Below are 72,089 nucleotides of genomic sequence, written 5' to 3' on the forward strand. Positions count from 1 at the left end.
GCCAGGACTGCTCCCGTCCAGCAGTCCCAGAGACATGAACACGGAGTGGCAGGAATTTCTGGAACGGCGCCTTCTGCTTTTTTTCCTTCTTGAAACCTATTGATGACATTATTTACTAAAAAAGCGGGCCGTCCAGAAGGACCTGCAGCCAAATACGCTTTACCCACCAAAGCCGAAGTGTTTCTGAGTTGCTTGGAGGGTATTCGCCCCATTATCATGTTGTCTAGCACAGGGGTTCCAAAACTTTTCCATGACAAGGCCCCCCAAATACCACGAGGTTCTGACCAAGGCCCCCCTTTTGCAGGATGTGTTATTGAACCCATCGACAATACTACGGCAAATGTAGAAATAAATAAATAAAACATATGCTAACATCAGATTATGTCATGGTGTTTGATACCAGCCAATCAGAGAGATGCACATTACAATTTTCTAGGCTGATTCCGATTTTTCATTGAGTTTGACCTGCCGATACAGATTTTAGCTTTACATATTACATTTTTCTAACCACTTTACAGCACACACAAATATTTATTTTCTATTTAATTTTTTTTATAAAACACCATATGCTTTTACCCAAACTAAATAATAAAAACAAGTTTATATGGGTTAATTTTTGAGTCATTTTCTTTTCTGACATAGCCTACTCCAGTTCTTGTTAAAACACACTAGACATGCAAATAATGTGCATTTTAGGTCATATTTATTTTGTCCATCAAAAGTGTGCTTTCACTTTAATTGAGCGTGAGCAGCGCAACGAAACCCCTGCTTCACTGCTGCTCACGCGACGCTCATGCTCACGGTGTGAATGCACTCATTGATTAACATGCACGCCACGCTGAAAAAAAATATGCGTTGCTCGTGCTTGCGGTGTGAAACAACCGTAATTCACGAGGTTTCCTACATGTGCGTTCCGTGTGCACGTGTGATGCGGATGTTGCGCGATGTTAATCATGCAGCGCCTGAGTGCATTTGACCGGCATAAAATTGGCATATATGTCAGACTGATTGGCCGGTCGCCTAATCTCTAAAAGATTAGCATTAAAAGTATAATGTTCAGATAGGCTATGCGACAAATTGTTATAATGCTATTCTCATAATAATATATTTTTTAAAAGTACGTTTTTTTTTTTTTTTTTTTTTTTTTTACTTGCTGCTTGGAGGGTATACCTCCATTTGCAAAGCAAATTGGAATATTGGAATATGTAGATGTCTGGGGACTAAACACATGGTATGAAACCGGCTTTTTCCAGGACTTCAACACCTTCAACACCGAAAAAACGGCAAGCACCGGCGTGGGGGCTACATGCGGGAAGCCAGAAAGCGTTCATCTAGTTTGCTTTTCTGCCTTGATTCTTGCTTATCCGCCGGCCACTCGATGCTTAATTTCTCTACAGCACAAGTTAGCACCTCCAGTATCTCCTCACATGCAGGAGACTGAAGTGGCGAGTCTTCAGTATCCTGTACTGATACTAACAACATTCAGCTCCTCAGAACTGGATAGTTGCAGTATCCGGGCCTCAGCCTGGGCAGAAGAAACCACAGTGTTTCCAAACCCTGAACTGAGGCACTGGATCTAACAGGTGAAGGCTGAGATAGGGCTGGGCCCATCTCAAACCCATCTGTTAGATCCATTTGCGTACCCCCCACGTCTGAAGTCGCCGCTCTGCCTCGGCATAAGCGGGACCCGAGCCGCAGGGTGCGCGAACCGTACCGCCCTCCTCGAAGAGCGATCGGCGGGAGCACAGCGTTCTTAATGGTAAACGCTCACAATGCTTTTCAGACAATGATTCCTCCTATGACGTTCCGCCTCGCCATTGGACTGATTCCATACGTGCTTCATGACGCAATCACGCAGGAGCGTTCCCACAGGGTTTCGACGCAGCTCGAATTCCCTCGAAAGGGAAAAATCTCTACGCAAGTATGCAAATGCAATATATGTTAATACATAATATATATATCAGAATGCAATGACACAAGCTTGTGCAGCTAGAAGTGTTTGCGTTCAGATACTTATGTAGAGTATGTTTCTGGCCTAAGTCTTACTCTTCAAGCATGTCAAAGTAACACAGTCTCACCCCAAAACGTCACATACTGACGGGTCTTGACCATACGGCAACATACGACGAAAAGGGTACCCTTTAAAGGGATAGTTCACTTTAAAATTAAAATTCTGTCATCATTTACTCACCCTCAAGTTGTTTCAAACCTGTATTAATTTATTTCTTCTGCTGAACACAAAGAAAGATATTTTGAAGAATGTCAGTAACCAAACAGTAGTCTGTACCCATTGACTTCCATAGTAGGAAAAAAAAATACTAGGAAGTCAATGGGTACAGACTACTGTTTGGTTACTGACATTCTTCAAAATATCTTTCTTTGTGTTCAGCAGAAGAAATAAATTAATACAGGTTTGAAACAACTTGAGGGTGAGTAAATGATGACAGAATTTTAATTTTAAAGTGAACTATCCCTTTAACGTCCATATGTGACGATTCGGGTATGGTTGGGTTTAGGTATGCGTTAGGGTACCACTAGGAGGCGCTGCTGGTGCGCTTATGTCTGCGTCTCATATTGACATTATAGGGGTACCCTTTTCGTCGTATGTTGACGTATGGTCAAGACCCGTCAGTATATGACGTTTTGGGGTGAGACCGGGCTGGTCAAAGGCAAAGTTTATCTTCTTAACTGTAAGCTGGCACAGAGAATTTTACTTTCTTTCTCTCACAATCTTCAGGTCAACGTTCAGGTTGAGAATGTGAATGAGGCTCCTGTGTTTGACGCTGAAATATATAAAGCAGAAATTTTCAGTATCTCTCCATACAAATTCCCTATAGTGAAGATCCAGGTAAGTGTGGCTGGGCATAGACACAGATATACTGTACATGCAATGGATGTAGTCAGATCTATTTTATAATTATAAATTATAATTTGATGATTAGTTCCACCATTCAAATAAGCAAAAACGATTTTAGATAAACATTACATTTGTTTCATTTATTTTTTGTTTTGTTTTTATTGCTGAAGTAAGACCCTGCATCCCAATGTGTATACTATCCATCATAAATAGTATGTTAAATAGATTAGAATAAGTGTGTCCCAAAGCATAGTATGTTGAAAAGAGAATGCCAAAAGTCCTCAGATGGTTTACTATTTTTACAGCTACTCTTACAGCTAAAATTGCCCATAACCTATTGCTTTTTGGAGGAGGATTCGGATCAACATGAGGATGTTAACTCTGACAGGATGATTGGCAGGCCAAAAAGAATGTGTAAAAGAATGCACATCGTCCATTAATGACGCTATTTATTGATGTGATAGTATGTCACAAAGCTTGTCTACTCTTCTGCTACACTACACACTCAAATGTATGTACTTTTTCTAAACAAGTACATACTTTTTAGGGCATAGTAGGCGAATTGGGAAACAGCAACTAAGTAAAGCAATTTGTTACTTTTTGAGGGAGTAACTTATTGTAATATTGTAACTGCACCAGACATAAAAAAGCAGCTTAAGCCGTGTGTCACGATCCACACCCGGAAACACAGGAGAGGATCCAAATGCAGCAAGTGTCTTTATTTGAGGGAAATCCGTTACTCACAATCCAGTCCAGGCAGAAGTCATAACCAGGGTAGCAATCAAACGTAAACAAAACAGGCAATAACAGAACTCAGAAGTGGCGTGATAATTACAAGGACTCCGTGACACATACTAAAACAGACAGGGTTATATACACAGGGAAATGACAATGCTAATGGGGAATTGGCTGAGTGCAATGATTAGTGACAAGGGACAGCTGAGTGCAATGAAGAACAAGGATCGTGGGGAATGTAGTTCAGAATGTGACAAACACCGTGGGGAAGGAGGACATCTAGTGGTGACCCAGGGAACTCAAACCAGACACTGTGACATAACCCCCCCTCTACGGAGCGGCTACCAGACGCTCCAAGACATGACAGACAAAACAAGAGTCCAGGTGGGAGGTGGACTGGTGGAGGATCAGGGGGAGGGATGTGGGGCCAGGTCCATGGAGGGAAACGGGGACAGGGAGTGACAGTCCATCGGGCGGCCAGGGCGGAGACGACAGTCCATCGGGCGACCAGGGCGGAGTCCTTCCCTCGGGCGGCCAGGGCGGAGACTTTCCCTCGGGCGGCCAGGGCGGAGACGACAGTCCATCGGGCGACCAGGGCGGAGACGACCCCTCGGGCGGCCAGTGCGGAGACGACCCCTCGGGCGGCCAGGGCGGAGACGACCCCTCGGGCGGCCAGGGCGGAGACGACCCCTCGGGCGGCCAGGGCGGAGACGACCCCTCGGGCGGCCAGGGCGGAGACGACCCCTCGGGCGGCCAGGGCGGAGACGACCCCTCGGGCGGCCAGGGCGGAGACGACCCCTCGGGCGGCCAGGGCGGAGACGACCCCTCGGGCGGCCAGGGCGGAGACGACCCCTCGGGCGGCCATGGCACTGGAACAGACACCACTGGCTCAGGAACTGGAACAGACCTGGGCACCGGCTCAGGAACTGGAACAGACACGGGCACCGGCTCAAGAACAGACACAGACACGGGCACCGGCTCAGGAACAGACACGGGCTCCGGCTCAGGAACAGACACAGACACGGGCACCGGCTCAGGAACAGACACAGACACGGGCACCGGCTCAGGAACAGACACGGGCACCGGCTCAGGCTCGGCAGGCGTGACGCGAAGCTCAGGCTCGGCAGGCGTGACGCGAAGCTCAGGCTCGGCAGGCGTGACGCGAAGCTCAGGCTCGGCAGGCGTGACGCGAAGCTCAGGCTCGGCAGGCGTGACGCGAAGCTCAGGCTCGGCAGGCGTGACGCGAAGCTCAGGCTCGGCAGGCGTGACGCGAAGCTCAGGCTCGGCAGGCGTGACGCGAAGCTCAGGCTCGGCAGGCGTGACGCGAAGCTCAGGCTCGGCAGGCGTGACGTGAAGCTCAGGCTCGGCAGGCGTGGCGTGAACGGTCTCTGGATCGGCAGTACTCGCGTGTCTCCTCCATGCATGCAGTACAACCACCGCGTAAAAAAAGGAAGACAGCCCTCTTGGCCGTGGCAGGACTTACGGGAACAGCCTCTGGCACAGGAAACGTCTCTGTATCGGCAGACGTGACGTGGACAGTCTCTGGAACGGCAGACGTGACGTGGACAGTCTCTGGAACGGCAGACGTGACGTGGACAGTCTCTGGAACGGCAGACGTGACGTGGACAGTCTCTGGAACGGCAGACGTGCTGTGCCTCCTCCACGCATGCAGTACCGCCACCGCATAAAAGAGGAAGACCGCTCTCTTGGCCGTGGCAGGACTGATGGTGGGCGGCTCCGAAACAATCTCAGGGATGACAACGGGCTGCTCGGAGGGGACGGCCCCTGGGACGACAGCGGGCTGCTCGGAGGGGACGGCCTCCGGGACGACAGTGGGCTGCTCGGAGGGGACGGCCTCCGGGACGACAGTGGGCTGCTCGGAGGGGACGGCCTCCGGGACGACAGTGGGCTGCTCGGAGGGGACGGCCTCCGGGTCCTTGGGGAGGCTGAAGGTCTTCCTCCTCCACCGTTTCTGACGGAAATGTGCAGGCTCTGGACTGGACGGGCACCACGGCGAACAGAGCTCTGGGCTGGGCGAAATCAGCGGCGGATGGAACTCTGGGCTGGACCTCACCAACCCAGGGCCGAAGAGGGGCCAGAATGGAGAATGGTGTCTTGAATCCTCTCGACCACCTCCTCCACTGCGGCCTCCATCGGGTCCCCTCAAAAAATTCTCTTCTCTCCCGCTCAGTGGCTGGGAAAGAGACATTGAGAGACATACCGCTGGATCTTGTGGTGACGGAGTCCTTCTGTCACGATCCACACCCGGAAACACAGGAGAGGATCCAAATGCAGTAAGTGTCTTTATTTGAGGGAAATCCGTTACTCATAATCCAGTCCAGGCAGAAGTCATAACCAGGGTAGCAATCAAACATAAACAAAACAACAGGCAATAACAGAACTCAGAAGTGGCGTGATAATTACAAGGACTCCGTGACACATACTAAAACAGACAGGGTTATATACACAGGGAAATGACAATGCTAATGGGGAATTGGCTGAGTGCAATGATTAGTGACAAGGGACAGCTGAGTGCAATGAAGAACAAGGATCGTGGGGAATGTAGTTCAGAATGTGACAAACACCGTGGGGAAGGAGGACATCTAGTGGTGACCCAGGGAACTCAAACCAGACACTGTGACACCGTGTTTCCACCGAAATTACCAGGAACAATTTGTCTCAGGAACTTTTTTTGCCCCAGACCGGTTGCTTTCTGCGTTTACACCGTGGTCTAAATTACCGGGAAGATTATGTAAACTGCGTGCAACTGCTCCTCCCAGTCTGCGACGGACAGTAATCAGTTTTAAACGCCACATTTATAATAAGTATGGAGGAGATTCAAACTGTGCTGCAGTTGTTTGTGATGTATTGGTTTACTAACGAGGTAATTATCAAAACGGCAGAAAAGAGAAGAGCACTGATACTATAGCGTGTTCAGAAAGCTCAAAAGCTCTATGTATGTTATCAGCTATTGAGGACATTGACCGTGAGATGGCTGGGACGAACGGGCAAAAAAAATTCTTGTCGTTGGTCCAGCGGTGTTTTTTATTATTTTTTATTAAATTCCATATTTGCAGACAGACGACTCTTACTGCATGAAGCCACGAACCGCAATAGATTTTTAAAAATGGCGGTTAAAATAGAATGCTGCGTGGAGTCATCCAATCAAAATGAGGCGTGAACACAACCAATCAGCATGTTCAGCGCACAAGTCCCACCCCCGAAATTTCCTGAACTTTGAAAAAGTACCACCTCGTCAGCAGGGACTTTCGGAGGGGGAAATATTTACCCAGAACTTCATTTAGACCCTGATTCCTGCGGTGTAAACACACCGAGTACCAGCCCAAAGTTCCTAGTTCCTGGGGAAAGTTCCCGCGGTGGAAATCTGTAAAACAGTGAACTTACCAACTGAAGATACATGACCAAGCTCAGAATGGTTGTCACATGGATGTCAATAAACTAGAATTATTAATCACAATTGATGTCATGATTTTTTGTAGTAAATGTGGTCATGTGTCCCTCAGGCATCGGACCCTGATGTGGGCGAGAGCTCAGAACTGCAGTATTCGCTGCTGGAGTCCACAACTCTGCTGGATGTGGAGGCAAGCACTGGTCAGGTCTATGTACTGGATGCATCCAGTTTTAAAGACAATCTGGTCACCTTTCATGCTAAAGCCACTGATAAACATGGGCTGTTCACGACTACAACCGTACAGGTGAGCAGAAATAGAGAAAGAATGCAATACTAAAAAGAATTAAATGTTAAATGCTCAAAACAGCATCAAAAGGAGCATGATTTAGAAAGGAGCAGGAACAATCATTGCAAATATAAGGTTATTGTGTTTGCCACCTGCAGATCGAAGTGAAAGAAAGTCGTGACAGCATCTCAGTAATCTCCCTAAACCAGCCCGTATACTTAGTGGAGAAGAGGATACCAGAGATGGAAGAGTGAGTTATCTCTGTTCATTATTGGAACTGATTGATTGCAGGCCTCATTGATCTGAGCTTATGCACCTCAGCTTTTGAGAGAAACAAAGTTCACTCAAGCTTATTCACCTTAAAAAATCTGGGGTGCATAAGCTCAGATCAATGAGGCCAATGATCAATCAGTTCCTTAAAGCAAATACAAAACTGTTGCTATTGAAAGAAAATAAAATTGATAAAATGATTGAATCCAATATTTGTCAATAACATAGACATCATAAAGAAAGATGTATAAGCTATTTTTTTGTAAGCCGTTCATTTTTGACCTGGAACACCACGTGCACAAGGTCATCTTAAGTCACATAATTGACTCTGTCTGTTGAACAGACTGAAATTTACGCCATTATTTACTGAAAAGCGTCCCATCTAGTGACATATTAAGCCAGGGTATCACATTAAAGAACTGGGTCAATCATGAGCAAAACATTGTTTTAAGCCAGTTCTTATGAATTTTCTTGCATTTTGCATTGGTACTTCTCGCTACCTCCTCTTATTGGTTTGTGTTCTATACACCCTCTGATAGTGTGTTTTTTCCTCAGTTCCATGGGGAAAGTTTTAGGCTGGACTGTGAAAATCCTCAGTGTGAGAGCTGAGGGTGGGAATGAGATACGCACCATTCCTAGAGAATCTACAGACAAGACTTACGTCAGTTTCATCGCCATGGACTCCAGTGGAGCGGTCATCCAAGCCACGGTGGTCAAAGAGTAAGCTGAACTAATATCAGTTTATTCAGACTGATCTAATGTGAAAGATTATGTGGAAATGTGGAAGTAAACAGAAAACATGTTTACAATAAATAGTTATAATGGTTGGCGTGCTCTGACTGTAAATTAATAATATTTTGAATCAATTATAAAATTGATCTACAGTACATTCATTTCCATATTAACGCCGACTGTCCACAAGGTAATTAGTTTATCAACCATGTTTGTGCAAAAATACCAGTAAGGGATGGGAATTGTGTGACAAGTGCAAGTGCATGATCGCACATAACGTCACAATACCCAGAAATGTACGTTGAAAAGTATTCTCCCTCAAAATTATGATTTGTACAGGTTTACAAATCTAAAAAATATATTCATGAATACTTTACATAAGTGAATTAACAAAAATATACTCTTCAGATTTCCCTCTGGCCTGTTTGCCTAAATTATATCTATTCTGTATAATAAGGATGAGAGTGTTATGGGCAGCATCTAAAATAATATCTTCACTCCCACAGGAAACTGAACAGTGAGCTCAAAGTTTTAACATCTGAACTGCAGACGGTTTTTGGTCCTGGTTTGGTAATCAAAGTGGAGGACAGTTCTGGAGACTCTGGAGAATCCAGTCAAGCTGCCACAATCGCTCTAGGTGTTCTGCTGACTATAAGCCTTGTGGTTATTTTGTCGCTGTCTCTCTGTCTTGCCAAGTAAGTTACTGGGCATGTAACTCCAGGTTTTTTCTCTTTCTTTATATATTTTTTGGCTATCAAACATGCAGTTTGGCTGTTTCTGTATTTGACACAGAATAAACTTAGTTCTGGTCAACTGGCCTAAAAATAATTCCTAAATGAGAAATAAACTTAAAGTCTGAAGTTACTGTTATACAGCTTTCCTAAAAATGCACTAATGTATTTCCAGTTATCTTCAATGTAGTAAGATGACGTTTGACTTTGAACATTACTCATGTTTTAGGATGACTAAAACTAAGGATGACTTTGTATTACTCGTGCAAAAAAAAAAAGTACAATAAAGAAAATTAATATGTTTGGTGAAGTAGTCATAAAACATATTTTTGCTCCCTCAGGAATAAGCTCCCAGATTCTGACACAGCCAGTATGGACATTCGTGATGACTTTTAACATGTAAGTGTCACGTACACACACACAGGAACAGGTAGATCCAATTGCAGTATTTATTTAAGGGTAATCCGTACTCACAACAGTCCAGGCAAGGGTCGAAAACAAAAGGCAATCCAAATAACACAAGATGAACACGAACAACAGGAACGGAAGTGTGGGGACAATATACAAGGACTCCGTGACAAACACTGAAACAGACAGGGTATATATACACAAGTGCAAACAAGGTGACGAGAAACAGCTGAAGGAAATGAACAATCAGTGACAGACAGGATTATGGGAAATGTAGTGAAAATGCCTAGACACCGTGAAAACTGAGACCTCTAGTGTTAAACCCAGGGAACCACCAGACACTGTGACATAACCTCCCCTCTACGGAGCGGCTACCAGATGCTCCAAGACCACAAGAAACAAACAAAACAAGAGTCCAGGCGGGAGGAGGAAAGGTGGAGGATCAGGGGGTGGGATGGGGGGCCAGCTCCATGGAGGGGAACAGGAACAAGGGGGAACGGCTTAAGCGATGGCCAGGGCGGTGAAGACCCCTCGGGCGGCCACGGCGGTGAAGACCCCTCGGGCGGCCACGGCGGAGACGACCAGGGTGAAGACGACCACTCGGGCGGCCATGGCGGTGAAGACCAAGGCGGAACAGAGACAGACCCTGGCTCAGGAACAGTCACAGACACCACCGGCTCAGGAACAGTCACAGACACCACCGGCTCAGGAACTGCAACAGACACCACCGGCTCAGGAACTGCAACAGACACCACCGGCTCAGGAACTGCAACAGACACCACCGGCTCAGGAACTGCAACAGACACGGGCACCGGCTCAGGAACAGACACGGGCACCGGCTCAGGAACAGACACGGGCACCGGCTCAGGAACAGACACGGGCACCGGCTCAGGAACAGACACGGGCACCGGCTCAGGAACAGACACGGGCACCGGCTCAGGAACAGACACGGGCACCGGCTCAGGAACAGGCTCGGCGGGCGTGACGTGAAGCTCAGGCTCGGCGGGCGTGACGTGATGCTGGATCGGGGCCGGCAGCGCGAGCAGCTCGGGCGGGGCCGGCAGAGCAGCATGCCTAACCGGCGCGTCAGGGATGGCAGTTACCTCTGGGATGGTCTCTGGGTTAGGAACCACCAGACGGTCCGTTGAAGAGGTCCTTCTCCTTCTCCTCTTCCGTCTCCGGACCACCGGAATCGGAACCACAAGACCCGACTCAGGAACAGACGACACTGGCTCCGGCTCTGGAACAGCAGACACTGGCTCCGGCTCTGGAACAGCAGACACTGGCTCCGGCTCTGGAACAGCAGACACTGGCTCCGGCTCTGGAACAGCCGACACTGGCTCCGGCTCTGGAACAGCAGACACTGGCTCCGGCTCTGGAACAGCAGACACTGGCTCCGGCTCTGGAACAGCAGACACTGGCTCCGGCTCTGGAACAGCAGACACTGGCTCCGGCTCTGGAACAGCAGACACTGGCTCCGGCTCTGGAACAGCAGACACTGGCTCCGGCTCTGGAACAGCAGACACTGGCTCCGGCTCTGGAACAGCAGACACTGGCTCCGGCTCTGGAACAGCAGACACTGGCTCCGGCTCTGGAACAGCAGACACTGGCTCCGGCTCTGGAACAGCAGACACTGGCTCCGGCTCTGGAACAGCAGACACTGGCTCCGGCTCCCAGCAGAGACTGAAGGTCTAAGGGGCGTTTCCAGGATCCGAGCTAAACGCTCTAAATAGCCGATCAGTGACCCCCCGGCCATGAGAATGGGCATCTCCCGATCTGTCTCCGACTGGGCAGACGGGACGTGAACTGTCTCTGGATGGGCGGACGAATGTTTCCCCCTTCTCCGCCCGCGATGGCGAAATGGTGGCTCTGATCCGTCCCTCACCAGTCCAGGGACGAAGGGGGGCCAAGGCGGAGGGTGGTGTTGGACTTGGACACCTCCTCCTCTGTGACCTCCCCGGGTCCCACGAAAAATAACTAGGCGGGTTCCCTCAAAACAATCCCTCCTCTCCCGCTCGATGGCTGGGGAAGAGAAGTTGGAACACATACCGCTGGATCTAGGTGTGACGGAGTCCTTCCGTCACGTACACACACACAGGAACAGGTAGATCCAATTGCAGTATTTATTTAAGGGTAATCCGTACTCACAACAGTCCAGGCAAGGGTCGAAAACAAAAGGCAATCCAAATAACACAAGATGAACACGAACAACAGGAACGGAAGTGTGGGGACAATATACAAGGACTCCGTGACAAACACTGAAACAGACAGGGTATATATACACAAGTGCAAACAAGGTGACGAGAAACAGCTGAAGGAAATGAACAATCAGTGACAGACAGGATTATGGGAAATGTAGTGAAAATGCCTAGACACCGTGAAAACTGAGACCTCTAGTGTTAAACCCAGGGAACCACCAGACACTGTGACAGTAAGTGCCAAAATATTGTTAAAGATCAGATACAACAGTTAAACTCATTTGTGAAAATAAAAAATATGCATCAGTTATATACGTTGCTTTGATACTTTTTTTTAAACAGAAACCCATAATCCAGAGAGGTGAAGCACCTTGCTGTAGCCACAATCATAATTCATTTTGTATAATTTTTTGTATCATTCAAGTAGGCTATAATTTTGTCATAAAACATGTAATTTAAATTCTTGTTTATAATTTTGTCCAATGTGTTCTGTGTTTTCCAGGTTGGGGTTAGTAACAGACCATGACAGATAATTTGAGACTGTGGAAACAGCATCTCTGCCCTGTAAACCCTGATGGATCAAAGCTCCTCACTTCTTCTCAGTGGTGTACAAGACTTCATGAACTTATGTCTTGATTAGGGCTGCCCTCGACTAAAGATTTTTCTGGTCGACTAGTAGTCGTTCATTTAAGCCATTAGTCGACCAATTGTGCGTTTAATGATAATGCGCCTTTAATTGCCTATATAAAATACATAGCCTTATTAGCGCTCAAATGCACACATAAAGCTTGCCACAGCGCACCGGCAATTGTAATAATTATGAATGTGTCGTGAAAAAAATGGAAGGAGACTGTCTAAACATTTGAATAATTTATTAGTAATATTTTCTGTGTTTCTGTGCAGAGATGAAATCAAATATGCTGACTTGTCATCTCCATAGTAGTGGACGAGCCTATATGCACATTTCATACGGATTACATAATCTGAGTCAAGTCAAGTCATCTTCATTTATATAGCGCTTTTAACAATGTAGATTGATTCAAAGCTGCTTTACAGAGATAAAGGTATAATTTAAGGTAACATATATTTTCCAGCTAAAGTTAGTTTTGATTGATTCACTTCCGTCGAAAGGATACTTTGTTGTCGAATTTCCCACAACGCTTTATCTGTAGAGTGGTAAAGGGATCCTCCATAGGGAGAGGCTAGTTGGCACTTCAGCACTGCATTGTCCAGGCGAAAGTCATTCGTCAGATCTGGATACACTCAGAAAAGGTTCTATATAGAACCTTAAAAGGTTCTATAGGCGCTTCGTATTTGGAACCCCTAAAAGGTTCTACACTCTTAGAAAAAAAGGGTTCATTGGGGTTCTATATAGAACCATAGGGTTCTTTACTCAACTCCAAAGAACCTTTTATGCTAAAAAGGTTCTATAATGACAAGAAAGAACCCTTTCTTGGGTTCTGTATAGAACCTTTTAGGGGTTCCAAATATGAAGCGCCTATAGAACCTTTTAAGGTTCTATATAGAACCTTTTCTTCTAAGAGTGTACGGCCTGGATCCGGCAGGCTGCGGGAAAACCTTGGGATAAACAAAGACACTAAAATTAGCGTAGATGCCATTCTTCTTATGATGTAACGAGTACATCAGGATTTATGGAAGGTGTTCCCATGAGAAATTTTATTTTCCACTTGAATCTGTTCATTCAAATGTAGACATTTCAACCTTTGTATAGATATATTTCTCTTGTCTGTGAGGCAGGTACACTGCGTTTCGGTTAATTTATGTGATGCGCTCAAGTTCACTGAGACCGTATCGACAGAAAGCACCATTGTTTTACAAAAGCACAACGTTTTGTTGTGAGTTTAAAAAAATAAAAGTAGCCCCTTTACAGTTTGCATTTATCTGTATGACCAAAAATGACAGAGTATTTTAAGTTAAATGAAAGTTATCGCGCCGACGCCTGTATGTCATGCAGTAAGCGCTCTCTACACACAAACACTTAGATAGCGCACATTTATCTAGGTTAGTAGCCTATTAGAGCGAGCGGACTTGTAAAGTTTCTACTACATGTTTCGAGTAATAAGCCATATTTGAGGTCGATGAATGATAGGCGAATGTTTGGATTTCCTGCCGTTAATGATCTGTCCTTTAGAGACTGCATGATTTCTACTGCGTGACTAAAGATTTCTACTTTAGAGACTGTGTGACTGCGTGACTAGCGGTTAGTCGACTATTAGGGGGCAGCCCTAGTCTTGATTATGACATATTTAAATAGCCCTAATCCTAAACTTGAGATGTAGGCAGCTGTTAAGGGTTGAGTTCCCAACATGGAGGAAACAACACGAGGATCTTCTTAAGACAGAAACCAGGCTCTGGGCTTTAGCATTACAGGATTAACATCTTTGATCATGTGTCCTCAGTTCCAGGATCAGCCGTCATGTGACTCTCACAATGATAAACTCAAGTCACAACAGACACAACACATGGCAAATTCCCTTCAAAGACACGAGTATCTCACTGCTCCACTCATTATGCATTACTGTCTCATAGTGGCTGTCTGGATCACCCGACATGAACCCAGACGTCACTGCCACTTTATTATGAATTGAAATGTTAGTTTAAAACAGAATTCATACTGAAAAATACAGCTGTTTAGAGAGAAATAGCAGTCCTGTAGAGCAAACAGGCGAGATGGTGCTGGATACGCTACAGTCATTGGATTGATTCCCAGGGAATACAAGAACTGCCAAAAACATAAATGTAAATAAATATATGTATTTTTTCAAATATAGCCTCTGTGTCTTTAATTCACATTTTGCAGTTGGTAAAAACTGACAAACATTAAAAATTTGTTATATATAAAGCTTTATTGCAGACACAGGTCCATATAGCACAACATACATCATAAAAATGGAGATACAAAAATACAAAAATACATTAAAAAATAATAATAATTCATAATAGCCTATAGAATATACAGGCTATTACACCAGTGACGTCTAAGCCTTGAAGTGTATCTATAGCAGCTTTTCAGAGGACTGACTAGGGCTTCAATTATATGGTTCACTGAATTGTCCAGTCGACACATAAAACCAAACATCAGTTGCCTTAAGAGTGCCTCACAAGTTGGCACTCTATTGACACAAACAAATGACTGGCACTATGCCACCTAGGGACCCGAAGCAGAAGCCTCATTGCATCATTGTATGCAACCTTTAGCCGCTGCATACTCTTTTTCCTATAGTTAGTCCACAATTGAGCAGTATATAGCGGTGTGATGTAGGTTCTAAACAAAGAGCACTTCACTGAGTCAGAACACATATAAAACTTCCTTATGAGCATATTGGCTTGAGCATAAATTTTACAGCGCTGACGGTACAGGTCTTTGTCATCCGTCCAGTCATTAGAAATAACATGACCTAAATATTTAATTTCCTCACACACAGCAAGAGGGCTGTCTGTCAAATAAAAAGTCGGAAAAGTTGATTTATTGTCCTCATTGCTTCTAACTATCATTAGGTGGCTTTTCTTAGTGACACAATCTCTTTGAGAGCATAGATACACAAATCGGTTCCATGCTTTCTTTTAAACCCAAACTGAATGTCAGTCGTAAGAACATACATTTCTAACTTTGTTAGCAGTATTCTCTCCAGTACTTTAGACAAGATACTGGCTAATGCAATTGGTCGATAATTGTCAATACTATTGATCTTACCAGCCTTGTCTTTAAGCACAGGTAGTAACAATACAGACATAATAGCATTAGGCAGGACACCATGGACCAAACAACCATTAAAGCACATAGAAAGCAAAGGACTGAGCTTATGGCTGGCATATTTTAGATTATGTTAATGATATTTAAATTAGCTAAATTTCCAGGTAACTTGTCAAATAACTTCTAGAATTACTTCAAGTGACCATCGCATTTACCTTTCAATAACAGTCTCATAAAAGTGCCCTTGATGAAGGTCTTTGGTCACTTATTTTGGTGTGGAATGACCCAATTTGGTTTGGAATTTTACATCTATCGCATAACATATATCCAACAAATTGTCTAATTGTAACTTTTTCTGATGTAGTAAGGCAAGGAGGAAAGTGTGTTGGGATAACTCACTCATGTTATCAGAGAACCGGGGTTACACAAGTAACCTAATGTTCTCTTTCAAACATTCGCTCAGTATCTCACTATGGGATATAGACAACTCCTGTATTGCAGATATGCTGTCCGAAGCAGGCATGTCAACCAACTCAGTGATGCAGCGAAAAGAGGAGGTGTGTTCCGGCGCAAACGTTCCCTGCTGCTATTTTGCAGTTTCATAAAACAATTACACCACAGACCAGAAAACCCTAGTCTAAAGACAGCGGCGTGTTATTCAGATGCTATTTTAAGGGCGCATGCTTGGCCATAATGTAGCGTGTGTACGACGCAGCAGTTCATATTTTTGCAAACCATACATAATTACAAGGAAAAATATTACCACACGAGGGAAATCATTGTGGTGTCCATGAAGATGTGAAAAAATAGGCATAAATCTATATTACACATGTAACCAAATTATTCAGGCTAATTGTAGTAATGACGGATCAAACTGTTTGATCAATAGTGGCAAGACACATCGGTATATAAGGACATCTGACAAAGTGTGTTGTCCGTCAAGAACCAGGAATAAAAAATCTGAAGACTGCGAAATCACCGTTACCATCATGTAAGTTGCGTGCGCTGGCAAATCCGCCGTTATAATAGCAATCCGCCATGGAACAAGCGAGTCTGTTCTTAAAGGGAATGTGAGAGGACGCTCTGATTGGTTTATTGCACGTTACGCCCAAACCACACATATATACCCCTTTTCCACCAAGGCAGAGCTGGTGCGGGTTCGGAGCCAGAGCCTTTCAAATCGGTTCTTTGTTTTTCGACCACCAAAGCACCAGCTCCGAACCAGTAAAAGTGGTTCTTAAGTAGCACCGAAACATTGCTGGGCTAGAAGTAAGAACCGCTTGCGTCAGGGGCTGGGGGCGTGGTTACCGTGACCAACAAGACGAAAAGAAACTTGTGACCGCCATTTTTTAAATAGCTGCTAATCGAGCTAATAGCTGCTCGATTGTAATCTCCGTCTATGCAAGTTACGGTGAGCTGCACGAACGCGTTGGATTCGCCGTGTTTGGATGCCGATGTAGTTTCGCAAAGCCATGAGCATGAATAGTAACGCAACGACCGCCATTGTGTTGTTCGAGATGCATCGGAGCGGCGCGGACCGATCAGAGCTCCGGGAGTGTTTGGAGAGCATACGACTCCTTGTGCTTTTGGATCGCTTTCGCAGTGCTATAATGTCACGCGGCGATCGGTCTGCGAGAAGCCGAACCATCTCGAACAAGCCTGGTGTGTTTTTGTTTGGCGCTGCCGCGCTAGCGTTGCTGGGCAACATGAGATGTTCAGATTGTTAGAATAGGGGCCGTAGTGTCTGTCAATCCCCAGACAGCACACAGAAATGGCAGCAAGAAATACCTTTATTGTAGAAAAGCATCTGCCCTTGTCTGAAAGCTCCTGCAGAAAGCATAAGACATCCACAACCAGACAGAGAAAAGGAAAAATGTGTCGGTGTGCACCATTGCTCAAACACGTTCCATTTCCATTCATAATTGTTCCAATCATCCTCGGAGATAAACACGTAATGTTTAAGTTTAATCTCTCACAGGGAGGCGCAAGCCACTTTGTCGTGGGCTGGGTGAAAAATCTCCCCACATGCTCGTGAGAGGAGGTCCTTGCACAACCGAAGAGGCCAAGGCTGGTCGCACAGGAGTTGAATTATCTCCGTCAGCCACAACTTCCCTGGCCAGTTCGGGGCGATCACTATTACTGAGTGACTGTACTCTCCAGAGGTGTAAAGTCCAGGTTCAGAAAGTAAAAGGCCTCCTCAGTATTTTGTTCCAATCACCTGTATTTGTTAATTAGCACAGTTTTTCAGTCAGGATATATAGGCCTAACTAATTAGTGAAATCAGCTGGCTGAGTTCATGGGTGGAATAAACATGGCAGGATTTTTACTTTCTGACCCCTGGACTTTACACCTCTGGTACTCTCTTACCCTTCTTAGAGTTGGCCATGGGTCCACAACCACAGGTGTCTCTCGCTAGAGAGAAGAATAGAGGGCAATGGGTGTTTTCGCGCAGGGCGAAGAAATCTACGGCCGTTTGGCTGAACCTCTCCCACAACCAGCTCACTACCTGAGGAGTGGAGAGTCCATTCACCATACAGAGGATTTCCCCTGGATAGGAGATCCGCCCCCGCATTCATTATTACGATTGCGTTCATTATTACGATTGCGTCATACCCGCGCGACTCTGTCGCACAAGTCGAAAAATTACCGTATGGACAGGCAGAGAAGCTCGCAAGCAATCGGGAGGACGTGGAGGCATAAAGTCAAGGGAGAAGCCCATAGAGAGTGATAAAGTTGCTCCCGCTGCTAGCTCATGGACAGCAAATACCCACGCTCTCCGTCTCTGCGAGATTCGGAAGGGAATGATTCAGATTTCTCTCGGCACAGCTACTAGAAGACCTACAGGTTGCTCACGTCACATCTACGTCGTCAAGCTCAGTTTGAGCCTGCGCAGTTCGCCTTGCGATCAGGAAGTGAGTGCTTCTAATTGACTTCATTTCTCTCCGTTGAAACCTATGGGGTCGCTGTGTCCAGTTTATATACTGTCTATGATCGATCTGCACTTCAGATTCTGACAGGAAATAGTAGACCATCCGGGTATCTTAGAAACACTTATTTCAACATACTACGATTTGGGACGTACTCATTCTTCTTTTGAATACTATTTAGGACGGATAGTATGCGAATTGGGACGCAGCCTCAGACCGCATTCTACATTAGAATTTAACCAAGCCATGAAATAAATCTTACTATATATTTAGTTTTATCTATTGTCTACTGCTAAAACTTTTTTTTTACAGGACAACAGTCTTCTAATGAAGAAAAATGCTTGTCAGGATATAATAGGAAACCACTTTATTCAGTAACGTGTTTTATATTCAAGTGAAATGATTTAAGATTAAATTACGTGAGTTTGAACATTAGAGTATAATATTCATTTTCCAATCATAAATCAGAATGACAACTGTCTGTCCACTTTGTCACCAGCATAATGAAAATAATAATGAAAAATTAAACTTAATCTTAAAAGTGTATGATCGTTTAAATTGTTATACATCTCGTTTTTTACAACTTGTGTGATTTAGTGTATTTTGTGTTACCATGTTCAGGCTTTAAGCGGTTTGTTAAGTCCTAAACCCAATGACTTGTTTCTGTTTAAGGAACCTCAGAGATAAACTGTGCAACTGGAACCGATCTCAGAGTTGAAGAAATCCAGGAGGGATATGAAGGTGAGAAATATATGAAGGTGTATTACTTTATTTCAATGTAAATGATATTGGTATTGATTTGTATTGAGCAGCTCAAATAAAATAATCAGTGTTGGGAAGGTTACTTTGGAAATGCAATAGGTTACAGATTACAAGTTACCCTATTTAAAATGTAATAGGCCTAAGTAGTGTAACTATTTAAATTACTTTATCAAAGTAATGTAACGGATTACATTTGATTACTTTTCTAATTTCCAGCACTTACACATTTTCACTCGCCATGGAAACTCTTGTAGCCTAAAGAACCAATCAAAAGCATCAGAATAGCGTCGCTTTACTAAACGGCATTTAAATAGCAGAAGACATCGTACACATCAACAACGGGCAACGCAACAAATTAATAGGCTATTATTCAACATATCCTAGCTTTTTACAGAACATATTCAGATGTAATCTCCTTTGAAATCATTAACATTTTCTTAAGTAACTGAATTTAATTACACATTTTTTTCTTGGTAGGCCTAACTGTAACCGATTACAGTTAGATCTACATTAATTTTGTAATTAAATTACGTAACTCAGTTACATGTAACTAGTTACTCCCCAAAGTAAAAAAATATTGATATTTGATAAAAATGCCTTTGGTTGTGAATATTAAAAAAAATGTTAGAACAATTCTGGGATTGCATTTATGTTTAGATTGTGTGTCAGAATATGTATTTGATCTGGCCTTCAGGATAGAGTTTCACTAATATCGGACCTGGTGATCATCTGGTGCTGGAGGGATACCGCTTTCCCATTGGTGTAACATTTCTGGAGCTGGTTTACTCTAATGGAGACTCAACCGCTACTGTACGAACCATCAAACGACTGGACGCTGATGTACTAAAGGAGGTTTGTCCCTCACTGATCCACACACATATATACACTGTAAAACATTTTTGTGTCCGTTTAAAATGTACTTAATGTGGTAACATCTTCAAAAACTGTTTTTTTTGTTGAAATTAAATTAAATAATTTATTTATTATTATACTGATTATTACTGAAAAACAAGGTTTTACTGAAGCATAACCAGCAGATATAACCTGATTTCTCCAGCTAAGTAAAATTACTTAAGTTTGATATAATCTTTTTTGTTTTATATTATAAAAGTCCTTTTCCACCACTCAAAAAATATATTCATTGCCCTTTCTTTACATACAATTTAATTTAGTTTAATGTACATTATTTATTACATTTTTGTTTGTCCAACCTAATTTAAAAATGAATTTACTGAGGCTTAATTTTCAATCAAGTCGTGTCATTCATCATTATACACAATGTAGCCTATATAATGAACCACTAAGCAAAGACAGGTGTCAGTACTGACAGTTTATGCATAGCTCAATGAGTGCCCACAAGAAGTGATGGGCAGATCGAGGCTTCGTGAAGCAATGAAACAGTTGAACCAAATGGTCCATATTGTTTCGAGGCTTCGAATCAATCCGACACCCGTCTCCACGGTGACACCTAGTGGTCACTTGCAGGTGTTGATCTGAAACAACCTTGACGAGCCATTAAAATTGTTTTTATTTTTTTTTATTATTGTACTTTTCTAATATGTGAATCTTGTAACCTATAGGCTCCTCACTGTGCATAATGTTATTTTGGTCCTGCAAAATGAATATTAATAAAAGAAATCAAGCCACAATGTCTCACTTTTTTAGATATTTTTATTAAAAAATATAATTTCCTCTGCTGTGGAAGGACTTAGCCTACTTCTTTTTTTACAGATAATTTCTCCAGCCTTTGAAAAAATCCTCTCACAAGGGACACTTGTTGCTGGCATGCAAAGACATTTTTTAGCCATGACATACAAATGAGGAAAGATTACTGCTCTCTCCAGTAAGTTAGTGGATCATGAGTTCTGGGCATCTATCTATCCAAATCTATCTATCTATCTATATGAATCTAGATATGTATCTATAATCTATGTACCTAGATATGTATCTATAATCTATCTATGTATTTATATATGTAGGCTATCTATAATCTATCTATATATGTATCTATCTATTAATCTAGCTGTCTATTTATATCTATCTATTGATGTGTCACTATATGTAGGCTATACTCTGTCTGTCTCTAGCCTATCAGTCAATGTGTTGTGTAAATTTAAATGTAAGCCTAACCTATAGCTAACTAATCAAATCGCACTATGTCACTATATCACCAAAAATCCGCTATCTCAAAATCAAACTCCTCTCATAAAAACCCACGAGGTCAATATGCGTTGATTTCACTTTTATACAGATGTGCGATTGTGTGGTCTGTTCCCGACCTGTCAATCAAACGCCGATTCGGCGGATCACAGCTGATGAAACACTTATGAAACACTTATGAAACACTTCGAGGCTTCGTTTGGCCATAGTCACATGACATGGGTGTTTTGAATCACGCTTCGGATCAGTGTTTCGAAACATCTGCGCATCGGGATCTCGCAAAGCTTCGGAAAGACTGTGTCGCGTCAGCCATCCCTACTTTTTGGTGGCTTTCGTCAACAAAACTTTAACGCCAGGAACGCCGTATTATTCTGTTCGACAAGAAAACTTGTCTTTCTGAACGGAACATTTCTCGCGCTCGTCCAGAGTCGCTGTTTTCTAATTATTTGTTGGTTTGGCTGGAGGATCTGTTCCTCATCGCGTAGTTTGGGGGACAGGGGTTGGGTTGGATATATATAAATTTCACTTTTCCTTCATGGCCTCCTCCAGGATGTATCTTCTTATGAAATGCATGCTGATTTTCCAACTTGTGGTGCTGATCGCGAAAAACAGTCGGGCGCTCCTTTGTATGCGCTGTGATCAATCCAAATGCGAGGAGCCCAAGCACTGTGCTGGCTCGCTGGTGTTGGGGATCTGCGGCTGCTGCTCGGTTTGTGCCAAGCAGAAGAACGAGAGCTGCGGCGGGATTTACGGCATGGAGGGGACTTGCGACAGCGGTCTCCGGTGCGTGTTCAGACCCCCGTCATACGGCTTCATGGGGTCCGAGGTTGGAGTTTGTAAAGGTCTGTATACACGTTCCATTTACTCTCTGAAAAGTTGCCATCTATGTTCATTGCTTTAATCGAGTCTAATGATGGTGAAAGGAATTAAATAAATCACATCACTTCTGCCTCCATCTGTATGGGGAAACTAACCCAAAGCGGATGTTTTCTGGCAAGCTCTATTAACAATAAATGTAGCCCAGAGCCATATAGGAGGATCTTTGTTGACATCTTTGTACGCATGCGCGAGTGGTTGTGTGGCAACAAAACAAACGGTATGGCGGGCTGTAAAGACGCGACGAGCACTTTCAAGAGAGTTAGCGGGCGAAATCCACAATATATAAGCACTTTAACATCTGAAGACCAGAGGAGGTTTGGAGAAAAGCTCAACATTTGTATTGGTGACAAAATCGAAGTTATTCAAAGCCCATATGAGATCTGGGATGACAAAAAACGTTGGTCCGACTCGCCCGTGTCTTGGCCACCAATCTGCTGGGGAGACATTTATTCTTATTTAATAGAAACCCCTGGACCCTTCTCTCATGAAAGATTAAAGGCTTTCAAAAGTCTGGAAAAGCAGCGATCGTGCTAAAAGACACCTGAATCAGAACGCGAAAACATATGACTCGTTTGATTTGACTCAGTTTTTTATTTATTTTTATTCAATCTTCTATAAATACATAGTCACTAAGACCTACCATGAACAAAATGAGCCTCACAAACTCGATCAGAAGCTGCAGGAACTTCTTCGGAGCGTCCAGGTTCAATCGCCTAATTGCACACGAAAAAACTTTTTATCATGCCCCCAAGGAGCGTACAATCGACCACACAGCAAGAGTGAACCATCCTATTCTCTAAATCCTCCTCCAAACGTGAAAAACAATCAACAGGTATCTAGCGGTGTTTCCTGCCACACGATTCCCATGATGCAACGCGACAAACAATGACGTCACAAAAGATCCTCCTATAGACCATTTCAAACATAGACATGTATAGAAAGGCTAGATGGCTCAAGGGGCGGAGTCAGCTGTGTCGTCACTTGGCGGCCATCTTAGGTCAGGAGACTGCGCTGCTGCTCCCTGCTGCTGTGGACGGAAGGTGAGTGACATACGCCAACTAAAATGCTCGTAACTTGCTGAATTCTTGACGGATTTACAAACAGTTTGGTTTATTACAAACCTTATTAACGTGGCTATGATTTGTGCTGATGCCGATGTTTAAATTGTAGCTTCACGTTTTGAGAAACGCTTAACATTGCAGCGTAGCAGTTAAATAGCCGCATCCCTGACGTTTATGACACACCAAGCCGTTTGAAAATCGGTTGAAAATTGAGCAAAATATAGTTATTTCAGCACTACATGCACAATAGACTTTAATGTTATAACTGGACGAGCGGTGCTGTCCTAAGATGGCCGCCGTGTGACGTCGTCGGGTCGCATTGGCTCTCAGCGCCGGTAAGCTATCTAGCCTTTCTATACATGTCTATAATTGTTCTGTGTAGGCTGCCATCTTGTGGCGACACCAGTGGTGTAGTCTACGTGATACGCAGGTATACGCCGTATACCCACTAGGAAATGCCAAGTATTTCCGTATACCCACTAAAAAAAGCGTGAGGATACGTAACAACTTCGTTTTGTGACAGAACTTTCACACTTTCATTCATAAATTCACCGCGTCTGTGTTTGCAATGGACACCGATCAAATCGCGTGAATATTAAAAACTCAAAGAGACTGCAGTTGTTCAACGCGTCTCTGGGAATGAGCGCTCAATGTGTGCTCTACTACACACACACACTGAAGCAAGCGCGTGCTTGTGTCAGCGCTTCACTGTAGCTATGAGGACATGATGTAGGCTACACATGACACATGAACTTCATCACAGAGCTGCTATGAGAGTCACTTCATGAGAATTTCACCATTTCACAGTATACTCACTACAAAAAACTAGACTACACCACTGGGCGACACCATTACTGAGCTGTTACCGGTATGTAAACAAACCTCCGTGATAACGCACCCTCGATGACAGCAACAGCCAGGCAGAATGACTTGTTGGGTTGATGATGTTAGACAGTGGCCTCCAGTCACAGATGAACGTACAAACGATCTTACAGATTATTTATGAAAATAGCTTGGTAATAACTATGCTAGCTAGGCTAACGTTAGCTAACGAGGAAACTATAAAAAGATCTGTCCATTTGGCAGCAATAAATAAATGAATGACATCAAATAAACGAATTCATGTTTTTCATTTGTGTCCATTATTTATCTCATTTTCACATTGCAAAAGGCAAGGGTAAGGTACAGCTAGAAAGTATACATAATATCGACCAATTAGTGTTTTTAAACCATGGAAAGAGGTCAATATAACAGCAGAACAGTGTCACATAACGTTATATTTAGCTCAGGAAAGCCATTAATGACCATAGCATGTTAATTGAATAGAAAAAATAGCTAGAGAGGAGATTTTGCTGAGCACTATATTACATATTTATTATATTTTTTACTTATGTCATTAAATAATTGTTATTATAACAAAAATTGCATTATATTTAATTTATTTAATGTTTACAGCATTAGGTGATTCTTTTTTTAATAAAATTTTAAATAAACATGTTTCCAAATTAGTCAATATTGAATCAAAATCGGAATCAAATCACAAGAATGGAATTGAAATCTTGAAATCTTTGTCAAGCAATAATAAAAACTGTATCCTACCAGTCATTGTACAATGTAAACATTGTAACATGTTGTCACTAAACTTCATAAAATTCTATTTAGTTACCAAATGTTTTGACAATCCCCCCCCCCCCCCCCCCCACAAAAAAAATCTGTCACAGTCAAGCAAATCAAACATTAACAACAGACATAACAGTAATGTTACTAACGTTACTGCCCCCAATGCGCCCCTTCTGCATCACAGTCCCGCCCACAGCCGGTGCCGGAAGTAAAAATTCAATACAATTTCTCCATAGACAGTTGGGGTATAAGCCATAAAAACGTAACCATACATGGTAGACTTAAAACCAGCTACGGCTGTACTAAGCGATTGTATATGCTCATATAAACGCCAAAAGTTCATGGGGCACTAACCTTGTTTTGAGATAAATGCCTTTTATTCGCGATGTCTTGGATAAGTACTTCATTACCCACAATCCTGAACAATCCCACAATCCCACAGTGATCTGATTGGTGGAAGCATAGACAGTATATAAGATGCCTGACAGTTGGCAGTCTTCTAGTAGCTGTGCCGATGGAAATCTGAATCATTCCCTTCCGAATCTCACAGAGACGGAGAGCGTGAGCATTAGCTGTCCATGAGCTAGCAGCAGGAGCAACTTCATCACTCTCTATGGGCTTCTCCCTTCACTTTATCGGACTTTATGCCTCCACGTCCCCCCGATTGCTTGCGAGCTTCTCCGCCGGTACGGTAATTTCTCTACAGTGCGACAGAGAGTCGCGTGAGTTATGACGCAATCGTTAGCCTATTTTTACAAAATCTGTTTCTACGGGGCCATAACGTAAGGTACAAGGTAATGGAGCCTTTTATACATTGTCGTGTTTCTTTAGAAATAAATAATGGACAAATGGAGTCTTTGGACGCCTCAGATGTAAAGTTATTCGCTGTCAAAGTGACGCAAAAATTAGTGGGAGTCAATGGAATGCGAACAGCAGGTGATGTTCTGCTACAATGGCGGCGCCCGGGGAGGCTTCAGTTTCCGGCGGATGGATTACCCCATTGGGTGGAAGTCATGTAAACCCGCGAAGGTCCGTGAAAAAACAAACAGAGCGTTGCCATGGGAGCAGGATTCTAACGTAGAGACCTATTTTTTTTACAGTCTATGGTAGAGACGGAACAAACTGTTTTCTTTAGCGGAAGCCATATAAATCTTTTTAAAATTAATAAATTCCTTTTTAAATTAATATTTTGTGTCAAATTATTGATTAATTTGGTAGGTAACACCAACGGCACCTATAGAAAGGTATAGAAAGGAGCTTTATAGATCGCGGCATCGCCCATAGACCTTAAAACAATCAGCGGATAACTTTGTGTAACTTAACTTTGTGTTCGCCTACGTGTCGCCATACAAATAAATGCTCCTGATAAATTATGTTATTAAAGCATAACATTCACAATCCACTGTTAATTTAACATAAAAGCAAGCATGCTGCGTGTATAGAGCTGGTAAGTCCCGCCCCCTCCACTAACCCCGCTGGACCTCAAAGTTGAAAAAGCGTCAACGCAAGTGAATGGGAAAAAATAATTATTTTCTGGTCCCGTTTGAATTGTGCCATGAATGTGAACATGTTGTCTGTGAATTTTTTATATAATCTTTCGTGTGAAGAATGCTACAATTTAGCGGGTAGAAGTTTGATACGGGTAGACTTTGTGTGAGAACACTTTGTGGACTACAACTCTTCGCTGCTGTCGACGCGTTTGAAACGTCAACACCACTAGCTCACGGCTCTAGCTCACGGATCCCGCTAGACATGGCTGTGTCTTTGGTGCACTTCACCGCCTTCTTTCAGGGAGAGGACAAAATCGTTGAGGTTGGCGAAAACCACGGGTAAGTCAACTTTATGCGGTGACGTCACATAGGCGACATGTAGTCTTTCTCGTTATGTCTTTTCCACAACTGCTAGCCGACGAATCATACCATATACTGTCAAACTTGTAACATGAAAGATTATATAAAAAATTCACAGACAACATATGTTCACATTCATGGCACAATTCAAACGGGACCAGAAAATAATTATTTTCTCCCATTCACTTGCATTGACGGTTTTTCAACTTTGAGGTCCAGCGGGGTTTTACGGAGGGGGCGGGACTTACCAGCTCTATATGGTTTGACATGAATGCGCGCAAATGCGCACTCTCTTAATAATTCTTAAAAAGCTGACATGAGTTCATCGCGATCTCATACATCTATGTTATTATCAATGAAGCTGACTGCATAACGAATCTTTCATAATATCTTTTAAAATCAGATGATTTGCCAGTATGCAGAATTCAGCACTGAACAATAAGTCAGTTTTGAGCGGTGAGGGGTTTCTATCTTAAATGCTTCTGATTGGCCATTGCGTTCCAGAAATCAACACATATGTCTGTGATTGGCTACATCGCTCAACGCTGCAAACATGTTACAAATAGAAACTCTGGACTGTAAATCGTTTCTATTTTGTTTTAGTTGTTCTTGTTGCTTTTCTGCAACATGTGAATAACAATTTATTAGTTTTATATGTTTTATTCATATTTATATGTAATCGTTTTATTCTCCCGCAGCCGCACACACATAGTGAGGCTACCGCCCGCACTCGCACTCGGCCATCACATCTAGTCCCGCGCCGCACGTCTCTCGGCCCGAGTATAGCGGCGGTAAATATCGGCTCGGGCAGAGAATCTGAGCTCTAAACAGGACAGAGTAACACGGCTGATATCGCTCATATACATTTTGTTGACGATGTAGTTACGGCGGCAGGCTTGTGTTGCTTAGTTCCAAAGTGCTGCGGGAAACCTTGTGTTACGCTAACACACCGGACATTATTCAGCCTGTTGTTCTGTGTGCTGTTGTGCAGCTGAATAACTTGCCTTTCCAGATTAAATATCTGTTCTTGGTATTGGATTTTGTGAAATAAATTTCTAAATAAATGCGACTTATAGTCTGGTGCGACTTATATATGTTTTTTTCTTCTTCATGACGCAATTTTTGACTGATGCGACTTATACTCCGGAGCGACTTATAGTCCGGAAAATACGGGTATGTGACATTTGGAGGATTATGAATGATAATGAAAAGCAATACACATGGGCTCATGTACGCGATAATCGTATATCATTAGCTATAGGTTAGATAGATTTTATGTTTTTAAACATCATTTGAATGTGTTTAACAAATGTTTTATCACACCTTTGTCTTTTTCTGATCATAATGGTCAGTTGTATTCATTTTCCAATCATAAATCAGAATGACAACTGTCTGTCCACTTTGTCACCAGCATAATGAAAATAATAATGAAAAATTAAACTTAATCTTAAAAGTGTATGCTCGTTTAAATTGTTTTACATCTCGTTTTTACAAATTGTGTGATTTTGTGTATTTTGTGTTACCATGTTCAGGCTTTAAGCGGTTTGTTAAGTCCTAAACCCAATGACTTGTTTCTGTTTAAGGAACCTCAGAGATAAACTGTGTAACTGAAACCAATCTCAGAGTTGGGGCAATCCAGGAGGGATATGAAGGTGAGAAATATATGAAGGTGTATTACTTTATCTCAATGTAAATGATATTGGTATTGATTTGTATTGAGCAGCTCAAATAAAATAATCAGTGTTGGGAAGGTTACTTTGGAAATGCAATAGGTTACAGATTACAAGTTACCCTATTTAAAATGTAATAAGTAGTGTAACTATTTAAATTATTTTATCAAAGTAATGTAACGGATTACATTTGATTACTTCTACTTTCCAGCACTGGTATGCATTTTCATCACTCGCCATGGAAACTCTTGTAGCCTAAAGAACCAATCAAAAGCATCAGAATAGCATTGCTTGACTAAACGGCCTTTAAATAGCGAAGACATCGTACACATCAACAACGGGCAACGCAACAAATTCATATTATTCAACATATCCTATCTTTTTACAGAACATATTCAGATGTAACCGCCATTGAAATCGTTAACATTTTCTTAACTGTAATTTTATTACACATTTTTTTCTCGGTAACTGTAACCGATTGTTAGGTCTATATAAATTTTGTAATTAAATTACGTAACTCAGTTACATGTAACTAGTAACTCCCCAAAGTAAAAAATAATTGATATTTAATAAAAAAAAACACAATCATATTGCTTGTGAATATTAAGAGTAATGCAAGAACAATTCTGGCATTGCATTTATGTTTAGATTGTGTGTCAGAATATGTATTTGATCTGGCCTTCAGGAGATGTAGAGAGTTTCACTAATATCGGACCTGATGATCGTCTGAAGCTGGAGTCACATCATCTCTTTCCCATTGGTGTAACATTTCTGGAGCTGGTTTACTCTGATGGAGACTCAACCGCTACTGTACGAACCAAAGAACCACTGGACGCTGATGTACTAAAGGAGGTTCGTCCCTCACTGATCCACACACATATATACACTGAAAAACATTTTTGTGTCCGTTCAAAATGTACTTAATGTGGTAACATATTCAAAAACTGTTTTTGTTGAAATAAATTAAGATTACTGATTGATTATTACTGAAAAACAAGGTTTTACTGAAGCATAACCAGCAGATATAACCTGATTTCTCCAGCTAAGTCAAATTACTTAAGTTTGATATAATCTTTTTTTGTTTTATATTATAAAAATCCTTTTCCACCACTCAAAAAAATATATATTTATTACCCTTTCTTTACATACAATTTAATTTACATTATTTATTACATTTTTGTTTGTCCAACCTAATTTAAAAAATATTTTTTTACTGTTTCAACTCAATTAAGTTAAAACAGTATTCCCGTGTTTTATCTTACATAAACCTGATTGAACAACAACAGAATTAGAATTTATAGGTAGAATCAGGTAGAAATACCTCATCAGGTATTTAATATATAATTTATATATATTAAATATATAAGAATCAGGTAGACATATATACATACATATATATATATATATATATATATATTAATACCTTTAATGGGATTTAAGCTTATCAATAACTAAAAACAAACAAACAATAGACCCTACTGACTAATAGTTTAGCTTATAGTTAATTGTATTAAATTTTATTTTTTAATTTCATAAAGAAAGGAAGTGCCACATGTCTCTTTGTGTGTTTCATTTCTTCTAGACAGGAGGGATTTTGTATTATTCACTCACTTGCCCAAACTCGGCGGTAAGTTTAAACAAAAACATTATCAAATTATTCAATAAGACAAAGTATTCAGCACATAAACCTTCACTGTAAAGTCTTCATTCTCCATTTCAGCTGAAAACCGTCAGGACGTTTAAAGTTCTGGATGTCAATGACAATCCTCCGATCTTCCAGAGTAAAACATACAGCGCCACAGTGTCAGAGGTGTGTGTAATGTCACATCTTTATACAGCAGAAGTGTGTTTGGTTCTCTGTGTAAACTGTGTGTTTTGCTCCAGGCGACAGCTGTGGGTACAGATGTGCTCAGTGTGAAGGCTGAAGATGCAGATGTTTCTTCAGAAAACAGCAATATTACATATTCTATACTGGTAAATCATGAATGATTCTCATATTTTTGATATAATATCATGCTTCCACAAAACTGCATTAGTATCAGGCACTAGATATATTAACATTTCCAACAGGACTGTATTACTGTATATTACAGTTTTTACCAACTGCTTACACACAAAATATTTTCATGTCACACGATTTTTGAAACCTCTCACTCAAAGTGCAAAACTACATGCCAAATCTTCAAAACCATAAGCTATTTCTCAGCCTTTGACTCAGTTTTCAATTGCATAAAACACTTTTTTCAAAACACTACACACAATTCTCAACCTAAAACAAAAAAAATCTATCAGGAAGTGACTTGCTTTCCTTTTCCAAACACAACCAATCAAAATGCTACACTTATTCACCAGGTCACACAGACACACTCCTCACATGTGCAAACACTAATTGCTTAACTGATCACTAACCAATCACTGCTTTAGTTTAGTATAGATAGGCCTATAAATAGGTCAAAGGTCAGATTACCTGTTTTGAACAATGGACAGATTGGGCAATTGCCAATGTCCCTGGACAGCGTGGGGGTAATATAACCATGTGTGCTGCCATCACTCAAAATGGGGTCCTCCATTACAATGCCACACTGGGTCCATACAACACCGGCCATATACTCACTTTTCTGGATGAAATTCACACAATGCTTGTCCCTGATCCAGATCAGGCGCCTGCTAGATTTGTGGTTATATGGGACAATGTTAGTTTTCACCGGGCTGTTCTGGTCCAAAACTGGTTTGCCACCCATCCACAATTTGTAGTTTTGTACCTACCCCTATATACACCTTTTCTAAATCCCATAGAGGAATTCTTCTCAGCCTGGCGCTGGAAAGTGTATGATCGCCAACCCTATGCCCGCATGCCGCTTCTCCAGGCAATGGAGGACGCATGTGGGGACATAGAAGTTGCCTCTGTCCAAGATTGGATACGCCATGCTAGGAGATACTTCCCTCGATGTTTGGCAAGAGAAAACGTATCTTGTGATGTGGACGAAGTATTGTGGCCAGACCCAGCTCGGAGAAGAGATGAAGCTTAGCACTGGGGACTGCACCCCCTCGTCCCTCCCTGCCTATTTCTGGACCGAGACCCCACACACAATTTACTCTATTCTACTGTAAAGAATATACTTTTGGTTTACATGTTTATAGTTTTGTTGTATGCTAATGTATACAACAGTAATGTTTGGCCTAATATATATTTTCTATTTCTACATTGCATTGGCGTTTCCGGTATACATGTTACTCAGCAGATTACTTTCACTGTAGAACATTGTATTGAAATGTAGATATAAGACTATGAAAGACCAAAGAGCTTTAGATTTAGAACAGCAGTGTTTACATGGTATATCCAAAAATGTATTATTATGAAAGAAGTGTTTGCCATTTGATGCAAATGCTTCATTCTGACATGTGTTTATGGCATTTTGAATGCAGTGTTGCATTTTGAAGGAGATGTGAGGCATTTTGCATTTTGTGTGTGCGGTTTTGAGAATTGTGTGTAGAGTTTTGAAAAAAGGAGACTTAGGTTTGAAAACGAACGTGTGTAAGCAGTTGGTAAAAACTGTAAATAACCAATTATTTATATATACCAGTATTTAATCATACCTAATCTCATGTTTTTTTTAACAGTTTGTATGCATGTAGATTATTTTAAAGGATAGGAAACTAAATAATACATTTAATTAGTCAGTAAGCACAGCTTGTGTCCATGAATTTCATTTTAATTCATCACTTCCCCTCTTTAAACAGCCTCCAGCACCAGATGATTTTGAAGTGAGGAGTGACGGAAACATCAGGTTGAAACAGCGTCTGAACTACAACATTGCTCAACAGCACATCTTCACTGTGCAAGCTAAAGTAAAGACACACTCTCTGACATCCTAAAACCTCCAGATTACTTTGATCACTAAACTTCAAAGTATTGCTTTGTTAGTTTATTCTTTAAAGAAAAAATAGTTTATACAAAAATTAAAACTCTGTCATCATGTACTCATTCGTGGAACACAAAAGCTGATGTTTAGCAGAATGTCCAAGCTGCTTTTTCCATGAAAGTAGATAAGGACCAAAAACAAATTACACAATTTTCATTTTTGAATAAACTTTAATTTTAAGGTAAATAGTAATAAAACATTGTTTTTTTGCAGGATATAGGAGATCTCAGTGACACCACAACAGTTACAATAACAGTTGAAGATTTTGACAATCTAAACCCTTATTTTGATCACAGTCTCTATAACGCATCCATTGAGGAAAATCAGGTAAATGACGTCATGATCAATATTTAAACGCATGTCTGATCAAACAAATTAACTCTCAATGTCTTTTCTGTCCATGCACAGATTGGACAGTTTTCAAACGTCACTCCTGATGCCATAAAAGCTCAAGATGGCGACACAGGCATCAACGAGCCTGTACTTTACAGCATAACCGCAGGTGCTGTAAACAGAAGATTTACAACACACTTACATGACATGAGTCCTAATCTATAACCTCCTCCACCCGTTTCCAAATAAAGTTTCTCTGTAGATGTGTGAGAGCTAGAGGTGAAACGCTGATTTTAAATCTGATAATATAGAAAGACCAAACTATAGTCAAGCACTTGTGATAAAACAAGCACTTTAATCACCTAATAATACACTTCTATTTGAATAAAGAAATATACTCATATTCTATATTAAGTTTCTGATAATAACACAGCAAATATCCACATTTCTGTTCTAGTCCTTCCAAATGAATATCAGAGAAATTTTGAAATTAATCAAAACAGTGGAGTCATCTCTGTGACAGCGGCACTAGACAGAGAGGAGATCGGCCAGATAACTGTTCAAATACAGGTATCAGACGTTTCTGAAGACATTCATGAAAATCATTAGGGTGATGTTATGAATCGGAAGAGGTTTCAGGATTGTTATAGTTTTTTTTATTCATGATTTCCTTATTAACAGGCAACTCGGATGAATGATACCAGTAAGACGGCTAACGCTGTGGTGTCCGTCACCATTGAGGATGTGAATGACAACCCTCCGAAATTTGACCAGGATGTGTACACCGCATCTATTCTGGAAAATTCACCACAGGATCAGTTTGTGCTTCAGACTAGAGTCACTGATCCAGACCAGGTACTGTTCCTGAAAACATCATGTTTGTAAAGTAATATAATTATTGTGAGATTCATCAAACAAAATAATGTATGAAAAACAAACGGAGCAATTCCAATAGGGTCCTCACACCATCGGTGCTCAGGCCCTAATGAACTTACTAAGTGATTTTTTCCCTAGGGAGGATGAGGATGAGAGAAGATAAGCAGACATTAATATATTATTTGTTATTAAACTTCAACATTTCCAAATGTAACTCTTATAGTATTCAAGCAACATCCACCAAAGTCTGTCTGTGTAGTAACTGCCTAGAAATGCCCTTGCAACCTCTCAAAATAATTTAGCAACAACCTAACAATCACAAGAAAACACTAGCAACCACATATAGCAACACCCTTCTTATACACCCTGCTAAGATGTTGCAACGGTGATCTAAGAGGTTGCTATGGCATTTACATGCACGGGTGACTCATCACTCTGCAGGGTGACCACATAGCAACCACTCAGAACACCTTTGCACTTTCTTAGGAACCCTCAGCTACTTCCTAGAACACTCTAGCAACAACTTAAAACCTAGTAACATCTTAGCTACCCAAGCAACAAATTTATAGAATTCCCTACCAGCTAATCAGAACAGTTTAGCATTAGTGTGAGGGACCAAGCAGTCAAGGAATGAGGGTCAGAGAAATAGGTTCCCAAAAAATATATTCTTTACTGAATGTCAAAAATCATATCCAAAAAGTTTCAACAAAAAAAGGAAACAAAGTCCAAATTATCAAAACAAATGTTAGGCCTATAAAAGAGATCAACAGAACAAACTAACTCAAACAACTGAGTACATGTAAAGACAAACTGAACTGATCTGCCCAGCTAAACATCAAGGACACATTTATACAAATGGACTAGTCCACAATAACACATAAGGGAAGACAAAACAACAACTTCACTAATACAACGACAAAATCAATCCCAAACTAGTTAAATATTTACACTATAATTAAGTGCATATTCTAACACAAATAATCAATCTTGGAAAAAGAACAAGCAATTAGGAAAGAAAAATACCAACACAACCATTCGAGAACCCCCCCACAGTTAATCTGCTGGTTGGTAGCGGCAAGCGGAACTAAAATAGCAGGTGAAGCGGCATGCCCATAGACATGTATAAAGGCTAGATGGCTTACCGGCGCTGAGAGCCAATGGGACCCGACGACGTCACACGGCGGCCATCTTAGGACAGGACCGCTCGTCCAGTTATAACATTAAAGTCTATTGTGCATGTAGTGTTGAAATAACTATATTTTGCTCAATTTTCAACCGATTTTTAAACGGCTTGGTGTGTCATAAACGTCAGGGATGCGGCTATTTAACTGCATAGTTTGTGAAAAATTAATTTAAACATCGGCATCAGCACAAATCATAGCCACGTTAATAAGGTTTGTAATAAACCAAACCGTTTGTAAATCCGTCAAGAATTCAGCAAGTTACGAGCATTTGTCACTCACCTTCCATCCACAGCAGCAGGGAGCAGCAGCGCAGTCTCCTGACCTAAGATGGCCGCCAAGTGACGACACAGCTGACTCCGCCTTGAGCCATCTAGCCTTTATACATGTCTATGGGCATGCCGGCCCTTAATTCGTGCGGACCACAAACGGAACCAGCCGATCACCATCCAAAGCTCCAGTCATCCACTCCCCAGTAGTGATAGCAAAATGAGGCTTCCTGAACCACTGAGACCTCGCAGCCCATTGCTTCACCAAAAGGTTCATCACTCGAAGCTTCATTCATTATTGCTCACTAGTGACACCTAGCTACTGTGCAACGATATAGCAGACAAATTAAGTAATTCTGAACCAATGACCTGAGCAGACTTATGATGTCTGTATTGGACTCAAAGAAAGCAATATTAATAAATGTGTGTACTGCACAACACCAACTAGATTGTGTGCACTTCAACCAGTCAGTGATGTACTGCAACTCAAATATCTTAATGAGAAATAAACAGTGTCTAAGTCTTATTGCCAAATAAATATATAAACAGAAACTATTGAGAGAATAAAATACTAAAGAACGTGCAGGATACATTACAAGAAAAACTATATGAGTAATGGGTGTTTGTAGGTATGTGCGTGCGCAACATCACCGCTCACTGATGTGTGGCTGCATCGGGGCCATCACAATTAGCTTAGTCATGGAAGTATACAAGGAATATGTAACATACCAATCTCTCTTCTAACTACTAAAGTAAACTACACAAGAACTAAATAACCTTCAAATTAACCATGATAACGTCCATGTAAGTTCCTAGTATGTTTTGATGTACTAACCTTTTCTAGTTTTCTCTGATCAGGGTGGGTTCTCTAAAGGTCACTTTATCATGGACAACAGTACCTTCGCTATCAACAGTCAAGGAGCGATATCACTCCGGAGCGACGCTACCTTGGATAGAGAAACTGTAGACAAATACATCCTACAGGTACAAAGCAAATCACATTCGTTTCTTAAATCCAACTAGTTACACAATGTTCAGGATGACTATTCATTCTGAATGGGATGCTTGCGTTGTCTTTCTCAGGTTGTAGCTGTAGACCAGCCTGTCGATGGTTTAAACTCCACAGCTCAGATCATCATCTCTGTTCTGGACGTTAATCCAGTCTAATTTAATAGACGACTCTGTCCTTCCCGGATTGCAACACAAGAGACCAACTGGCGCCGGACATTCGAATAACTCATGGATAGCCGATCTGAGAAACAGATCGCGTCTGTCTGAATCAACAAGAACCATTCTGATTAACCCTTTGAAGAACAACAGGACAGTGTTTTACCAAACGCTCACTGCTGATCTCATCAGCTCAGATATACACGCACACACATACGAACCTCGGGAAACAAACGTCAACATGTGAAGGATTCTGCACACATATGCACACTCAACTGTGGTTCCAGCTCCGGTTGAACTACGAACAACCTTACACACACACACACACACACACACACACACACACACACACCAAATATACAGACATTCCGTTTCTGGACATTGTGGTCAAAAATCAACCCTTTCCAATGTATTTTAAAATGTATTTGTGTTGTGTGTCACGGTCCCTATACGCTAGACCATTAGAACTAAGTGTATTGTATAATCAAGAATGGAAATGCTTATTTTTAGTCTCATGTAATCATAGACTCATGTAACCAGGGCCGGCTTTGCCGAAAGGTGGCCGCCTGGGGCGCCATCTGCTGGACGGGGCGCAAAATTGCAGAATAAAAAATAAAAAAAAGTTAAATAAATGTATCGTATTATGAAAGCTGCACACACGCTGTACACTTTTACTGTGCACTGCCCACACACTGCTTGTATTTGTCCATTTCTTTTAATAGATTATACAATCCTAAAAAACTACTTATTCACTCTGACAGGCAGCTGTCAAAATCACGCGCGTTGCTCAGCAACCGGGAGTGGCGCGAAAACATCTGACAGCTGGTTTTAGGGCTTTAAATTATGGGGTAAAGGGAGAAGTTTGACGCATTTGTATCCATGTTTTCCGCCAAAATAAAAGCTTGATGCAGTTTCCGCCAAAATAAAAGATCACGTGCTTATCTCTTTCAAGTATAGAAATTAGTACAAAACTAATTATGAAAGTTTCCATTCCATTATTCCACTATACTCTCGCCTTGGGCACCAAATAACCTAGAGCCGGCCCTGCATGTAACTTCCCGCTACCAAATCACAGAAACACAATCTTTGGGACGGTTTTGTTAGGAAAAGACTACTGGTGTCGAATCCTTAACTCAAATTATGAAATTATGCATTCTGCCATTTATATCAGGTTATAACCGATTTAATCTCCACCGTACATCCGCCCAGGAGGCGTTTTCTTAGCGAACCAAGAGAGTTTGGTCACACCTGCCCTCCCAAGCAATTGGTTCAACACAAGAGGGAGGCGTGACCTCATTCTCTTCAAAACACGAGCGCGAAGCTTTCGTAGTGTGTAGTGTTCCACCAGAGAGAGACCGCTTTTCTTCACCGCAAGCTTCCTTTCGTTTGCTTTCGTCTTTATTTTCTTGACACTCTACCTCAATTGGTATTCTCCTTAAAATTCCAACTTAAGACTAAGTTAACTTGACAAAGTTCGTGTACGCTCTGAACCGGAGTTACTCGCCTCACTTTCGCCTTGAAGATTATACCACGTGACCCCACGCATCCTTCCGACATAAGACGCAACAAAGAGGGCAAAGTAAAGTACATTCTAAATGTAACATCTAAAGAACTGCTGTGCTAAAATTGTCTCTCTCTCTCTCTCTCTCTCTCTCTCTCTCTCTCTCTCTCTCTCTCTCTCTCTCTCTCTCACACCTTTTTGTTCTTATTACAATCGTTTTTATTTTCGTTTACTTTATTTCTGACAATTTACTTTAATTCTGACAACTATCCATCTCCCACACACTCTCTCTCTCTCTCTCTCTCTCTCTCTCTCTCTCTCTCTCTCTCTCTCTCTCTCTCTCTCTCTCTCTCTCTCCCCTTTTTGTTCTTATTACGATCGTTTTTATTTTCGTTTACTTTATTTCTTTATTTTCGTTTATTATGCATATTTACTCATGTGTGGTTTTGATTTAGTACATTGTAATCGTTAGCATGTTTTACATTGAATTCCATAATCTTTTGAATTGAATCTGTCTGTGTTCCATAACTCGTCAATGAAAGTGTGATCAAGCTACAATCTCTACCTATTGTAATATCATAATCCCTAAATTGTCTAAAACACGAACAGGAACTTGTGGCAACAGGAACGTTATTTGACGTTGTTACAGACTGGTAATTCCCCATGAATTCCCCACAATTAATGGCCATCGTGAGATAGCCGAACGGTGCATTCTACCTAGACTTCCCCTGATTTAAAGATAAATTTACCTACCTATATTAATGGTTATTACAAGTAATCGTGTTAATTATTAATATAAGGTGAAATTTGACTCATTCCCTATTTGGAAATAATTTAATTCATGTATGCGACATATAAATATTCATATCTCATGAATATCGTCTCTCATTCGAGCTAATAAATTCCCTAAACAGAGTCATTGTCGCTACAACGTCAACGACAACAACCCACAATCCCTTCCTCTGCCAGAGCCCATTGAGATTCAGGAAGGCGTGTACACACCCTCATCACCTGGAGAGGTGTGCCAAATCTCAGCCACAGATGCTGACAGCGGAGACAACGGACGTGTCACCATCACTACTTCCTCTAACAGCAAATTCTTCAGCTTCAGAGATGTGAGGACATGAAGCTATTGACACAACAATGTATTGTCAGATGTTCAGATCTTATTTAATTCTTTAAAAATCGATTCCTTTATTTCATTCCTTCAGGATGGGACTCTACATGCCATCGAGGAGCTGGATCGAGAGACACAAGATGTGTATGATGTGTTCATTGTTGCTATGGATCATGGGATGCCACAGGGAATTTTTTTTTGCAATTTCCATTAAGCAACTGTGCACTTCAATGCAGTTTTGAGTCTCTTCATGGACTGCAAGTGCATATTGCAAATGTAGAAAAAAATCACTGAACTATCAAAGAACTATCTCGAAATGCAAGCTCCAATCTGTTCATCAGGCTTCATGCAATATACGGAAGTCAGAGTGTAAATATCTGCCAGGATACAAATTGTGTTCAAAGAAAGAACAAGTTGATTTTGTAGAGTTTGCGAGCTTCATGGAATCAAATCTTTGAAAGAATTTATAGGGTTTTGTTTGAGGCACGTACAGTAGTAGCACGTTATATAGACAACATAGAACATAAGAGTTGAACTCCAACCCTTAAATTCTCCTGAACCAGCTGTCCGGGGTGTTCAGGATTACTTAAAAACTAAAGGCAGGTATGTTGGAGCTTGTAAAAATGTTGGCTAATAGAAGCCGAATTTGCCGGTTGATAACAGACCCACTACAGAGCTGTCACGGTTCGTAAACTCATTGTTTCCTTCTTGTCTCGTGTTACTGTTGTTTACATGTGTGTGAGTGTGCGCGAGTGGGCGTTTCCACCCGCGCTCAGTTATCAGCGCCCCAGCTGATCATCATCGTCTCATCACCATCACACAGCTGCAACTCATTTGCGATCCTTTTATATACTCACTGCTTATCTCCTCTCATTGTCAGATCGTTGTTTGATGTCCGTGTCTGAGATCCTGTGTTGCTCGTTGGTGTCCTGTTTCGTGTTCCTGCCTGTTCCTCGTTTCACCGCTCACGAAATCACCTGGATCACTTCTTCAACCGGACTTTTCATCACTTCTTCTGCACTGACCATCTAGTCCCTGCGTTGCCAGTTGCTGTGTGTGCTGGACTGTTGTTTGTGTGTTGAAGATTATTTGTGCTTCAATTACATTAAAATTCTGAGTTACTTGCATCTTGCTTCTATCATCCTTTACCATGACAGAACGATCTGACCCTAACATGGAAGCAGCAAGAGCTCCGTCTTCACTGGAGGAATTTGTGGGGAGCAGCATTCATCGGATGGACCAACAGGAGAAGAACCTCAATGACACAGCGAGGGCGGTTCAGGCACTGGTAACGCAGGTGTCCGAGCTCACCCAGCAAGTACAACTGTTGCGAGGTCCCGCTGCGCCTCCCACACCAGCCACCCCTCCCACACCACCAGATCGCGCCTCCCAGTCAGAACCCCGTCTGCCGGTCCCGGAGGTTTATGGAGGTGAGCCTAACTTTTGTAGAGCCTTTCTGACCCGTTGTTCGATGCATTTTGCTCTACAACCCCGCACTTTTGCCACGGAGGCTGCACGAGTGGCATTTGTCCTCACCCTGCTGACTGGGAGGGCAGCGCTATGGGGGACGGCGGTGTGGGAGAACGCCGATCCATGCTGCGAGTCGTTCCAGGCACTCTCCGTCGAGATGAGGAGGGTGTTCGATCGGGCCAACACCGGTAGAGAGGCGGCCCGCGTTCTGGCTGAGTTAAAGCAAGGCGAACGATCGGTATCGGAATACTCCATCGAGTTTAGAACCCTGGCGGTAGAGTGCCAATGGAACGACGAAGCGCAGTGGGACATGTTCCTGCATGGGCTGGCCGACCGCATTCAACGTGAGATCTACGCCCTGGACCTCCCGGAGGATTTCAACGGACTCGTGGAGCTGGCTCTTAGAGTGGACGCACGTCTATCCCGGATGGAGCGGCGCATTCCACCCAGTCGCCATCCGGGGTTAACAGAGAGCCAGCGGCCCAGCGGCGGGGATGCGGTCGGTCACCTCTACGATCCCGAGCCCATGCAGGTGGGGCGAGCTCGGCTTTCCCGGGAGGAGAAGGAGAGGCGGAGATCCCAGGGACTTTGCCTGTATTGTGGAGCCGCGGGTCATTTTGCCTCCCTCTGCCCGGTAAAAGGGCAAGCCCGTCGGTAAGTATGAGGCTACTGTCGGGCGGGATCTCTGCCGAAAAGACCTCATCTACATCAACTCTCCTCCCGGTAAGACTACGATGGTCTATTCACGAGCACGACTGTCAAGCACTGGTGGACTCGGGAGCCGAAGGTAACTTCATGGACCACTCACTAGCACTCAAGTTACAGATTCCACTCCGACCACTCACCCACCAGATTGAGGTTCATGCACTCAATGGTCAAGACCTACCTCACATTTCACACGACACTGGACCAGTCACGCTCATCACTTCTGGCAATCACACGGAAACATTATCATTTTACATCCTGGACTCCCCCCTGGCTCCCATCGTTTTAGGACACCCTTGGCTCATCAAACACAACCCCAGAATCGATTGGCAACAGCGGACAGTATTGGAATGGAGCACTAAATGTCATGAGTCTTGTCTGGTGTCTGCCTGTTCGTCTGTTTCTGTTTCTGTGTTTCAGGAGGAGGCAGTGAATTTATCTAACGTGCCCACGGAGTACCTGGACCTGAAGGAAGTGTTCAGTAAGTCTCGGGCTGCGTCTCTACCTCCGCACCGTCCCTATGACTGTGCAATAGAGTTAATGCCAGGTAAGACTCCGCCGAAGGGCAAGTTATACTCGCTCTCTGTTCCAGAGAGGGGGGCCATGGAGAAATACATTTCTGATTCTCTAGCAACGGGGTTCATTCGTCCTTCCTCTTCTCCAGCGGGGGCGGGGTTCTTTTTTGTGGGGAAGAAGGACGGGTCTCTGCGACCTTGCATTGATTACCGAGGGCTGAATAGCATCACGGTAAAGAATACTTATCCTTTGCCGTTGATGTCTTCAGCCTTCGAGAGGTTGCAGGGAGCGTCTATCTTCACAAAATTGGATTTACGCAATGCTTATCATTTGGTCCGCATCAGGGAGGGGGATGAATGGAAGACGGCTTTTAACACCCCCAGAGGGCATTTTGAATATTTGGTTATGCCGTTCGGCTTGTCCAATAGTCCTGCAGTCTTCCAGGCGCTCGTCAATGACGTGCTGCGAGATATGGTCTATCAGTTCATATATGTCTACCTGGATGACATATTGATTTTTTCAACATCTCTCCAGGAACATGTGCAGCACGTCCGACGAGTGCTTCAAAGGTTGCTAGAGAATGGGCTTTTTGTCAAGGCGGAGAAATGCGATTTTCATGCACAGTCTGTTCCTTTTCTAGGTCACATTGTGTCGGTTGAGGGAATACGCATGGATCCTGAGAAGATTAAGGCTGTGGTAGAATGGCCAAGTCCAGATTCCCGTAAGGCCCTACAGCGGTTTCTGGGGTTCGCCAATTTCTACAGGCGTTTTATTCGCAACTTTAGCCGACTAGCCTCACCTCTGACTGCCTTGACCTCCCCCAGAACGACGTTCAGGTGGTCAGACGCAGCGGAAGCTGCGTTCACCAAACTGAAGAGTCGCTTTCGGCTCCCATCCTCACTACCCCTGATCCATCACGTCAGTTCGTGGTGGAGGTCGATGCGTCAGAGGTGGGGGTAGGTGCAGTGATTTCCCAGCGTTCTCCCACAGACGACAGAATGCACCCATGCGCGTTTTTGTCTCATCGTTTGTCCCCTGCAGAACGCAATTATGACATTGGTAATAGAGAATTGTTGGCAGTCAAACTAGCGTTGGAGGAATGGCGTCACTGGTTAGAAGGGTCAGGGGTACCTTTTATCGTCTGGACCGACCACAAGAATCTGGAATACATTAAGACTGCTAAAAGACTGAACTCCAGGCAGGCTCGGTGGGCACTTTTTTTCGGACGTTTTGATTTTGTTCTCTCGTACCGCCCGGGTTCCAAAAATGTCAAACCCGACTCTTTATCGCGTATTTTTGACCGTTCCGAACGCCCGTCTACTCCCGAGTGCATTTTACCTGAGAGTCTATTTGTCTCAACACTCGTATGGGAGGTCGAATCGAAGGTCAAGAGAGCCTTACAAGGGGTAACGCCCCCGGCCGGTTGTCCACCAAAACGCTTATTTGTACCGGAGTCAGTAAGGTCCGACGTTATTCAGTGGGGGCATTGTTCCAACGTGGCTTGTCATCCAGGGGTTAGTCGCACCAAGTTTTTGGTTAAACAACGATTCTGGTGGCCACTTATGGCTCATGATGTTCACGATTTTGTATTGGCTTGCTCAGCTTGCGCCACTGGTAAGACTTCCAATCGACCTCCTGATGGGCTCCTTCAACCGCTGCCAGTCCCTTCGAGACCCTGGTCCCACATTTCGCTAGATTTTATTACCGCCCTCCCACCCTCTCAGGGTAACACGGTAGTTTTGACCGTGGTGGACCGGTTCTCGAAGGCGGCTCATTTCATTCCCTTGCCCAAATTACCCTCAGCCAAGGAGACAGCGTTGGCTGTCGTTGACCACGTCTTTCGCTTACATGGCCTCCCGACCGACGTGGTTTTCGACAGGGGACCCCAGTTTGTGTCCAAATTTTGGCAAGAATTCTGTAGATTATTGGGGGCGACGGTCAGTCTGTCCTCCGGGTTCCATCCCCAGAGCAATGGCCAGACTGAGAGAGCCAACCAAGATTTAGAGAGAACGTTACGATGTCTGGTCTCTAAGAATCCTACTTCATGGAGTCAGCAATTATCTATGGTGGAGTACGCCCACAATACATTACCAGTGTCATCTACGGGCCTGTCTCCGTTTGAGTGTAGTGTAGGTTACCAGCCACCAATTTTTCCTAGTCTGGAATCCGAAGTCGCGGTTCCCTCCGCCCACGCTTTTGTCCAGAGGTGTCACCGCACATGGACTAGAGCCCGTGAGACTCTACTCCACGTGGGGGCGCGCACCAAGGTCAAAGCCGATCGCCACCGGTCTAGACCTCCCGTATACGTCGTCGGTTCCAAAGTGTGGCTTTCAACAAAGAACATTCCTCTCCGGTCCGTCTCGAATAAGCTTGCTCCCAAATTTATTGGCCCGTTCTCTGTCACCAAGATCGTTAGTCCGGTGGCAGTCCGCCTTAACCTTCCTCCAGCGTACAGGAGAGTTCATCCCGTGTTTCATGTTTCCAAAGTCAAGCCAGTGTTTTATTCCCGTATTAATCCGCCAGCCCCGGTTCCTCCACCGCCGCGTCTCGTAGATGGGGAACCATCATATTCGGTAAATCGTATTCTGGACTCGAGACGGAGGGGACGCGGATTCCAGTACTTGGTGGACTGGGAAGGTTACGGTCCGGAGGAGAGAAGCTGGGTACCTGCCCGAGACATTCTGGATCACTCCCTTATTGATGATTACAATCGTCAGGTAAGGGAGTCTGGGGACGCCAGGAGGCGTTCCTAGGAGGAGGGGTACTGTCACGGTTCGTAAACTCATTGTTTCCTTCTTGTCTCGTGTTACTGTTGTTTACATGTGTGTGAGTGTGCGCGAGTGGGCGTTTCCACCCGCGCTCAGTTATCAGCGCCCCAGCTGATCATCATCGTCTCATCACCATCACACAGCTGCAACTCATTTGCGATCCTTTTATATACTCACTGCTTATCTCCTCTCATTGTCAGATCGTTGTTTGATGTCCGTGTCTGAGATCCTGTGTTGCTCGTTGGTGTCCTGTTTCGTGTTCCTGCCTGTTCCTCGTTTCACCGCTCACGAAATCACCTGGATCACTTCTTCAACCGGACTTTTCATCACTTCTTCTGCACTGACCATCTAGTCCCTGCGTTGCCAGTTGCTGTGTGTGCTGGACTGTTGTTTGTGTGTTGAAGATTATTTGTGCTTCAATTACATTAAAATTCTGAGTTACTTGCATCTTGCTTCTATCATCCTTTACCATGACAAGAGCGTCCGGTGAGAGACTTTTACCAGAGATGATCAGGTATTCGGGAATAACCCATTTATTGTCACCACAACTGATTTGCATGTGTGTGTGGTTTTCTATGAATAAAGATATAAGAAAAAGAGATAAGTACAAATAATAACAAATAATAGTAGTCACAATAAACATAGTAACAGTAATCTCAACAATGAATATTAATTTACAATGATTAATAAAGTATAATCAGAAAACCAAATGTGCCATTATATGGAAAAGTACCCTGCTAGAAATGATTAATACTGAGCGCGCTGATGACAGAAAAGGAGCCGCTCTGTTTAGCACATTAGTGCGCATGCGCCCAAAGAGTGCTTTAGCTCTAGAAGTGAACGATATATATATTAAATAGACCATATAATGAATAAAAGGCACATAGATTATGTCTTCTAAATAGAACAATGAAATACGTGAGGAAACTAGTATGTAAATATACACACAAACATCTTTATGAGCTCGATCGTATCGTCACTCGCATACATTAACTTTTGCACATGCGGGGCTATTCAAACGTTCATAAACTAAGTTGAGAACAATGTATAAACAGGCTGCTACTTACTTTATAGTCACGCACACAACTTTAGCAAAGATAAACGCTACAGTTTAGCTTGCATCCATCAACTTTCCCGATCAGTCAGACTCCGTTCAGTGGGCGGGAGCACTGACCTGCACGTCTTTTCCGCGGCGCTGATTGGCCCGCTGGACGGATGCTGTGACGAATGCGTCATTTTGGCATATAGCGAAAGTAAACTAAGACACTTAAATATAAGCCTAATAGTGGCCTTTTTAACAGACCTGGAACTGAACTCTGCTGAAAGGTTGCTCTCCAGGATCAGGGTTGGCTACCCTTGCTCTAAAGTAGGGGTGTCTAAAACTGCTCATGGAGAGCCAATGTCCTGCAGAGTTTAGCTTCTACCAGCCCCAACACACTTGACTGAACGTTTCTAGTAACCGTGAATACCTTGATTAGCTGGTTCAGGTGTATTTTGGTTAGGGTTGGAGCTAAACTCTGCAGGACAGTAGCTCTCCAGGATCAGGGTTGGCTACCAATGCTCTAAAGCAGGGGTTCTCAACTCTCCTCCTCAAGGTCCACTTTCCTGCTTACTAGAAAGTGGACCTTGTGGACGTACTAGAAACCTACTAGAAAGTGAAATACAGATGAGTTTGATAAAGGTTGAAGCTAAACTCTACAGGAAAGTGGATCTCAAGGCCAGAGTTGAGAACCCCTGCAATAAAAGTTACAAATGACACACAGATGATCTAAGAGGGCTGCTCTCTTGACATACCTTGATCCAACGCTTTGTCAATATTAAAAGCTCTTGATACCTGATACTAGTGCAATCCTTAAGTTAGATACTAGACATTGCAAATATGAAGTTTTGGTCTGTACTACAAAGGGTTGCTTGGGTTAATTTTCTGCAGAACATCACCACAGTGAGGGTCAGTATCACAGATGTCAATGACAACGCGCCAGTTTTCAGCTCTGACACCTACAGCAAAAGCATTCTGGTTAAAGACGCCAAGGTTGGAGATGTGCTGCTGACGCTCTCGGCCACAGATAAAGATGCTGGAAGCAACGCGCTTATTAGCTACAGGTAAGCTTAAGCTAACTAAACTTCCATTTCTTTAGGATCAATAATATGAAGGCTAAACCAAGAACACACTTACCTACATAACTCCTTTAAGACAGATGCATGAATGTTGTGTTTCTGTAGTTTCTCTGAAGGCTCCTCTATGGTTGCACTGGATGCTGAAGTAGGAGACATCACTTTGACCTCTGACCTTAGCGAGGTCACAGAAGACACGCTGCTAAATCTCACTGCTATAGCGACAGATCATGGAACACCGCCAGAATCTGATGAAGGTTTGCATAATATTCCTTTAGTGAATCTGGTGTTAAAACAATGCAGATAATGTGAGCAAATCTTATTGGGAGCAGTAAATTCCCCCTTAACTATTCAAATCTTATCTGATAAACATGTCACGATTAACATCTTTCTTCTCTCTATAGCTGAAGTCTTGATCTACTTCAAAATTGCCTCTCTCACTGAGAGTGTGAGTTTTGAAAGCTCCTCCTACAAATTCACAATAAAGGAGAATGAACCTGAGGCCTCAACAGTGGGAAAGGTCAAGGCATTAACAGGAAGTCCACTGGTTACGGTCAGCTATAACATGAAGTCACATGAGGATGTCTTCTCTGTGGATGGTGAGGGAACCATAAAAGCTCTCAGGCCGCTGGACAAGGAGGAAGAGGAGTGGTACATCCTCACAGTAGAAGCCATAGACACCAGAACTCCTCCAAACAATGCAGAGACAACGGTATTATCCTTCCTTTAAATTAAGGCCAGAAACAAACTCTACACAAGTGTGCAATTTACGTTAATACATAATATATATATATATATATATATATATATATCAGAATGCAATGACACAAGCTTGTGCAGCTACAGGTGTTAAAAGTATTCTTCGCATCGCAGTAATCTCCTTAAACCAGCCCGTATACTTAGTGGAGAAGAGGATACCAGAGATGGAAGAGTGAGTAATCTATGTTCATTATTGAAATGTGTACGTGTTATTAAAACAGAATAAGAGCATTTCCATTTGTGAAGTGAAGTGTTATTGTGTTTTGAGCTAAGATGGAAACATGTTTAAGTAATAATTAACTTATTTTATTATATTAATTATTTTACTCGCCTCATGGCATTCCTAATCTGTGTGTCCTGCTATGTTTTCACTGAAACACTAAAGAAAATGTTCATACAGTAAAGACCATAGCTGCTTCCAATAAGACCAAATAATAGTTTTTTTCTGTTTTACAAATTGGACTGAATTGCTACTTCTCGTTACCTGCTCTTATTGTTCTATACACCCTCTGATAGTGTGTGTTTTCCTCAGTTCCATGGGGAAAGTTTTAGGCTGGACTGTGAAAATCCTCAGTGTGAGAGCTGAGGATGGGAATGAGATGTGCACCATTCCTAGAGAATCTACAGACAAGACCTACGTCAGTTTCATCGCCATGGACTCCAGTGGAGCGGTCATCCAAGCCACGGTGGTCAAAGAGTAAGTTGAACTAATATCAGTTTAGTTAATATCAATATTCAAGGCAAGGCAAGTTTATTTATATAGCACATTTCATACACAGTGGTAATTCAAAGTGCTTTACAAAGAAATTTCAAAGAAATTAAAATAATTACATAGATAATAAAAGAAATAAGAATAATTAAAAGAGTTTAGAAAATAAAATACAGTGCAAACAGTCGGACGAACAGTGGCACAGTGCTCGTTCAGTAAATGCAAAGCTAAACAGTGGTAATTCAAAGTGCTTTACATAGAAGAAATTAAAATAATCAAAAGAAATAAGAATAATTAAAACCCTATCTGAGATTGAAGTGATTGAGCAGGTTTGCGGTGCCACTGGACCTACTTTTCTTAGCCCTGCATTTACATTCTTAGTTCTTTCTCAGACGAAAACTTTAATATCGTCAGTCAAATACTGTTCTACGAACAGTGGCACAGTGCTCATTCAGTAAATGCAACGCTAAACAGATCTGTTTTGAGTCTGGATTTGAATGTGGCTACTGTAGGAGCACACCTGATCTCTTCTGGAAGCTGGTTCCAGCTGCGGCTGGCATAATAGCTAAAAGCGGACTCTCCTTGCTTTGAGTGAACCCTTGGTATTTCTAGTTGATGTGATCCTAATGATCTGAGTGATCTGTTGGGTTTATATTCAGTGAGCATATCTGCAATGTATTGAGGTCCTAGGCCATTAAATTATTTATATACCAGTAATAATACTTTAAAATCAATCCTAAATGTGACTGGAAGCCAGTGTAAAGACCTGAGGACTGGTGTGATGTGTTCAAATTTTCTGGTTCTGCTCAGGATCCTGGCGGCAGCGTTCTGTACGAGCTGCAACTGTCTTATGGTCTTTTTGGGAAGGCCAGTGAGGAGTCCATTACAGTAATCCACCCTGCTGGTGATGAAAGCATGCACAAGTTTTTCTAAGTCCTGACTGGAAACAAAGCATCTAATTCTTGCAATATTTTTCAGATGATAATATGCTGATTTAGTTATTGATTTGACATGACTACTGAAGCTAAGGTCTGACTCTAGAGACACACCGAGATTCCTGACTTGATTTTTAGTTGTTTGACCTCTAGAGTGAAGGTATGCGTTCACCTTGAGAACTTCATCTTTGTTTCCAAACGCAATGACTTCAGTTTTGTCTTTGTTTAACTGAAGAAAGTTTTGGCACATCCAACTGTTTACTTCATCAATGCATTGGAACAGGGAGTCAATGGGGCTGTAAGCGTTAGGCGATAGGGCTAAGTAGATCTGTGTGTCGTCTGCATAGCTGTGGTAAGCAATTTGGTTCTTTCTCATTATTTGGCTCATTGGAAGCATGAACAGGTTGAATAGGAGTGGCGCAAGAATTGAGCCTTGAGGGACTCCGCATGTCATGGATGTCCACTCAGACTTATGGTCTCCTATACTCACATCATAACCTCTCGCTTCTAAGTATGACCTGAACCATTTTAGGACTATCCCAGAAAGCCCCACCCAGTTTTCCAGCCTGTCAAGAAGTATGTTGTGATCAACAGTGTCAAATGGTACACCCGGGAATAGACCCGAGAATAGATCCGGGTGACTGAAATCTTTGCATGAGGAGGAATGGTAGAACAAGATAAAGTAAAGGTAATTACAAAGTTCATAGGTTTAAAATCTCAGATGTCCTCTGATAAACTCAAACATGAAACTACTTCCAGAAAATCCCTCCCACGTCACTCCTTATTATTGACCTTTATGAAGCACCTTTGATACTTGCTTACACTATCTGTTTACTTTATGGTATACAATAAGGAACAGCTCAGAGAAATTATACAAGAAATTATACAAGGATTATTCATTCTCTTCACTTCATTCGCTTCATAATACAGGCGGCACTGACAGTGAATTATGGAAAAAAATTATTTATTCACTATTTTATTTATTTTAGCTTGTCTTCATGTCCACAGTGCTAGGAGTGCTATTGGTAAGTCAAATTTATAACCAGCTTAAGTATACATTTTAAATTAAAACATTTGGATGTGAGGTCTAACTTGCTTTTATATTTAGTTAGGCCTACTATAGCTACTAAATATATATATATTATATATAAGTAAAATGCTTATCAGGATTTAATAGAAAACCGCTTCTTTCAGTAATATAAGTAAAATGATTTAAGATTAAATGACACGAGTTTGAACATTGGCGTAATATTCATTTTCCAATCAGAGATTAGAATGACAACTGTCTGTTCACTTTCCATGTCACCAGCATAATGAAAATTCAAATGAATTTTAAAACTGTATGCTCAGTGTGATTTAGTGTATTTTGTGCTACCATGTTCAGGCTTTAAGACCAATGTCTTGTTTGTCCTAAAAGCAATGGCTTGTTTCTGTTTAAGGAACCTCAGAGATAAACTGTGCAACTGGAACCGATCTCAGAGTTGGGGAAATCCAGGAGAGATATGAAGGTGAGAAAAGTCCACAATATTAGATGCTGCTTTTCACATTTGAAAGAAAAAAAGAAAAGAAAAAAAAATCAAACCTTTATTTACTTTATTTCAATGTCAATTATATTTGTATTGAAACAGCTCATATAAAATAGCCTAGCAGTGTTGGGAAGGTTACTTTGGAAATGTAATAGCCAACCCGATCACGACTAATTCGTACGAATTCATACGACCTCGCTTATACGAATTTGTATGATTTTTGCTAACTCGTACATATTTTACGAGTTGCGAATTCGTTTGGCCTACCCCTGACCCCGCCCCTAAACCTACCCGTCATACGAATCATCCACATTTTACTCACTCGTACGAATTGGTCGTGAGATAGCGTTGTAATAGCTTACAGATTACAAGTTACCCTATTTAAAATGTAATAAGAAGTGTAACTGTTTCAATTACTTTATTAAAGTAATGTAAATGATTAAATTTGATTACTTTTTGATTACTTTTAACATTTCCAGCACTGGTACACATTTTAACCTTTTAACTCGCCATGGTGGAAACTCTTGTAGCCTAAAGAACCAATCAAAAGCATCAGAATAGCATTGCTTTACTAAACGGCATTTAAATAGCAGAAGACATCGTACACATAAACAACGGGCAACGCAACACATTAATATTATTCAACATATCCTAGCTTTTTACAGAACATATTCAGATGTAACCGCCTTTGTAATCGTTAACATTTTCTTAAGTAGGATAACTGTAATTTAATTACACATCTTTTCTCGGTAACTGTAACCGATTACAGTTACATTTATTTTGTAATTAAATTACGCAACTCAGTTTCAAGTAACTTACTAGTAACTCCCCAACAGTAAAAAAAAAAAAACTATGTGGTCATTTAAAATGCCTTTGCTTGTGAACATTAAGAGTAATACAAGAACAATTCTGCCATTATCTAGCATTTATGTGTCAGAATATGTATTTGATCTGGCCTTCAGGAGATGTAGAGATTATCACTAATATCGGACCTGATGATCATCTGGTGCTGGAGGAATACCGCTTTCCCATTGGTGTAACATTTCTGGAGCTGGTTTACTCTAATGGAGACTCAACCGCTACTGTACGAACCATCAAACCACTGGACGCTGATGAACTAAAGGAGGTTTGTCCCTCACTGATCCACACACATATATACACTGCAAAACATGTTTTGTCAGTTCAAGAAAATTTACTTCATGTGGTCTAACATCTACAAAAACTGGTAATGTTGAAATGACATAAATTATTTAAGATTATTACTGAATTCAACCAACCTGAAAAAATAAGGTTTTACCGAAGTATAACTGTCAGCCGATATAACCTGATTTCTCAGTTTGATATAATCTTTTTTATTTTATATGATGAAAGTCCTTTTCCACCAAAAAAATATATTCATTACCCTTTCTTTACATACAATTTAATTTAATTTACATTATTTATTACATTTTTGTTCATCCAACCTAATTTAAAAATAAATTTACTGAGGTTTAAGCGCCCACCACTGGCTTAGGCATAGTTAATTGTATTCAATTTAATTTTTTTATTTCATAAAGAAATGAAGTGCCACATGTCTCTTTGTGTGTTTTATTTCTTCTAGTTTGGAGGGCTTTTGTATTATTCACTCACTTGCCCAAACCCGGCGGTAAGTTTAAACAATGACGTTATCAAATGATTGAATAAGACAAAGTATTCAGCACATAAACCTTCACTATAAAGTCTTCATTCTCCATTTCAGCTGAAAAACGTCAGGACGTTAAAAGTTCTGGATGTCAATGACAATCCTCCGATCTTCCAGAGTAAAACATACAGCGCCACAGTGTCAGAGGTGTGTGTAATGTCACATCTTTATACAGCAGAAGTGTGTTTGGTTCTCTGTGTAAACTGTGTGTTTTGCTCCAGGCGACAGCTGTGGGTACAGATGTGCTCAGTGTGAAGGCTGAAGATGCAGATGCCTCTACAGAAAACAGCAATATTATATATTCTATACTGGTAAATCATGAATGATTCTTATATTTTGTGTATAATGTCATACTAGGATTCCACAAAACTGCATTACTAGTATCAGGCACTAGATATAGTTACATTTTCAACAGGACTGTCAATCAATTATTGTATTTAATCATACCTAATCTCATGTTTTTTTTTTATAGTTTGCATACATGTAGATTATTTTAAAGGATAGGAAACTAAATAATATATTTAATTAGTCAGTAAGCACAGCTTGTGTCCATGAATTTAATTTTAATTCATCACTTCCCCTCTTTAAACAGCCTCCAGCACCAGATGATTTTGAAGTGAGGAGTGACGGAAACATCAGGTTGAAACAGCGTCTGAACTACAACATTGCTCAACAGTACATCTTCACCGTGCAAGCTAAAGTAAAGACACACTCTCTGACATCCTACAACCTCCAGATTACTTTGATCACTTAACTTCAAAGTATTGCTTTGTTAGTTTATTCTTTAAAGAGAAAATAGTTTATACAAAAATTAAAACTCTGTCATCATGTACTCATTCGTGGAACACAAAAGCTGATGTTTAGCAGAATGTCCAAGCTGCTTTTTCCATGAAAGTAGATAAGGACCAAAAACAAATTACACAAGTTTCATTTTTGAATAAACTTTAATTTTAAGGTAAATAGTAATAAAACATTGTTTTTTTGCAGGATATAGGAGATCTCAGTGACACCACAACAGTTACAATAACAGTTGAAGATTTTGACAATCTAAACCCTTATTTTGATCACAGTTTCTACAACGCATACATTGAGGAAAATCAGGTAAATGACGTCACGATCAATATTTAAACCCATGCCTGATCAAACCAATGAACTCTCCATGTCTTTTCTGTCTTTGCACAGATAGGACCGTTTTCAGACGTCACTCCTGAGGCCATAAAAGCTCAAGATGGCGACACGGGCATCAACGAGCCTGTACTTTACAGCATAAAATCAGGTGCTGTAAACGGAAGATTTCTAATCTATAACCTCCTCCATCTGTTTCCAAATAAAGTTTCTCTGTAGATGGGTGAGAGCTAGAGGTGAAGCGCTGATTTTAAATCTGATAATACAGAAAGACCAAACTATAGTCAAGCACTTGTGATAAAACAAGCACTTTACACTGCTAATAACACACTTCTATTTGAATAAAGAAATGTACTCATATTCTATATTAAGTTTCTGATAATAACACAGAAAATATCCACATTTCTGTTCTAGTCTTTCCAAATGAATATCAGAGAAATTTTGAAATTAATCAAAACAGTGGAGTCATCTCTGTGACAGCGGCACTAGACAGAGAGGAGATCGGCCAGATAACTGTTCAAATACAGGTATCAGACGTTTCTGAAGACATTCATGAAAATCATTAGGCTGATGTTATGAATCGGAAGAGGTTTCAGGATTGTTATAGTTTTTTCTATTCATGATTTCCTTATTAACAGGCAACTCAGATGAATGATGCCAGTAAGACGGCTAATGCTGTGGTGTCGGTCACCATTGAGGATGTGAATGACAACCCTCCGAAATTTGACCAGGATGTGTACACCGCATCTATTCTGGAAAATTCACCACAGGATCAGTTTGTGCTTCAGACTAAAGTCACTGATCCAGACCTGGTACTGTTCCTGAAAACATCATGTTTGTAAAGTAATATCATTATTGTGAGATTCATCAAACAAAATAATGTATGAAAAACAAACGGAGCAATTCCAATAGGGTCCTCACACCATCGGTGCTCAGGCCCTAATTAACTTACTAAGTGAGTTTTTCCCTAGGGAGGATGAGGATGAGAGAAGATAAGCAGACATTAGTATATTATTTGTTCAACTTCAACATTTCCAAATGTAACTCTTATAGTATTCAAGCAACATCCACCAAAGTCTGTCTGTGTAGTAACTGCCTAGAAATGCCCTTGCAACCTCTCAAAATAATTTAGCAAAAACCTAACAATCACAAGAAAACACTAGCAACCACATAGCAACACCCTTCTTATATACACCCTGTTAACAGAGTCCGTCTACGGAGAGCCTGCCCACTCCCTATTAAGTCCTATTGTACCGAATTTTTGGTTGTAGTTTCACCAGAGTTCCACTGGGGGCGATCGCCCGAGTGCAAAAATGAATGGGAGTCTATGGGGCTAGACGGCAAAATGTGTCTCTTTCACCCGATTGCCGTTGAGAAATCTCAGATTTGATTGTAGGTTTGGCAAGCTCAACATGGGTTATAGGTCGAAAATTGAATAAACGAGTGCTTATGTCCTTTGATTTCTTACAGGTTGAGTTGTTGTTGCCCATAACACGCTAGCATTCTGCTAATGAACGCTGATTGGTCAGTGAAGGACTGGTTACGACCAGAGATACCGCTTGATGGCATCATGGCATCCGAAGTGGGAACAGAATGTCTTCTAGCAGAAACTCTTCTAGCACGTGTGTTTACCTGTGTCAGCTGTGTTGTGTTTACCTGTGTCAGCTGTGCTGGCGATGCCTCGAGAGAAAAGAAAGTGCAGAGCGCGAAAAAAACAGTGACTGAAGGATTGCCGTAAAGCAGTATCTCTGGTCGTACGATGTGTATGACGTCATTGACATTTTGAAAGACTTTTTAAAGCAAATAAGTGACTCTAAAAAATCTAACACCCAGCAATGTGCAATTTCTTTGCATCTCCTTTCGAATACAACATTCAAATTACTAGACAAAAAATTATATCCTGAGAAAAGTGGATTTTGAGAGGTATAGCTCCATAGACCTCCATTCATTCTGCACTCGTCCTGTGAGCGCCCTCATATGGAATCAGAGTGAAACTGCAACCAGTTCAGAAGCCGGAAGTGTAGCGAGAGTGGCAGTTCTCCCCATATTAGACATTCTCTGCTGTTAAGATGTTGCAACGGTGAACTAAGAGGTTGCTATGGCATTTACATGCACGGGTGACTCATCACTCTTGCATAATGACCACATAGCAACCACTCAGAACACCTTTGCATTTTCTTAGGTACCCTCAGCTACTTCCCAGAACACTCTAGCAACAACTTTAAACCTAGTAACATCTTAGCTACCCCAGCAACAAATTTATAGAATTCCCTACCAGCTAATCAGAACAGTTTAGCTATAGCTTGGTATATGCAAGTATACAAGGAATATGTAACATACCAATCTATCTTCTAACTGCTCATGTAAACTACACAAGACCTAAATAACCTTCAAATTAACCATAAAAACATCCATGCAAGGTTTTGTCATGCCAACATTCCTAGTATGTTTTGATGTACTAACCTTTTCTAGTTTTCTCTCCGATCAGGGTGGGTTCTCTAAAGGTCACTTTATCATGGTTAGCGATACCTTCGCTATCAACAGTCAAGGAGTGATATCACTCCGGAGCGACGCTACCTTGGATAGAGAAACTGTAGACAATTACATCCTACAGGTACAAAGCAAATCACATTCGTTTCTTGAATCCAGCTATTTACAAAATGTTCAGGGTGTCTATTCATTCTGCATGGGATGCTTGCATTGCCTTTCTCAGGTTGTAGCTGTAGACCAGCCTGTCGATGGTTTAAGCTCCACAGCTCAGATCATCATCACTGTTCTGGACGTCAACGACAACAACCCACAATTCCTTCCCCTCCCAGAGACCATTGAGATTCAGGAAGGCGTGTACACACCCTCATCACCTGGAGAGGTGTGCCAAATCTCAGCCACAGATGCTGACAGCGGAGACAACGGACGTGTCACCCTCACTACTTCCTCTAACAGCAAATTCTTCAGCTTCAGAGATGTGAGGACATAAACCTATTAATATGACAATGTATTGTCAGATGTTCAGATCTTATTTAATTTTCTAAATATCAAATCCTTTATTTCATTCCTTCAGGATGGGACTCTACATGCCATCGAGGAGCTGGATCGAGAGACACAGGATGTGTATGATGTGGTCATTATTGCTATGGATCATGGGATACCACAGGGAAATGTAATTTGTAATTAATGTAATTGTTCACGATTTCCATGATGCGACTGTGCACTTCAATGCAGTTTTCAGTCTGCATATTGCAAACGTAGAGAGAGAGAAAAAATCACTGAACTATCAAAGAACTATCTCGAAATGCAAGCTCCAATCTGTTCATCAGGCTTCATGCAATATACGGAAGTCAGAGTGTAAATGTAAATATCAACACAAATTGTGTTGCAAGAAAGAACAAGTTGCTTGATTTTCCAGAATTTGCAAACTTCATGGAATCATACAGTATCTTTGAAATCATTTCTAGGGGTTTTTTTAAGCAAAAAGTAGCACATTATATATATACACACAATAGAACAGGGGTAGCCAACCCTGCTCCTGGAGAACTGCTTTCCACAAGAGCTGAGCTCACCCTAAGCAAACTCTCCTGAACCAGCTGTCCGGGGTGTTCAGGATTACTTAAAAACTACAGGCAGGTGTGTTGGAGCAGAGCTGGAACTGAACTCTGCTGAAAGGTTGCAAGGTTGCTCTCCAGGATCAGGGTTGGATAACCTTGCTCTAAAGCAGGGGTGTCCAAAACTGCTCATGGAGAGCCAATGTCCTGCAGAGTTTAGCTTCTACCAGCCCCAACACACTTGACTGAATGTTTCTAGGCTGCGTTCCAGTCCACTTTTAGACACGCACTTGCGAACTTCCCTAAGCACTTCCCCTCTTATATGGACAGACCCTTGTTCCCTCGATTTTGACCGAGGGAGCGAGTCTACTTCATATGTACACTTCAGGCATCTTTATGTCCCACAATGCAGTACGATTGTGATGTCACCACAGATCGCGTCTAATCACCACCACAACAAACAACTCTATGATATATTAATTATATATTTTTTTATTTACAACAACCCAAACACACCTTTATACATTTGGATGCTGCATTAAACAAATTCTTAAAGGGATTTAAAAGTAATAATAATACATCAACTCCAGCTGATTCCAAGTGATCAAGGGCTTAGGACGTTCCAATTCGGTCCATTGCAGTTTCCACCAGTAGTAGCACTCGTGCAACATAGGCAATGACGTACATCCGAGTGAACGAGACGAGGGAAGTTAGCGAGTGAAGGGCATGACAATTTTGGACTGGAACGCAGCCCAAGTAACCCTGAATACCTTGATTAGCTGGTTCAGGTGCATTTGGTTGGAGGGTTGGAGCTAAACTCTGCAGGATGGTTGCTCTCCAGGATCAGGGTTGGCTACCAATGCTCTAAAGCAGAGGTTGCATTTTTTTTTCTCCACAAGGTCCACTTTCCTGCTCAGTTACTAGAAAGTGAAAGACAGATGAGTTTGATAAAGGTTGAAGCTAAACTCTACAGGAAAGTGGATCTCAAGGCCAGAGTTGAGAAGCCCAGCTATAAAGGTTACAAATGACACATGTAGCAAACCAGAGGCAGATTTATTTTTTAAAAATTGCACAGATGATCTAAGAGGGCTGCTCTCTTGACAAAGAAGCTCTCTTGACACTGCGTATCCAACGCTTTGTCAATATTAAAAGCTCTTGATACCTGATACTAGTACAATCCTTAAGTTAGATACTAGACATTGCAAATATGAAGTTTTGGTCGGTAATACAAAGGGTTGCTTGGGTTAATTTTCTGCAGAACATCACCACAGTGAGGGTCAGTATCACAGATGTCAATGACAACGCTCCAGTTTTCGGCTCTGACACCTACAGCAAAAGCATTCTGGTTAAAGATGCCAAGGTTGGAGATGTGCTGCTGACGCTCTCGGCCACAGATAAAGATGCTGGAAGCAACGCGGCTATTAGCTACAGGTAAGCTTAAGCTAACTAAACTTCCATTTCTTTAGGATCAATAATATGAAGGCTAAACCATGAACTCATTTACGAACATAACTCCTTTAAGACAGATGCATGTGTGTTGTGTTTCTGTAGTTTCTCTGAAGACTCCTCAATGGTCGCATTGGATGCTGAAACAGGAGACATCACTTTGACCTCTGACCTTAGCGAGGTCACAGGAGACACGCTGCTAACCCTCACTGCTATCGCGACAGATCATGGAACACCACCAGAATCTGATGAAGGTTTGCATAATATTCCTTTAGTGATTCTGGTGTTAAAACAATGCATATAATGTGAGCAATTCTTATTGGGAGCAGTTTAATTCCCCCTTAACTATTCAAATCTTATCTGATAAACATGTCACGATTAACATCTTTCTTCTCTCTGTAGCCGAAGTCTTGATCTACTTCAAAATTGCCTCTCTCACTGAGACTGTGAGTTTTCAAAGCTCCTCCTACAAATTCACAATAAAGGAGAATGAACCTGAGGCCTCAACAGTGGGGAAGGTCAAGGCATTAACAGGAAGTCCACTGATTACGGTCAGCTATAACATGAAGTCACATGAGGATGTCTTCTCTGTGGATGGTGAGGGAACCATAAAAGCTCTCAGGCCGCTGGACAAGGAGGAAGAGGAGTGGTACATCCTCACAGTAGAAGCCATAGACACCAGAACTCCTGCAAACACTGCAGAAACAACGGTATTATCCTTACTTTAAACTAAGGCCAGAAACAAACTCTACACAAGTATGCAATTTACGTTAATACATAATATATATATATATATATATATATATATATATATATATATATATATATATATCAGAATGTAATGACACAAACTTGTGCAGCTAGAAGTATTTGCGTTCCCATACTTAGAAAAGAGTATGTTTCTGGCCTATAAGTCTTAATTCTTCAAGCACGTCAAAGTCAAAGTTTCTCTACTTAAAAGAAAGCTGTCACAAGGCTCATTTATATTTGCATTTGACTTTCTTTCTCTCACAATCTTCAGGTCAACGTTCAGGTTGAGAATGTGAATGAGGCTCCTGTGTTTTACGCTGAAATATATAAAGCAGATATTTTCAGTATCTCTCCATACAAATTACCTATAGTGAAAGTCCAGGTGAGTGTGGCTGGGCATATTCATCAGATATAAATGGTGAGGATGTATCTTATAATTAGTGGTGTTCACTAAGGCAAACATTACTGTTACAATTGTTACTGTTTTTTTCTACTTACATATAAAATTTTGTGTCTGAAATGTTTTCCCCAAAGCAGCTGAGCCACTTTTACTGAGGTTTTATATATAACCCTAAAGCCTGGAACACACCAAGCCGACGGTCGGCCGTCGGGCAGTTTTTGTGCGTCGGATGACCAAGTTTTCTCAGTGTGTTCCGCACCGTCGGCTGAAATTGGTCCTCGTAGGCTTTGTTTCGGCAGATTTGACATATTGAATCGGCGTCGGGCCGTCGGTGAAAGAGGGAACTCTGATTGGCGGTTCAGCTTATGCCTAGTTCACACAACAGGATTTTAAGTCCGATTTAAGCCCGATTTGCAAATCGTTGAGCTCGCCGACAGGTCGGGGTGTTATCGCGTGCAAATCGCGGGGGATTAGCGGCCGATGAACGCTCCCCAATCTGTTAAGGCTGATTTATACTTCTGCGTCGGGTGTACGCCGTAGTGTACGTCGTATAGGCTACGCATGTAGGCGACGCCGTCGTGAGCATTTATACTTCTGCGTTTATGTCTGCGTTGCTCTGCAGTTAAATCGCCGAAACGCTAGTTGGCGGGGGCGGGTTTTAATGTTCCACTGTGTATAGATTCATCGTGGCTGTTTTGATTTGGCTACTACAAGCAATGGGGACTGAAAGAGAGCGGATCATGTTGGAGCTGGAGCTTATCGAGTTGGAAAAACAATTTTAGTTTTTAGTGAATTTTAGTGCAATTTCTGAATTTACAGAACTTCTGCATTTAAAAATGGCGGGCGGTGCAGATGAGGATGCACATTTTTGAGGAGGTGCGCGTCAGGGTACGGCGAAAGGTACGGCGTATGGTACATGTCTATGCGTATGCTACGCCGTACCTACTGCGCGCACCCGACGCAGAAGTATAAATTGGCCTTTAGTATGAAAGAGCCAACAACGCATCAAAGACGCGCGTGTTGTGTACTTGTGTTCTTCTTTGCTGGGTAGTGGCGCGCGTGCTGTATTGTGTCATTTCCGGTTCGTTTTATCGCGTGATTTTTCGTGACAAAACGTGGTTTGTATTGTAGACAAGATATAATCGTTGGGTGACAGAGTTGTTGTCAACTCGTGTAGTGAGTTACCTCCTGTTGCGGATCAATCACGTTGTGTCGTGTGGTGTGAACAGCTCAACAACTTGAACACTCCTGATTTCACAGAGAGCAAGTCATGTAGTGTGAACCGCACAGTTCAGCCCGACGTTTTAAAATCCTGTAGTGTGAACTTGCCTTTACTGAACGAGTCAGTGCACGAGAATAATAGCAAAACAGCGAGCAAAGAGTCAAAACGGTAGCAGCTAACTTACAGATAGAAGGCTGTTCTAATGTTACGTTATCTTACCTGAATGTTCCTTGGTGAATATTTCAATATCAACATGAGCGGAGTGGAATAAAGAAAGCAGGATTGATATTCAAAACGGTAAGCACGCATTGCTTTGTTTACGGTTTGGAGAAGGGTATTCCTGCACAACGGGAAGCTGCAGTTTCAGGACCCCAGTTTTAGGACCGCAGTTTTAGGACCCTAGTTTATTGTGACAGCGCCACCTACAGAACTGGATTACCAAAAACACAAATTTAACCCCTTTCGCGGCAAAGATAAAAGATCACATTGTTAATCACAACAGATTGTTGTTCAACATTCATTACTCGTTAAAACATCACACTCTTACTTATTTTATCTGGACAAACTGAGCATCATTAGAAAGATTTAAGACTCGATAGTGTTTATGATAAAACTCAAACAGCGAACACAGAGAGATCTGGGTCTCCTCTTCCTGATTTGCGTCAGTAATGTACGCAAGTCTCATTCGCTGTACAGCTGTCAATCATCTCACGTGGTTCAACGTGACAATAATCCTGCCCTTCTGCATGACGCGGTCCTGTTATCCGTGATAACAAAGCTAAGACACATCTCTTCACCTGAAACAAGAAGCTAATAAATGCACGATTTCGAGTATATGTGGTTTGTGTGTGATTTTCGTGCAATTTTGGGTATTTTCATATGAATTAAGAATGTTTACAGTATTGCCAAGCAAGGTGTAGCCATTAGTTGCATATAAATTGCTTTATTATATCATATTTCAACATCTTTTTATGACTTAAAACCATTTTAAACCGCGACCGGAATATGGTACAAATATCCTATCTTACTCGATGGTGGTTTAAAGTGAGCTTTAAGTAAAAGTTTAATATTAATCTTTTAAATTGTATCGTGTAGCTTGATGCTACTTGCTCTAATCCACCTGCTGCAGGAGCTATTCTATTCCATAATCTTATTTGTTAAAACATATATATATTTTCTAAAGAGACTTAGGATCAAGGTGGATCTTGATACTATGTACAAACTAAACCACCTGGATCCTAGAACTGCGGTCCTGAAACAGCAGCCGCCGCTATATCATCCAGTTCGGTAGGTGGCGCTGTCACAAAAAAACTAGGGTCCTAAAACTGCGGTCCTAAAACTGGGGTCCTAAAACTGCAGCCTCCGGTTGTGCAGGAATATACTACTGACGGTTTGTGTATCTGCAGCGTGCGTCACGGTTTCCCTTTTTGAATGACGAATATGCAGAAATAGACAGTCACATTTACACGCAGGCGCAGAACGCACATTCTAGCTGACAGACGGCTGTAGTTCTCTCGGTGTGTTCAAGTGCAGCTTTTACCCCGACGCGAGGCGACAACACAGTCGGCTTTCCTCAGCGCTAGTTCGGCGTCGGCTTGGTGTGTTCCAGGCTTAAGATTCCTGACTCAATTTTAAAGAACCCTTCATATTTAAGGATAAATACTTTCATTTTTAACAGGTTATTAAAAATGTTCTGTTGATAACTTATGTTTATGAGCTGCTTACTTTATAAAATGTAATTAATATTCAAAACTAAATCCATAAAATGATCCCCTGATGGGATCCCCTAAATGGTTTGCATGAAGTGCCTGACTTTTTTTTACTGATTTCATGATTTTATTGCAGTTAAACTGGCTGAAATGTGGTCATGTGTCCCTCAGGCATCGGACCCTGATGTGGGCGAGAGCTCAGAACTGCAGTATTCGCTGCTGGAGTCCACAACTCTGCTGGATGTGGAGGCAAGCACTGGTCAGGTCTACGTACTGGATGTGTCCAGTTTTAGTGACAATCTGTTTACCTTTCATGCTAAAGCCACTGATAAACATGGACTGTTCACGACTACAACAGTACAGGTGAGCAGAAACAGAGAGAAAAAAGAGAAAGCTTTTGTAAGACTGTTTCAAATGACCAATGACATTTTGATTGAGAACACCTTTGCAAAGACGGGCTTCTTGTGTTTGCCACCTGCAGATCGAAGTAAAACAAAGTGTACATCGTGACAGCATCGCAGTAATCTCCTTAAACCAGCCCGTATACATAGTGGAGAAGAGGATACCAGAGATGGAAGAGTGAGTAATCTCTGTTTGTTATTGAAATGTGTACGTGTTATTAAAACAGAATAAGAGCATTTCCATTTGGGAAGTGAAGTGTTAATGTGTTTTTAGCTAAGATGGAAACATGTTTAAGTAATAATTAACTTATTTTATTATATGAATTATTTTACTCACCTCATGGCATTCCTAATCTGTGTGTCCTGCTATGTTTTCACTGAAACACTAAAGAAAATGTTCATACAGTAAAGACCATAGCTGCTTCCAATAAGACCAAATAATTGTTTTTCTTTTCTGTTTTACAAATTGGACTGAATTGCTACTTCTCGTTACCGGGTCTTATTGTTCTATACACCCTCTGATAGTGTGTGTTTTCCTCAGTTCCATGGGGAAAGTTTTAGGCTGGACTGTGAAAATCCTCAGTGTGAGAGCTGAGGATGGGAATGAGATGCGCACCATTCCTAGAGAATCTACAGACAAGACTTACGTCAGTTTCATCGCCATGGACTCCAGTGGAGCGGTCATCCAAGCCACGGTGGTCAAAGAGTAAGTTGAACTAATATCAGTTTAGTTAATATCAATATTCAGACTAATCTGTGAAAGATGATGTGGAAATGTTTAATAGCTGATAGCCTTGTGGTCAGTGCTCTGACTGTAAATCAATTATAATTTTGATTAGTTTTAAAACTTATCTGAGATCCGAATACATTAATTTCCATTTTAAATTTGACTGACTAGGAGACTATTGCTTGCTGCTCCTATCACATCCTGAAATATAACTAAATTAATTGAGTATTTTACTATATGAACTGTTCCTGTCCTATATATATATATATATATAAAACAGAGATTTTAGAGTGCATTTTTATTATTTAAAGTGAAAAACCTTCAATATCAGGTTAACTGAACTAGCAAAAACAGGAGAAATATATATACAAAAATAAAAAGGCACCCTCTCCCTACATCCCAGATAACCATAAACAAGTGAAGAGAGCTAATAAGAAGTTACACAATACCTTTTAATTACCCACAGATAAAAAGCCAACACTAGAATGTAAGCTAAGTAACTGTTGTCACACATCAAATGAGCATTGGTTACACACACACACACACACACACACACACACACAGACACACACACACACACACACACACACACACACACACACACATGCTCACAATGAGTTGAAGATTTAAAAGATATAAAAAAGATTTATATATGAAAAATGTACGTATGTGCATTAACAAAAAATCAGGCCTGCTTGCCTGAATTATATTCTATTTGTAAGCCTGTCTAGATCGGTCCAATGGCGGTTTCCGATGGTTATTTGTCATTTATATAATAGTTTAGCAGCACATTTTATTATTCTTTTTAACTCTTTACTTATATTTTACCCATTCCTATTAGGAAGCTATGTCGCTTTGAGGTCCTCATGCCTTCTGTTTAACGCGAATCTCACGATCACAAACTCACCAGTTTCTGTCACTCAACAGAGGTCATTGCTATATACCTGAGATCGGTCACATTCACGCGCACACAATCAAAGATACTTAATATCAAATATCAAATGTTTCCAATTTTATTATGTCAGGTAAATGTATCATGCCAATTTCATAATCAGTTCAAAGATAATCAATACAATAACATCCAAATGCTCAGAGATAAAGAGTAAAGATGTAGGCTAAACCCGACATTTAGAAAAATACATAATGCTGAAACCTTTGAGATCCTTCAACATTATGGGCTGATCTGAGTTACAGAATCGTGCCGAGCCTTTCGTTGCATTTCTTTAAGTACTAAGACCGAGACATTTGCTAACAATGGGAATTTGCATTCAGAGTTTACACCTTTTGGGAGCAGAATGCCATTTGCCTGGAAGACAGACTCTCCTGTGTGTGCAAGTTATCTCTAAACTCTTAAAAACTTTATTACCTTTTAGTTTACTTCTTTAGGAATGAGACTTTTGTTTCAGTCACACTGAGTGAATGTCAGGTGATCTCAGCACGAGAGAGAGAAGGAACGGGGGAATGGGGGGTCAAGGGAAAGAGATGTAGATTAGGATGATGCTTGGGTGAGACTTGCGTCTCGAATGGTGATGCTAATTTCACAAGAGAGAGTTCAAATGTTCATTTCCAGAAAGGTCCTTTGTCTTCTCAGGGAGTGATCTTTCCTCAACCAGACTGCCCAGCTTGTTTTACATATGTAATTATAATAAGGATGAGAGTGTTATGGGCAGCATCTGAAATAATATCTTCACTCCCACAGGAAACTGAACAGTGAGCTCAAAGTTTTAACATCTGAACTGGAGAAGGTTTTTGGTCCTGGTTTGGTAATCAAAGTGGAGGACAGTTCTGGAGACCCTGGAGAATCCAGTCAAGCCGCCACAACCTCTCTCATCGCTGTCAGTGTTGTGCTGGCTGTACTCAGTGTGACTTCAGCGTCGACGATTATCTATCTTGTCAAGTAAGTTATTACTGCTATCTATCTATCTATCTATCTATCTATCTATCTATCTATCTATAGCAATCCTGTGTGTGTGTGTGTGTGTGTGTGTGTGTGTGTGTGTGTGTGTGTGTGTGTGTGTGTGTGTGTGTGTGTGTGTGTGTGTGTGTGTGTGTGTGTGTGTGTGTGTAAACTTAGTTGGTTTTTTTTATTAAAAATGAAACTTGAAATCAGAATTGATGTTCCTTTATTTGATTGATTTAAATTGTCTGTTCTGTTTCACCTGCACTGCCAGGTACTACAGCTTTCCTGAAATGCCGTAATGTAATGCCAGTTGTCTTTATAGTGATAAAATTATGTTTCATGTTGAGCATTTCTCATGTTTTAGGGGTCATTTTTTCACAGTGAAGAAAATTAATATGTTTGTTAAATTAGTTATAATACATATTTTTGCTGCCTCAGGAAAAAGGGCACCGATTCTGAGAGTCAGAGTTCAAATACTGCCATTGATTTACCTGAAAGGAGAAGCAGTCTTGACCACTTTGCTGACTTCAACAAACCGTAAGAACCAAAATATTGTTTAAGATCTGATACAAACAGTCTGAAAAGATTGTTCTCAAATACAAAATATGCATCAGTTGCCATGTTTTATCTGCCTTGATTTGTTCTGAGATGTTTGACTAAACATGTTTCTTCTTTTGTTAACAGGATCCCAGAACCCAGAGAGGTAAAGCATCTTGCTGTAGCGGCTAACTCATAGAGTATAATTCAATAAGTATAATTTTGTCATTAAACATGGAATCTAAATTCTTATTTGTAATTTTGTCCCATGTGTTTTGTGTTTCCCAGGATGAGGTTAAAGAGAATTTTTGACAGAGAATCTGAGAATGGAAGTGATATCAGTGGAAACAGCATCTCTGAAAACACCCTGATGGACCAAAGCTCCTCACTTCTTCTCAGCGGGGCACAACACTTAGTGAGATGCCTTTGTAAGCAGCATTTAAAAGGTTGAGTTCCCAACATGGAGGAAACAACACGAGCATCAGGGCTTCTTAAGACAGAAACCAGGCTCTGGGCTTCAGCATTACAGGATTAACATCTTTGATCATGTGTCCTCAGTTCCAGGATCAGCCGTCATGTGACTCTCACAATGATAAACTCCAGTCACAACAGACACAACACAGGGCGAATTCCCTTCAAAGACACTCTGCTCCACTCTTTATATTACTGTCTTATAGTGGCTGTCTGGATCACCAGACGTCACTGGCACTGCCACTTTATTATGAATTGGAACGTTATTTTACAACAGAATTCATATTGAAATATGCATGGTGCTGGATACGCCACAGTCACTTTGATTGATTCCCAAGGAATACAAGAACTACCAAATGTGTAAATGTAAATAAATGTTGATTGTTTTGTAAATATAGCCTCTGTGTCTTTAATTCACATTTGACATTTGGTAAAAACTAACAAACATTATTATGTTAGGGATATTTAAAGTCTGCGTGAACCGGAAGTTGCAAACGACTTTTCTCCAGTGTTGTGACGCATTTCCGAGTGAAACGGAATATTGCACAGAGGGCAGGGTTTTACTTTAGCGCTCCTCCTCTCCATCTCTCGCCCATAGCAGAGTAACGGTTTGAGGGGAGTGGTTAAGCGATTAACCAACCCAAGCCGTCAAGCCTATGTCATCAGAAAAAGAACCATTCCAGACCGGAAGTAACTTTTCAGACTTTGATTAAAGATAACCACGGCAAACTATTTTTTTCTGTGTATTAACTTGCACGGATTAATTGTTCACCACAAGACTAGTAATATCCGCATTGCATCTACCAGACCACAACTAGTGTGATTGGTCAGGATGAATTCTGCGGTAGCTTTGCATTCAGCTTCAGAATGAATATAATAGAGCCTGGAAGCTTTTAAAGGGGTCATGACATGTTTTTTTTTATTTTATTATTATGTTCCAATTATAGTTAGGTGCAATTATAGTATTACTATAGTTTTTTTTACAAAAAAACTTTTAAAATGTAGTGATTTATGACCTTTTCCCACCCTGTTTCTCATCCTCTGATTCAAACAGTCTGTTTTGGGGGTGTTTCCCCTTTAAGAGTTCAGTGTTAACGCCCACTGTTATGATTGGCTAACGTCAGTGCCTATGCATCAATTATTAACGCCCCCAGCCAGAACGTTTGCGGATTCGGCGTAACTGTTTAATAGCGGGTGATGCATGCGAAGCGATGGCTCTTGCAATGATAAAACCTTTTTATGTTTGAGCCGGAATCAGAGGAAAATGAACCATCACCACAACAACGAAGACTGGATCAGCCCGTGTCCACATGGAAAGTGAAACTATTTTGAATTAATAAAAAAAAATTAACCCGAGACACTTGAAAACGGATTATTGTTGCATAATTATCCTATAGCTTCATTTGCTAACAGTTTAACATTATTTAACTTATTCCAATGAAATGATAGAGTGTACCACGGACAAAAATGCATGCACAGACAGGCCATCTTTGAAGATGCAGCATTGATAAAGGCAACATTTTTAATTTTCTATCACATGTAGGCAGGGGCGCCGCTAGAAATTTTAGGCCCTATGAAAGAATATGAGGTTGGGCCCCCCACCGCACCCATTATTACTATTATTCCATTAATAAAATCAATCTCTGGGGGCCCCAAAAGTGCGTGGGCCCTTAGAATTGTCCTACCTTTTCCCCCCTTAGCGGCGCCCCTGCATGTAGGCCTACTAGAAAGGCGACATATTTTCAAGATTCTCTTATACAAATGTGTTTATATTAGCCATGGTAAAAAGTAAGTTTGCGTCGTCATTATTGAGCCCAGAATAGTCGGCACGGACTTATCTTTGAGCAACAGTTTTCTGGCAAAGCTCAAAACAGTCATCCTTAAAATGTATAGAACAAACGCTTAAACTAACACTGCCGTGACTGAGACGTCCGCAAAAAATAAAGTGCATCCATTTTCCCCTGACGACTGGATCTTTCGGCAGCGTATTCAAAGATGTTGTTTGTCCACAGCCAGGAACAGCACATCTGCGGCATCGTAATCTCCCTGTACACAGACCCACTCGCTGTCCGTCGACTGAACACTTGTGAGGCGCGCAGCGCGCGGCGCGACAATGATACGAAATGAGCGTAGTTGCCTTGCGCTTAAAGCGTAGTTGTCTTCTGCTGGAGGCGGTCATATGCAAACGCTGGTACGTCACTTCGTACCGTGACGTCACTTCTTACCATGGATCCAGAACGAGCTGTATTTAGAGCTTGATTAAATAAATGATTCGTTTATAATGGGGAGGACGTCTTAAGCTATGAAACTTGCAGGACGTTTTAATGGTACAAATACCTCTTATATACCAAAAGATCAAGGCAAATTTGGTTTCTCATGTCATGACCCCTTTAATGAAAGCAGTGAATTTAAACACAAACACTTAAGGGGACCACGTTCAATAGATGTTGTTGATTAGGCTTGGATAGGAGATAACTACATCTCTATGTCTATGTAGAACTAAAGGTTCTTGGTTTTTTAAGTGCACAGTACAAAGACATTTTTACAGACCATAACTCCTGGAGGGAAACAGCACATGCAAATAGCACCCTCTGCAGGTCAGGTGGAGCAAAGTGCGTCAAAATTCAAAGACATTTATCTCGACTAGTAGAGCGTCTCTATATAGAAAAACAATTAAAAAGCAGTGCAGGAGAATGCAAAACAGCTTGCTAGATTTTGGAACAGAGTAAATACTCTCAATTACATCAAGTGCAACTTGTCTGAGTGTGTGTGATGGCTTACTCCAAACTAAAAGACTCCTTTTTTCCATCAGAAAATGAAGGACACAGATTACAGATTTCTAAGATTTAAAGTGTGTGTGTGTGTGTGTGTGTGTGTGTGTGTGTGTGTGTGTGTGTGTGTGTGTGTGTGTGTGTGTGTGTGTGTGTAAACATATAATTTTAAATAAAAAGTTACAAAATAATACAATCAATATTCAACAATCCCAGTAAAGATTAAGTTGTTGGGAGTGATGGTAGAATAATTTAGAAGAATTATCACTGTATGAAAGCTTTTGAGGTGTGGATCTTTAACTAGGTAACAACCGCTACAGATTGTTCAGCCAGAACAATAAATCACTTGGTCCATGTCCACAATAAAGTTATTTACTGTTGTCTTTCGATTCATACATCAGTATGGGTGTGGTTCTATAAATGAACAATAATAACAGTAATGAATATAGATACAATGAGGCAGAAACAGTAATAACTAAACAATATAAACGTAATGCAATAGCATAAAAATAAGGACATATTTATACAAGTCCAGCAGCTGTAAATTTCCTCAGATTTGTACACATATTCACGTTAAATAAAATATCAGATGAAATAGAATTAAATATACTATTTATTCACATACTTCTCAATTCACATACTATTCAAAAAGTAACATTCAAAGTCTAATTCAGCATGTTTTATGCTGAAATGAATGTACGATCGAGCTTACGTGTGCATTGATTACCTCAGAGGAATAAACAAACTTTTAGAACTGCAGTATAACGTAGCAGCAATTAAATCTACCAATATATACATGAAAGAGTATTTAACTACTTACTTTTAAGATGTACGCACACAGTATGAACAAAAATCCGCTAGAAATTGGACCAGATCAGCTCGGAGATCAATACAAAACTGCCGCAGAATTTAGCAACATAGTTATATGTCTGGGCATTAACACTTTCTATTGACATTCAGTTCTCCCGATCTAAACCAATGAAATTGGAGCAATGATAGTCAGGTGATTCAGAGATAATACGTGTATTCTAAAGTGCAACAAATTAAATGTCCAGCAGAGGGCACCAGCGTCATTAAAGCTTAGCCTTTTGTACAATCACAGAAATGAGGTATGTCAGGGCGGGACCAGGTTTTTTGTTAAAGCTACACTGTGTTACTTTTTAAGTTGATTCTTAGCAAAAAGCACTTTGTTCTTTCAAAAGTATATGTACTCTTTCATGTGTAATTACTTCAATCACCTAATAAAGTATTATCGTAAGCGTAGAATCTGCCATTTAGAATACATCTGGAATACAGACGAGCGAGTCGCTCGAACGGCGGCAGCCATGTTGCGCCTCCATCTTGAAAATACATTAGCCAAAGAGGGACATACCTAGAAATTCAAGCTTCGCCTTTCATGCTTTTACACAGTGGCGAATGCGAGGGGAGATTACTCGCGAGTCGCGACTGCCGGCAGATTTGAAAGCCTGTTGAAGACGGAGGATCCGCCTATTCTCGCACCTCCGTCGCATCAACTTATCTGTTTCACACACAGTCTGTTTGCAGTGTGTGTTGCAGTGTGTATGCGGCAGGAGCAGCATATATGCTTCACATATGCTGCGTTTGCAGTGCGCGCAACATTTATTCACAATTATTTATTTTAAATCCCTATTTTTTAAGTTCTTGCTTATATAAAAATAAATATAATGAACAAGGCACCCAAAGTACTTGTTATTTAATTACCGAAGACGTGTTTATCAATCATTTTTACTTTAATTACAGACATGTTTTATATATATTTTGTATAAATATGACAACAATCAAATAACCCATATAGCCTAGAGATCACACGTAGGCCTACTGTCAGAGAGTTTGGGAATAGCTAGCCTCTACTAACACATAGCCTAAACGTAACATTTCATACTTGACAGTTTTTTAGGTTATAAATGCTATACGAATGACAAAAATAAGCAGGCAAACTAATAAAGTTGTCTAATTTCGCCATTTTGAACTGAAAATAGGCCTATAGGCTATGTAACGTGACTCATGTAATGTAGCCTAATATTTACTGTCGTTGTGAGGGGACAAGAAACATTAACAAAGCCGTTTTCATCATTTTAGGCACACGATTAATAATGAATGCGTAGCCTACGTACATATTGAGAATATAATAAAATAAAAAATTTTAGCCTTTAGTAAATTAAAAAAGCTCAGCTTTAGGAGGGGAAAAGAAAGGGCAAGATGAGGAGACTGATAAAAAAAGAAAGGATGATGGAGATGAAAAGAGAGCAGGTATTGACAAATAAGCTACTGTCCACTAACATGGTTTTAAAGCTATTTCTTATCCATTTTTTTGGGTCACATGATATGCACATATCAGTAAATAAAAAATGTGAACCCCCTACCAACCTCAAATTTAGGACCTCTTTGATTATAAAGCCCAGTATTAGGCATAAGATCAATAATGAATGTGTAGCCTACATATTGTGAATGAATTTAATAAACTCAGTTACCTAGCTTTCCTAGTAGATTTCAGTAAATGTACGCGCCTGAGTCTGAGAAAATGATTCATAGGCAAAATCAACCTATCAGTTGACGACTATGTTTACTTTCTTCACTGACAAACAAAAATGAAAAGCCTATATCAGTCAAAGCTCAACTTTAGGAGGGGAAGAGACAGGCAAGATAAAAACAAAGAGAAAAAGAGTGTGATGCTACTGAGGAGAGAAAAATAATCAGCTGCCAGTGCCCACTGACATGATTTTAAAGGTGCCATGTGTAAAAATTGAGGTAAAAATATCCCAAAAATGAGCTACACACTTCAAAAGAATGAGAAGAAATAAGGGCGATGATGTCATTAAAAAAAAATCAAGTTATAGTGCTGCAGAGATATCAACCTTAAAGGGATAGTTCACTTTAAAATTAGAATTCTGTCATCATTGACTCACCCTCAAGTTGTTTCAAACCTGTATTAATTTATTTCTTCTGCTGAACACAAAGAAAGATATTTTGAAGAATGTCAGTAACCAAACAGTTAACTGGTCCCATTGACTTCCATAGTAGGAAAAAAAAATACTATGGAAGTCAATGGGTACAGACTACTGTTTGGTTCGAGTTGAAGATTGGACTGCAAGTGGAGCAATAAATTGTCTCTTGTGGAGGATTTGTAAGCCTGCCACACTGAACACCAGCAAAACCAGAGCCACATTTTCACATGTTATAATTAATTAGCCTATACATATTTTACCTATACATATTAGCCTATACTTTATATACCCCATTCAC

The 72,089-nt window shown here is 41.4% G+C and overlaps 1 protein-coding gene and 1 long non-coding RNA gene across 2 annotated transcripts; both read left to right on the forward strand.

Moving 5' to 3' along the window:
• Positions 1 to 21,374: 21,374 nt before the first annotated feature.
• LOC307000540 (protocadherin Fat 4-like) lies at positions 21,375 to 59,242 on the forward strand (the record flags this gene model as incomplete). Its single annotated transcript, XM_079616182.1, has 19 exons — positions 21,375 to 22,035; positions 28,187 to 28,255; positions 28,959 to 29,125; positions 29,856 to 29,900; positions 29,994 to 30,083; positions 30,158 to 30,247; positions 32,015 to 32,122; positions 32,410 to 32,523; positions 32,605 to 32,698; positions 53,364 to 53,476; positions 53,588 to 53,761; positions 55,438 to 55,563; positions 55,663 to 55,914; positions 56,011 to 56,109; positions 57,750 to 57,922; positions 58,043 to 58,191; positions 58,340 to 58,647; positions 58,959 to 59,069; positions 59,222 to 59,242. Exons 1-19 carry the CDS (start codon positions 21,729 to 21,731, stop codon positions 59,240 to 59,242), a joined length of 2,610 nt encoding a protein of 869 aa, XP_079472308.1. The 5' UTR covers positions 21,375 to 21,728.
• LOC306999776 lies at positions 34,681 to 35,950 on the forward strand. Its single transcript, XR_013797918.1, has 3 exons — positions 34,681 to 35,126; positions 35,714 to 35,839; positions 35,939 to 35,950. It is a non-coding gene; the product is annotated as an uncharacterized lncRNA (long non-coding RNA).
• Positions 59,243 to 72,089: the final 12,847 nt, after the last annotated feature.

Source organism: Phoxinus phoxinus, assembly GCF_949152265.1.
Source record: "Phoxinus phoxinus genome assembly, chromosome: 6".
Classification (NCBI taxonomy): domain Eukaryota; kingdom Metazoa; phylum Chordata; class Actinopteri; order Cypriniformes; family Leuciscidae; genus Phoxinus; species Phoxinus phoxinus.